Source organism: Setaria italica, chromosome IV, assembly GCF_000263155.2.
Source record: "Setaria italica strain Yugu1 chromosome IV, Setaria_italica_v2.0, whole genome shotgun sequence".
Classification (NCBI taxonomy): domain Eukaryota; kingdom Viridiplantae; phylum Streptophyta; class Magnoliopsida; order Poales; family Poaceae; genus Setaria; species Setaria italica.
The window spans coordinates 8,978,584-9,049,318 of NC_028453.1; the positions used below are offsets into that span (position 1 = coordinate 8,978,584).

General features: G+C 44.5%; 6 protein-coding genes and 1 pseudogene across 6 annotated transcripts; 3 read left to right on the forward strand and 4 right to left on the reverse strand.

Moving 5' to 3' along the window:
- Nucleotides 1–6,509: 6,509 nt before the first annotated feature.
- LOC101770950 lies at nt 6,510–8,011 on the forward strand (annotated as a pseudogene).
- A 4,166-nt stretch (nt 8,012–12,177) lies between these two features.
- Nucleotides 12,178–14,026, reverse strand: LOC101771342 (RING-H2 finger protein ATL46). The gene has a single exon (XM_004965010.3). It carries the CDS (start codon nt 13,705–13,707, stop codon nt 12,448–12,450), a length of 1,260 nt encoding a protein of 419 aa, XP_004965067.1. The 5' UTR covers nt 13,708–14,026; the 3' UTR covers nt 12,178–12,447.
- Nucleotides 14,027–18,217: 4,191 nt separating this feature from the next.
- LOC101771737 (DCN1-like protein 2) lies at nt 18,218–22,773 on the reverse strand. The gene is made up of 11 exons (XM_004965011.4): nt 22,601–22,773; nt 22,282–22,343; nt 21,416–21,549; nt 21,183–21,241; nt 20,378–20,401; nt 19,878–19,960; nt 19,711–19,775; nt 19,454–19,503; nt 19,206–19,307; nt 19,052–19,111; nt 18,218–18,667 (listed from the first exon to the last, which is right to left on the reverse strand). Exons 1-11 carry the CDS (start codon nt 22,601–22,603, stop codon nt 18,557–18,559), a joined length of 753 nt encoding a protein of 250 aa, XP_004965068.2. The 5' UTR covers nt 22,604–22,773; the 3' UTR covers nt 18,218–18,556.
- Nucleotides 22,774–29,225: 6,452 nt separating this feature from the next.
- LOC101772424 (protein RICE SALT SENSITIVE 3) lies at nt 29,226–32,020 on the reverse strand. The gene is made up of 7 exons (XM_004965013.2): nt 31,432–32,020; nt 31,252–31,305; nt 30,913–31,143; nt 30,669–30,774; nt 30,511–30,552; nt 30,239–30,295; nt 29,226–29,960 (listed from the first exon to the last, which is right to left on the reverse strand). Exons 1-7 carry the CDS (start codon nt 31,566–31,568, stop codon nt 29,406–29,408), a joined length of 1,182 nt encoding a protein of 393 aa, XP_004965070.1. The 5' UTR covers nt 31,569–32,020; the 3' UTR covers nt 29,226–29,405.
- Nucleotides 32,021–47,018: 14,998 nt separating this feature from the next.
- On the forward strand, nt 47,019–52,904 carry LOC101772826 (protease Do-like 9). Its single transcript, XM_004965014.3, has 9 exons — nt 47,019–47,793; nt 48,482–48,681; nt 48,799–48,979; nt 49,704–49,895; nt 50,349–50,581; nt 51,042–51,143; nt 51,500–51,550; nt 52,095–52,199; nt 52,304–52,904. Exons 1-9 carry the CDS (start codon nt 47,142–47,144, stop codon nt 52,400–52,402), a joined length of 1,815 nt encoding a protein of 604 aa, XP_004965071.1. The 5' UTR covers nt 47,019–47,141; the 3' UTR covers nt 52,403–52,904.
- A 2,905-nt stretch (nt 52,905–55,809) lies between these two features.
- LOC101773238 (rac-like GTP-binding protein 4) lies at nt 55,810–59,529 on the forward strand. The gene is made up of 8 exons (XM_004965015.3): nt 55,810–56,134; nt 56,457–56,544; nt 56,645–56,754; nt 56,928–56,991; nt 58,257–58,321; nt 58,469–58,534; nt 58,626–58,729; nt 59,208–59,529. The coding sequence occupies exons 1-8, from the start codon at nt 56,030–56,032 to the stop codon at nt 59,251–59,253; spliced, it is 648 nt and encodes a 215-aa protein (XP_004965072.1). The 5' UTR covers nt 55,810–56,029; the 3' UTR covers nt 59,254–59,529.
- Nucleotides 59,530–64,214: 4,685 nt separating this feature from the next.
- LOC101773648 (UPF0481 protein At3g47200) lies at nt 64,215–65,802 on the reverse strand. Its single transcript, XM_004965016.4, has one exon. The coding sequence runs from the start codon at nt 65,778–65,780 to the stop codon at nt 64,389–64,391; it is 1,392 nt and encodes a 463-aa protein (XP_004965073.1). The 5' UTR covers nt 65,781–65,802; the 3' UTR covers nt 64,215–64,388.
- Nucleotides 65,803–70,735: the final 4,933 nt, after the last annotated feature.

Consider the following 70,735-nt stretch of genomic DNA (forward strand, 5'->3'; position numbering starts at 1 on the left):
CCAATTCACTTCTGATCCCTCTCAATTTTGTTAGCCAATTCTTCGTAAGAATATGACATCAAAGCCAATATATATGGTGATCATTAGACATAAAGGACAATGATATACCTCAACATAATAAAAAAAATCGAGTGATCCTAGTCAACAAAGGACAACAGTGAATGCCATACACGCCTAGGATACGTCATACTATTTTTTATGGCACATGGTACATGGCTACCAATGCAAGAGCACTTTTGGTCTGAATTGAACCATTATATTGTAGTATCTTCCTTTCTTCTATTGTGTACCATACAAAGGCGCAAGCACTAGCTAGAGGGGTTAACTAGAATAACCAGGATATAGTGAGATGGTGCCCGTGTTGCACTTAAAGGCTTTCTCTTACCTTTTTGTGCCCCTTCCACAACCCATCCCACCATTATCTTCATTCATGAAAGGTGCTGACGCCGGGTGCGTGTGGAAGCCATTCCAGTGCGTAGCCATCGTTTCTTCAAACAGCAAAAGGAAGAAGTCGCGCATGTTTCTGCTCTATCGTTTGACGACAAACCTTGTACCTACCGGTAACATGTAAACTGTAATGCACGCATAAAAACATCACGTGTGTCCTCTGAGATTTATGTAGGTTTGAATACAAATAAGATAATTTTACAAACTCGTGACACTACAAATCCGCTTAAAGAATATTTGCGGTATTATGATGAGTAAGTACTCCCTCCATTAAAAAATGATAGACATTTTTTGACAGGGGAAAGGTCTTCCGAAGTAAATTTTAAAACTTGATTTCTCTTGCAATATAATATCAAATGTCAAAGACTCAATATAATCTCATAACCACTTTGAAAAAATATATTGATGCAAAGTTTATGCACTGAATGTACATGTAATCTAACTAATTATTCATCAAAACTTCTATATTTTTCTTGCTTTTCTCAATCAAAATAGGTCTTATATTTCTGAAAATAGGGAGTAGTAACTACAAGTTCAATGATAATTTTACATAATTATATCAACTTTCACCCGATACCAAAAACTACAACTTACTAAAACATACTCCCTCTAGTCGCATTTATTTATTATTCTGACAAGAATCATCTTCAACAATTTGAACTAACTTGGATAAGTATACTTTAAACCCCAAAATATTCAAGGTTGACTACTTAACCCCGGAACTATCCAAAACCATTTAAATAACTTCCCTACATCGGTTGTATAGGTGGTTTTGTCTATACGGCATTACATGTGGACTGCGATGTGGTGACAATTACATTTTAAATAATTTCAAGGTACCATTAATGTTACCTAAACGCTAAACAATCGATCACCTACCTACCGTTTAGCTCTTTATTCATTCTAAACGGCCAATTAAATGGGTTAAACAGCCATTAAACAGCTAACAGGTGATTTAACGAGCACGGCTAAGCACTATGTAAACAGGCTAAACGGCTGTGTGCGCGGATACTGGCCATACATGTAACGTGTAGGCAATCACCAAATTATTACTAGCGACAAGGTGAGAGCAGTGGCATTGATCTGCTACAAATGTGAGATTAACATGGAAACATCATTGGTTTATGTTCTCACCACATCACCATCCACGTGTATTGGTATTGCCATATAGGCAAAACCACCTCTAAAACCGTTGCAGAGGGTTATTTAGACGGTTTTGTTGGATAGTTTAGGAGGGCTAGGTACCTGGTTTCATAGGTGAAGGGTTAATTAGCATCGAATAGGTGATGGAGTGAAGTAGACTTACTCCAACGTTCCTTTGGTTCGAATGACAATTAAATCCCACCAGAGGTAGTAATAGTTAGCTCGTGTACCCCCACTTGTAATACAATCGGGAATGTGTCCCACAACATAGTTGTAATTCCTTGTTACAAGAGCAATATATGGCCGGTTCATGTTATATGAGATGATGAGAACAAAGTAGCTATGCATGGCAAGCAAATGGAGATTTTTTTTCTCAGTACTACTATAAATGTACATGGCGTTAGTATATAAGACGACATGGTCCAGCATGTAAGTGATAATATGGCAATTCTCGATGTAAGTTTCATTCCCATAAATAAAGTGGCACGTAGGCAAATAGGGTAACATGACATTTAGAGTTATGAAAAGACAGAAAATGAGTTTAATCTAGAGGAAACTTGGTTCCCACAGTTTCCAACGGAGTTAAACTCTTACACACCTGTCAGTGAAAGCTAAAGTTTTATTTTATTGATCACATGTTTACATACTTCCACGTCATGCATGAATTGCTTATAATGACTGCCTATAAAATAAAGGATGCGGCTAAAGCCAATCTCAATGGTAGTTTCATGGAGAGTTTCATGAGCATTAATTTTCATGCCATATCAATAATTTTGCTGACTTGGCAATATATTTATGAGGAAGGAGGAGGAGTTTCATCATACGTGGGAGAAGTTTCATCCCGTGAAACTCAACAGGCACAGCTACCTAGTTCCCGATCTTGATAACTGTGCAGTGAAACTGTAGCTGTAAATTAGCCCATCTGCACGGCCGACCTTAATTAGGAAACCACCTAATTAAGGGACTTCCCTTTTTAGCATATTAGCCATTCTGGTACCTCTGGCCGACAGAACCCACAGGAAGCAGAGGAAGGCATGCTGTGCAGCACTTCAGGCACCAAAAACTAGCTATACTCTATCTATATAAGAAAAACACAGGTACATAGGAAAATGGTGCACACATAGTATTTAACACAGACAAATTTGCTTTCCACTAGAATAGCAACTTCACAATTTTGTTTTGCAGATAAAAGTGCCCTACCCTAAAATAAAAATGAACAATACTTTGCCTAACTAATAAAATTACTTTGCCCAACAATTTTAAGTATTTGCATTCTGTGCACATAACCATGACCTGCAAATGCAATGATCATAACTAATTTAGATCTTGCAAGCACTAATTCTGATCTACACACAACATTATGATATTGTGTACTCGCATTATACACAAGCAAAAAAGATCTTCACCAACGAAGACTGCACATTTGCTTCTCTTCCCGACCACTTCATGACCTACGTTTAAGAAAGAACATAATGCATAATTAGAGAAAAGCGCGGACTAATGATGAATACTTTGCAGGCTTCAATTGAAATTCCCTTGAAGTGGAATAGACGGAATAGATGGATTCGAGTTAGAACATAAATTCAGTAGATTTGGGCCAAAAACTTTCAGTTGCAGGAGCAGTCCATGCATCATTAAACACTCTACTCGATAGCCATTTCATATCATACTTTGAAATGCTGCAAGCTAAAATTTTTTTTCATTTTCAATACGCTAAAATGATGGTTGGGATGAACCAAGAACATAAAAACTATTGACAGCATACTGACACTTAACCACTGGAAACTTGTGAGATGCCCAGGATACCTTTTCAGTTTTATGAGAAGAAATTGTGAGAACAAAATGTAGGTAGAGCAGATATAGATATTGTAAAAATTTTGATGGTGACTCCAAAGGAAGCAGAGAAGGCCAGATGTGGAGACAAATAGGGACATGTGCCAAATTGAAATGAATTGAAAGGAAATAGCAAATGCAAGCACAACAATTTATTCAGGTAGCTGCTCCCCTGCATGATGCATCGACTATTGCAACTGAATCAAGTGAAAGAGTAAGCCCAGTAGATGTAGCCGATAGTATAGTACCTTCTGATGACCTGCAGCACGGGATCATCAATCTTGCTCTGGAGCCATGGCAGAGAGCCAGTCTTGGCGAGATTAGAACCCATTTCAACTTGTTCTACAAAACCCAAAAAAGGGACACACCAAATAATCAAGAACATGTAGTACACTAAAAAAAAGGTTAGATCAGAGAAAAAGAACTGGCTTTTGTACATAGTACCAGTACAGGTAGTTATTTGTGAGTCACTACTGAAAGCAAGCAACTGAAAAGGAATTGTGGAAAACGATCAATGAAAAGTTACCAAATGAAGTATATAGTTTTACATAATCCATAACCATATTATTACCTATTCTTGTCCATATTATTGCCAAATTCAGAGCCATAGTATTTGCTAACTAGAACCATATTATTGCCTTGTGACGTACATTGTTTTGCCTAGTTCAGTAGCATATTATTGCCTAATAAATTACAAGGAGTCATTTTCTACTGGACCTAAAATAAAATAACCTTGGTGCCTACAATTGCATGTATGCTTGTACCTGCTGCAGCTTTGCCTACTATAGCATATTATTGCCTAATGAGGTACATAGTTTTGAATTATATTCAGAAGCATATTATATAATTCATAGCCATATTATTGCACATTGAACTCTCTTGTTTTGCATAAATCCAAACCTCATATAAAATTGCTTACTCTTGTCCATATCATTCTCTAATTTAGTATCAAAAAGATTCAACAAAAATGCAATGCTGCAAAGGATTGGTAGGACTTCAGGAATGATGATGATAAGGAATGGAGGAGATTATTGTCACACTAGAAGTACCAAAAAAGGTCAGCGGGCTGTGGCGGGACCCAACACTACCAAAGACTTCTAATTTACCTAGGGTTACCAATACTACAGTCCTACTCCTAGTGTTGTTATTTCTATCGTTACATATACACCAACTAACCTTACTGCAATATTATTACCTATTGAAAAATATCTAATGAGAACCAAATTATAAATTCATATATGATAGTACAACACTACAGTAGAGCTAGCAAACACAGGGGACAACTTGAGAACATGTGTGACCGCTCAACCGTTGTTGACAACCACCGCACATTATTTGCCCAAAAAAAATATTATTTTGCCTAACGAACAACAGTAATTTGCTTAAGTAATAAAAATGATTTGCCTATCTAAGAAAAATACTTTCCTGGTTGAGAATAGTTCGTTGGCTACCTAAGAATGACACTTTGCCTAAAATGATGATAATACTTTTGCCTAACTAGGAGTAACAATATTGACTAACAGGAACACAATTTTTATGACACGAACTAGGACATTCTACTGGAATTTAAATTCTGAATGCAACAGCTAATGCTAGGAACAAAAGGACACTATAGATGAACTTAATATATTATGCATGCCTAGGTAAAAGAAAAACTTCATTACAACCGTTCACAAAAAAAAATAAACAAGAGTGTAGTTGGTTCACTGTAATGCTTATATATATCCAGATCACAACATGTCATGAATTTGAAGGCCATGGCATTTTAGGAAAACTGGAGATCAGAGCGTACTTTTGCTTGTCAGCTCGAGTCCATGCAGCAAAGAGAAAGACAGTAAAAGTTTATTTTCATTCTTTGGGTTGCAATCTCCATTATTCACCAACTTTGAGGGGCTTACCAGATTCAGTCTAACATATGACTAACATGAACATTATTGTGCTAAAAAGTAGAGCAAAAAAGGATGGTGGGTGTTATCCTACAATCTTTCACTAAACTCAAACGACATCTCCTTGTATCACCATAGGACGTATGGTACAATGTAAATGACTGTTAGCATGGTTAATTAACCTAAAATAGATCTCAAACTATCCACTATACCATCCAATGCCAACTCGATGGAAATTAAACACCAGCGTATCACGTGGTTCGTACAAACAAAGGTAACAATTCTATATCGTTGAAAATCTCACATGCCTACGCAGCTTAAGGTCCCCGCTGCTAACTGGAAGAGACAGGAAGAAAAAATGAAAAAAAAAAAGATGGGGACTAGCACGGGGCAGCCAGCATCCGTACCACATCCCAGCGTCGCAGTGATGTGTTTGTAGATGTTGAAGAAACGGTAGCTCTCGGCAAGCACCGCCACGTCGCCTGAGCGCTCCGTGGTCAAGCACACGCTGGGGCCATGCAGCGGCTCGAGCTTCGCTACCTTGATGGGAGCCGCCGCGCGCGCCCTGGTCGAGTGCCGCCACGCGCGCCCTTGCGGGGTCCACCGTTCCCTCGTCGGGGGCTGCTGGGTGCGCCCTCGTGGGGCCGCTGGGCGTATTCGCTTTAGCTTATAAGTCGGCAGAAAAGTTGAAACAGTTGATTTATTGTGTGAGAAAAATATTGTTTGGTGGCTGATAATCTGGCTGAATAAGCTGAAGCGAACAGGCCCGCTGCCACGCGTCCCGCCGGGGGCCGACGCGTGCGTCCTCGCGGGGACCGCCGCTCCCTTGTCGGGGGCTGCCGCGTGCTCCATCGTGGGGCCGCCGCAGCGCGCCCTCGCGGGGGGCGCCGCTCTCCCTCGCCGGGTGGCCGCCGTTCTCCCTCGTCGGGGGCTGCCGCGTGAGCCGCTCATAGGAGATAGAGAGAGAGGTGAAAAGATAAGAGTGAATCTACGTGGACGGCAGATCGACGTGGCCACGCAGTTGAACAAAATTACAACCGGTTGGAAAGAAGTCATTACCTAAAATAAAATCTGCATTATAGATGTTGTTTTATTTAGGGTTTCATTTCACTCTAGATATTTATTATTTTAAAAAGTAATGGAACAAAACTAGCTACTAAGATTGATCTATAAGAGATAAAACGGTCGAAGGGTGGTATGATATCCTTAGCACAACCACCGTCCCACAGCTCCATTTCACTTTCACAAGACACCCATCGGGCCATCGGCAATGGCGGTATCTCTTGCTCGTCCGGCCGTCCCCAAGACCAAGAGCCCAAGACATGCCGTCGTCGACCCAACCCAGTACTCCCTCTACTCTGACAAGCGGGGCCCACAAGGAGATGCCCCCCACATGATAGACGCAGGAACCCGAGGAAAACACCACGCCTCCCACTGACACGGATGGCCTACGGGCCCCGCGTGTCGGTGGGGCGCGCATCGCGAGGCCGGCGGTTATGTTAATCTCGCCCGCCCCCGTCACAGGCAAGTGCCCGCCGGAAACCGCCTGCCCAATAAAAAGCCGCGCGCCTCTCACCCCCGCGCCCCAGCCTCCCCACCACACCACGCCGCCGCGCCTAATCGCCATGGACGCCGCCGGCGGAGGCGCCGTCTTGGCGGGCGGCCACGACGAGGCGGACGCCGCCTTCTTCTCCCGGCGCGGGCACCGCTGCTGCGGCTGCTTCTGGGCGCCGCCGTGGGCGGCTTCCTCCTCCCCGTCCCCGTCCCCACGAACGCGCCGCGCGGAACAGGGGGGTGACCAGGAGTGGTGGCACCGCGTCGGGGAAGGCGGGGGCGGGGCGGCGTCCTCAGGCCGGCGCCGGTGGTGGCGGCGCGGGGTGGACGCGCTGATGAAGGTGCGAGAGTGGTCGGAGCTGGTGGCCGGCCCGCGGTGGAAGACCTTCATCCGCCGGGTTCCGCCGCAGCAGCCCGCGCCACGGGGCCGCGGGCGGCGTTGGCGGCGGTGGGAAGCTGAACTACGACCCGCTCAGCTACGCGCTCAACTTCGACGAGGGCCACGCCGGCGGCAGCCCCGGGGGCGGCGACTACGCGGGCTACCCGCCCGACTTCTCCGCGCGCTTCGTCGCGCCGCCGCCGGGCTCCGCCAAGTCCTCCATGGACCTCGGCGGCCGCGACGCGCCGCCGCTGTTCCTCCACCAGGCGCACTCGCCGCGCCCGCCTCCTGCCGCCGCGGCGAGGGGCTGACGTCGACGCGGCGCGCCGGCGTAACCGTCGGCTGTGGCTGCGCGTCACTAATGGGGCGGCGGAGGCGATAAGGGAGGAGGGGAGGCCGTCGCTTTCGTCCCCCTTGGTCGTCCGGTTGTTCTTGCTTTTTGCTTGTGGATGGTGTCCATAGGGAGGTTCTTGTTTAATTTCTTTTTCATTTTGTCTGTTTTGCTTGCAACTTTTGTAAAATAGATTGCTACTCTATGTCGTCCAAAATTGTCACTATAGCCATAGAAATTGTTCATTCTTGGAGGAAGAGATGAGACACAAACACAGCATCATGGTCTATGATCATCCATGTTGAGATACTTCCTACTCCTATAGTATAAGATGTCAGTAGTAGTGCGTTAATTTTGCTATCTTGGTGGCTTCTGTAACTGTAACGGAAACTCTTAGGTCCCATCTCCATCTGAAAGGCCTTTTTAATCTACGCTGAATCATGCCTGAATTTGACCGGTTTCATGCAAAATTTGGTGCATTTTCTATTTTGTAAACGGGGAAGACTGCAACCGGGGACGTCACGACTGCATCTGATATTTCATACTGTGTTTTGATATTTTGCAAACAGGAAGGCTGCGACCGTGAATCTGGGCATTGCCGTTGCCGACATGGCCCGTGCAATCACATCTCCCATGTTGCCACGATCCCATGATCTCGCACCTTGGAATCAATCTCGAGCACACATGCGTGCTGGTCATGGTCGATCCGATCAGGAGTCAGGACCGACCTCAGCTCCATGCCGGGCAAGTGCCGACCTCGCCGCCGGTTAGGCAACTGGAATTGTCTGCTGAGTCTTGGTCCAAAGGGAACGAACCTAACTGGTGTGTGCATCGACGGCGAGACCGGCAGCCACCGTCTTCGGCTCCGGCATCACCGCGTTCACCGCTAAATTTTAGTAAGGTTATATTGGATGTTCGGATGCTAATTAGGAGGATTTAACATGAGCTAATTACAAAACTAATTGCACAGATGAGTCTAATTCGCGAGATGAATCTATTAAGATTAATTAATCTATCATTAGCAAATGGTTACTGTAGCACCACATTGTCAAATCATGGACTAATTAGGCTTAATAGATTCGTCTCGCGAATTAGGCTCCATATGTACAATTAGTTTTATAATTAGACTATATTTAATACTCTATGATAGGTGCTAAACGAAACAAACTGGTGACGTGCCAACTGCCATCTACACTGGACAGATCAGATCATTAGGTCTGCAAGCATGGCTCAATCATTGACGGACGGTTTCAGGGAGCGACGCAACTGAAGAATCGAATCCGAGATGGGTAATATTCCGGCTCCTTGATGTTAACATTCAACCAATCTGGTCCCCTTGCTTCAGTTCATGCTGATGTAATGATGTTAGCTTGCTACACAAACCCGTCCTCTGCTTACTGCCTTACTAGTACGTCGACATTTTAAGCCGAAGAAGTTACCAAGATAAGATTGCAAGAATGTTGGCAGTGTAAATGTGTAATTGCATGTTACCCTGTAAGTTTTGTCTGAATATTTTCTTTGACAGAGTACTGCCGGAATGATTTGTGAGGCCTCGGACCCAAACGCACGGCAAAGTGTAAGCGGACAATCAGCCAATTATTTGCCCTCTTTGGTTGACGAATTGTAATGCCAGCCAAAAGCCTGATGTGCCACATCGGGTTCAAGTTTAGTCCGAATCACATCGGACTAAATGCTAAAAGTCTGAGGTGCTAGTACATGATTACCGTAGCATCGCATATGCTAATTATGAACTAATTAAGTTTAATGGATTCATCGTGAATTAGCTCTCATTCGTGCAATTATTTTTATCAGTAGCTTATATTTAATACTTCTAATTAGCATTAAACATCCCATGTAATCCGAACTAAACTTCGCACCCTAAACGGTACCCGTAAGGCTCTCAGTACCATCACGCACTGACAGCACTGAGATCAAAGAGAGGTAAGTCCAAAGGTCACGTTGACCTTCAGACAGCTCCCAGCTCTGAGAGGAAAGCTGACGAGTCAGAACAGGAAATCAGAAACACGTACGACAACGGTCATGACAATTGACAACACGGCCATTCATTCAGTAGGCGGTAGCGTCGCGACTCGCGAGCCTCCAGTTTTTTGTTCAGATGCTCTTGTCCGTTTCAATCATGCCCAAGCCTGGCCTTTACTCATGACTCATGAGCGCATCTGCATCCGAGAAGAAACAGTGGTCGTCGTAGCGCTGAAAGCCTGGCTGGATGAAAACTGTGCGGCTGCGCCCACCTGGTTTCACGTCGAGAACAGTACTGTGAGTTTGTGACCAGCACCAGCCTTTATCCGACCAACGGTGGGGCATGGACCTGAATCAAGTTTTGTTGGACCGGCCTGCAAAACATTTGAAATGGAACGAATCTTTGAGGCTTGTCAAATGCCATGAACATCGAAATGGAGATCTCAGATGTCAGAAGGAAACAAACAATAGCTATTTCAAGAATAGATCTGGTTATTAACAGTAACTGTTGAATTAACAAATGAACCTGGATCTGTGAGCGTGAGTTGATTCACATCTCAGATCAGATCCAGGTGCAAAATCGCCGTGTATGTAGCCTAAGAGATAAGACAGATGATGCCTGCTCATCTGATTTAGTGGAGTCATTAGGTGGAGGCACTTCACATTGTCTTATTCAAAACTAGCCAAAAGATGAGTGAACACATTACATGACACTGAACTCCACTTCACTTAGAAGCACCGTCATTTTTTATATGCCAACAGCATACTGCACACTAAAAATTGGCCTGCCACGGGAGGGTACGGGCAAACCCACTCTTGTTCACACCCAAATTCAAATAATTATTATCCACTTCTTACACTCCCCAATTCCACCCATATCCAATGAATAATTAACTTTGTAATATATATATATATATATACATATTCAATTGATTAATCATACCCTCCCCATACCCTACCCTCCCCATTTCAAATTTCAAATGAGTATATAATTTTTTACCCATACCCTCCCCATTTTCCCCATACCCTACCCTCCCCATTTCAAATTTCAAATGAGTATATAATTTTTTATCCATACCCTCCCCATTTAAAGAATTTAAGGAGAAGGTATGGATATCCAGTGGTAGGCCTACTGAAGAGACCTCGGTTCCACTCAGCCTGGTCACACCACCACGAGGTGCGTTAAGCTGAAGGGAGGTGATTTTCAGTTGGATATATATGCAGAAAAGAGAGCTGACAGAGACCAAATGGTCGCCCTTTCCACAGAGATGGAACCCCAGCACAAAAGGTGTTAGCTCCACTTTACCAACTTGCCAGCTGATGCCTCAGCAGCTTTGTGGATCTTAATTTTGATAGACAAGGAAATCAAATGATGAAGTTCATCCTACAAAATGGAAGTGAGCAACAAATAAAAAAGAACCTGAGAAACACTGGTACTATATTAAAATAGTACGAATATAGACAGACAAGTGTTATCCGTAAAAAAATGGACATAAAGAAATAATGAATTGTTGGTGCATCTATACTTTGACAATTATGGGCTTATTGCTGCCCAGGAATTTCTTTCTGCTCATTCTAACCTTTCCCCTTCGTTTGAGTAAAGAGATTCTTGAAAGAGAAGATGCAAAGTAGTCTTCAAAGGAAAAGACATTGAGAAAGATAGCAGATGGCTGACAGGCTAAAAGCAAAAGAAGGCCATGTTTAGTTACTCCCAACTCCCAACTTTGACACTATGCAAAAAGAAGATTCCCCATCACATCAAACTTGCGGTACATGCATGGAGTACTAAATGTAGATGAAATTAAAAACTAATTGCACAGTTTTGTTGTACTTTGCGAGACGAATCTTTTGAGCCTAATTAGTCAATATTTGGACAATAATTCACAAATACAAACGAAACGCTACAGTGTGCTACAGTGCTGTAACAGTAATTTGGCACCTCCCAAATTCCCCAACTAAACACGGCCGAAATATGCTCAATCCGAGAGCGCAGACTCAATCATTAGAATTTCCTGTACATGTCAATCACTGTGCTCACCAGAAGGGTGAAGGCGGGAATATCACGAATCCATCGCCTAGCTGCATGAATTCAAAATTTATGATGCTCCTACCTGAGCCTCAAATCTAAAACAAGGGCAAAAACAATGGATGTTGTGCTGCGTAACAGTCTTCAAACTCACAAAACATACATGAATTCAGGACCGCGAAGTGGGCATCAGTTACTTCATTAGAGCTTCCATGGCTGAAAACAGGTCAGAGAAACACAAGAACAATGATCCAATATATGAAACATCCTCATTATCATATAAGGCAATAACATTAAGGTGAATAACATTAAGCTTAGCTTCAGTGATTGAAAAGCATTTTAGCGGCAACACGTATTTTCCATGGAAAAATAACAGATCTGCCAAGTGCATCCAAGTATGGCTGTATGAGAATATAGAACTAGAATGCCAGAGATAAGATAAAGATGCCAATTCTTTCTATTACTGCATGAACAGTTAATGATGGTTCGTAATAGCAGCTCATAATAGTAACATATATGTCTTCCCATGTGTTTCGATCAACGGATGTCAAGACTGGAGAAGGTATAGGTCAATGTCAACTATACTCTGATCAGCACATCAGAAATTGCAGAGATATAAATTGCAGCATCAGATCAACACAAAATATATGGCAGGCCAGAATAACATCATTCTAAGTGATTGGAATCTACATGGTGCAACATACTAAGCTGGCATGACTACCAAAAGTTAAGCCCCCAATGAGATTGACACTCCAATCAAAATCAGCATATGAAAATTAGGCAAGAAAAATGACTACAGGTGAGGAATTGAGTGATCATCTCTAATAAAAAGAAACATTAGCTACTATCAAAGTACACTAGTACAGAGTCATATGTTTGATGTATCCGCGGCACCTCCTCTCTTCATCCATGGAAGGCTCCCGGCATCCGAACATTCATCCGAACCAGCAGGTAGCTTGCCCTTCAGATTAGACCATTGCCAAATCTTTGACACGGAGAAACTTTCCCCTTTGTTCCTCGCACAGATCTTCTTCCCCTCCATAATATCAGCATTGATTGAACTTAAACCAGCAGGTCTTCCCCTCATCGCACCACCAGCACCATTCCTATTCCAGCCAGGCTGGAGAGCTACCCGGAGCTCAGAAGTGCCAAGAACATACTGATAGGTGCCCATGGAGAAGCATCTCCTTCCATCCAGGCTGCTGCTGCTGCTCTCCCCTTGATCCCTACTCAACACACTGGCATTGACGTCAGCATTGCCACCTTGCACGGGACCCTGTGTTCCGACATTCTTGAACTTCCCCAGCCTCACGGGGAACACCCTCTTCTCAGCCACCGGCGTCTGTGCCAGCCCTGAAGCCTTCTGCCCAGGCAATCCAAACCCGTCGTCGCAGTCCTCCGACAGCCTCCCTTCCTCCAGCCTCTCCTCGAAGTCGAACATGGTGTCGTCCTCGCCCATGAGCCCAGGGACGAAGAGCACCCCGCGGCAGAGCGGGCAGGTGGAGTTGGAGAGCAGCCACGTGTCGATGCAGTTGAGGTGGAAGGCGTGGCCGCAGAGCGGCAGCAGCCGGAGCCGGTCCTCGGCGTCGAACTCGCACAGGCACACCGCGCAGTCGAACGGCTCCTTGTCGCCGTCGCCGCCGCCGCCCACGACGATCTCCCGGTAGGCGAAGACGGGCAGCGCGTCGATGAAGGCCTGGTCCAGCCCGGAGTCGTGGAGGTGGAACAGCTGCTGCAGCTGCCGCTGCAGCGCCGCATCCGCCCCGCCGGCGTCCCCTCCCGAGACCCGCGCCGCCGCCGGGGCCCCTCGGCCGCCGCCGCGGCGGTGCTGCTTCTTCATGAGGACGCGCACCAGGAGGTGGAGCAGGCCGGAGATGAAGAACACCACGGCGAGAATCACGATGATGAAGAGCACCGCGGGGCTAATCTTCCCTCCTCCTCCGCCTCCCCCACCCCCGCCCGGCGTCTGCTGCGCCACCACCGGCGGCAGTTGCGGCTGGGGCGGCGGCGGCGGGGCGGCGAGGGTACCGTACGGGAGCGCGTCCCTGACGACGCGGGCGCCATGGAGGCGGCGAGGGGCGAAGGATCCCGCGGACGAGGACGAAGAAGAGGCCGCCGCTTCAGCCATGCGTGCTAGGAGCTCGGACTGCGAGACCGCCCCCGCATCTCATCGGATCCCCCGGCGGGCCAGAGATGCGATCTTCGGGGGGAAGGAACCCAGCGATCCCCGCCGTCTGGACAAGATGCGGAAGTCGCACCTAAAAGCGGCGGCCCGGGAAGACGACGAGGAGCTAGGGGCCAACGAGGCCTGAAACCCTCGGGACGGGAGCTTTCGGCTTGGAGCAGGCGGGCGAGCGATGCCGCGGAGGGGAGGGAGGGAGGGAGGGGAAGAGGTGGGGGGGGGTAGCCGGGTAGGAATTGGGTGGAGGGGTTCGGCGGCCAGGCCAGGCCACTGTGGCGAGTGGCGAGCCGGGGTGGGGAGCGGGGAGTGGTGGAAGCGCACGAGCTGGGGCGGCGAAAGCGACGGCAGCCAGAAAGAATGGTGCGGTGGCGGCTCGGTGGCTTTTGGGTTTGGGAGTTTTCGCGGTGCGTGCGCGTCGCTTTCGGCCGCGGGGGCGAGGAGCTCGTTCACAGGCAGAGCGGCCGGTCTCGCTCGCATACGCGCGGGGCGCGATGTCAGTGACGTCAGCAGTGGAGCACGGGGCTCGTGGGCGCGTAACGTGAGAGCGTGACCGCCCGCCTGACCGGCTGGGTGCCGCGACGGCCGACTGCGATTTGGGTTTCGGCCCTTGGGAGGGCTGGTGCTGGTTCACTCTAACCTTTCTCCAATTTTAGCGAGATTGTTTAAAAAAAACTCTAACGAGATTAGGGTTAGGGTTAGTAAAGATACTTATTTTAGCGAGCTCTCATTTCTTATTTCGGGTTAGATTCTTTCTCCCTCTCCTTTGATTTTGGTTTTGGAGGGGAAAATATCAATATAGAAGCGGTAGCCTAGCCCCGCGTATGATAGCGGATGCAAGAGTTTATGACGAGATAGCGGAGATAGGGAGAGTATGACAAGATGGCAAGGCAACCATCAATGAGTATAATATTGATATCTTATGTTCTTGACTTAACATAGTTAATATAATAAATATGGTGGTGAGAGTTGCCAAGGTTAGAGTAGGAAAACAATCTAGGACCATCCGCGTGGTGGAGATGCTTGTCAGAGAGAGAGAGAGAGTGGAGGCGTTGGGATGGAAAAAAAATGTAGGAAGAATAAGGAAGACTAGCTAAGTGCTGAATTTTAACCTAGTACCCTCAAGTTTTAGCTATTTGGTGGACCCAAACAACAAAACGATCATAAATAACTTTCCTAAATTAAAAGCCTATAAATGATAAGTAGGTTAAAAATATACATGAATACATCCCTTGGTTACTCATGATCATAGTTTGAGATGTTATTTTATGAGTGAAAGGATCTAGAATGTTGACTAGAGGGGTGAATAGTCCAACCTGAAAATTTTTCACAACTTCGAATAAGCTTATCAACAACTTTCGGAGTTTACGGAGATTGTTCCAGAAATTCTGCAACTTGCGGAATTTCCGGAGAAATACAACTTTGAACTACGACCTTATGCAAGCCTTGCTCAAATATAAATCGCCATATATAGGTTAAGCAACAGGATATTCTAGGTCTTTGGCACAAGATAGAATAGCTGGAAACTTTCTAGAAAAGTAGATCAAGCACAAACCCTAGAAATATGTTGTATGCTTGAATATGAACAAAATTAAGAACAACAAGCACAAGAGACCCAAGGATTTGTTTACCAGAGTTCAGCTTCACACCTTGAAGCCTACGTCTCCGTTGAGGACCCACAAAGGATGAGCTTTTCACACCTAAGCCACTTTCCTTACTCTAACGACCACAAAGATCAAGCTAGAGTCATTTACTCAATTGTCGGGGTAATACAACTTTCCGTAGGCAACCACAACCTTGGATGCTCCACGAGCAACGCCTAGCCGGCTAGAAGCTTGAAGCTCCAAGAGTAACGAAAGCGAAATCACCAGCTTGACGAAGAATAAGGTGCTCTTCCGGAACATTTTCCGGAAACTCTGGTCCTCCAGAAACTTCCGGAATATTTTTCGAAAACTTTGGAATCTCCGAAATATTCCGGAACAATCTTCAGAAAAATCTGGAGCTCTCATGTTAGGACCATTCTAAGTATCCTCATGTGATGTGCAGGTGCAAAGGTGTCTCTAATAGGTTGGTTAGATCATCTTGAGCATCTTTTTCAACATAAAGACCAATGGCTACACATCTCTCTTAATAGTGCGGCATTCCTATACTCCAATCCAAACCATAAATAAATTTAGCCTTCAAGCCCTCTATCTATTCATTTCCTTTTTTAGGGGTCAGTCATAAGTACTCCATGTCCATCATTCCTTTTAAACCTGCTTATGCACTTGAAAGTTCATTAGACTTAAGCTTGCATCATTAATCCACAAAAAATCACTTAGGGGGTCAAGATACTCTTCAATGAGTAAATTGCATCCGCGATACAACAACTTTGTAGGTGGGTGCAAATGAACAACTTGTAAATGCTTAATTTAGAATAATAACTTGATAGGTGGGTTAATATTGGTCCAACAACTTGTAAAATTCTCATTTTGACTGGTAACTTAGCAAATTGGTGCACCTACAGTCCAAACCGACAACTTATTAAACAAAGTATATTCCCGCAATAATTCTTAATTTTTATCAATAATTTTTTTTGATAGTGATCAGACCATTGCTTCTCAACTATGCACATAACCTATTATTTGTTGATTAGTTAAAATTGAATCAAATTTTAGAATTACGCCATTGTTATTACTAAAATACTACTAGAGTCCATAAGCGAGACCATGTGGACCTTATGTTTTTTTTTTTTGCCCTTCTGCTCATGTATTCAACAACTACATGGAAGCACATTTGTTTATGTTATTTTATCAATTTTTTTCTTTTTAAACAAGTACGTGATGCTTTAGAAAATACATATGCAAAATTCCTAAATGATATTATTAGTATGTATTAACATATTAGCTTTTTTATAGCTTAACAATGCAATATAATCAAACCTGTAAAAAAACAGTGAGGGTGAACTTATCAATATTGAATATGAAATTAAATAGTCCTAGTCAAATTAAATCACTGTATAAAAATAATTAATATGAAGATATATTATTAATTTTCTAAACACAAGGTTTTAGTCTTGCCAAATACATTGTCACTGTGACAGGAATATCAATGGTAAAATAATGTTTAATAATTTATTCCAACACGAATATATATCTTAACCTGACATTAGCAAATATTCGCTCATTATAACATTTGGACTGCAGATGCACTAATTTACCAAGTTATTGCACTAATTTAAGCATTTTGCAAGTTTTTGGACTAATCTGCATCCATTTGTAAAGTTATTGTACAAGATTGTACCAATTTGCACCCACCTGACAAGTTTGTTGTGTGGTATGGTGGTTGCAATTTACTCTTATTTTATTTGCAAACTACTTACTGGAAAGTTTGAGACCTAAATTTAGCTTCTCCTCTTGCACTTAGCTTGTTATGGATGCAGGGCTTAAGTTTGAAGAAAGTAGCGCACTGACAAATTCCGGTAGCGTTACCGGCAGCTCAATTAGCCAATGGCGCATGAATGTATGGGAGAAGCCTAGAAGTTTGCCGGTGGCAAAGAGCACTGTTCGTGGATTATGGGGGTTGACTGGCTCAGCCACGGTCCACTGTGCCGCAACAAGAATGGACTTGGACCAACCAAATCCAAGCTGCAGCCTACGCCTTTCAAAAGGCCTGCTTTTCAAAGGAAATGGGTGAGAATTTCACTCTACATCGACATATCAAAAGCAGACCTGAATTTCACCGGGAATTTCTGAAAAGCTGTAAGCAGTGACCTATGTGCCAAGGGCGGACCTTCTGCAAAAGCCTATCTGTCCATAGCGATGGTTGGTAATGGCAGCCGGTCGGTGCATATATGGTTTAGGCCACAACTGTATTGTGACCGAAACCCGTCAGTTCAAGCTCAAATGGCCTTACTGATGTTCGTCATCATGACCGCTTTTCACGAAATCTACAGCGTCATCTAACAGAACTGGCCGAATTCATGAATGCAGGTCAAACTGTTTTACATGAATTCGAGATGCCTGCGTCACGGACGGGAGCAACAGATAAAATACACAGCAGATCCGCGGCATTTTCTTCTTCTTTTCGTGACGCTGGCAGGTCAGCAGTTGTTGTTTAACAAAAAGGTGGGTGTCCTTGAATCTCACCGGCCAATGGGCACGGACAAGGACAGGCCGGCCAAGCCCGTCCATGGGCCAAGGCCATGTGATACCCAGTTAAAACTAAGCGCAACTATGCAAAGCGCCACCGCGACGCTGCACCCACCGGCCACCGCACGGTAAATTGACCCTGGTTTCGCACGCGTACGCCGACGCCGTTCGCACACCGCACGGTGGCCGGCGGTGTCTGGTAGCCGCCGTGCATGCTTGGTAAATTGACCCAACCCCTCGTCTGTCACCAATGATAGAAAGAGCTGACCCCAAGAGCACAGCACCAATCAACAATGCAAATAGATCAGCAAGATGTGGACTGGAGAATACACAAACAGAAGACATGGCAGGATGAGGGATAGTAGAACTATATAGGTGACAGGGATACATCTGAAACAAATCATATCGTTAACCAGAGTCCCAAACTCTTGATTGCATTTTTCGATAAGTTCACGATCGCAGGTTCAGAGCCACCACTTCCCAGGCTAAGTTACGTTTTCTCCGCGTTTATCAGCAAATTCAGTCATGCAATGATATGCCAAACAGTTTGGCGGGTGGATTGAGCAGGAGTGCCAACATCAGGTCCTGGGCATCATATAGACCGAGATGAATCATGTTTGTACAGCCCAACCATTGCTTGGTGGAGAACGGAGCCTCCCCATCGTCGTTCACTTCTTGCGCTGAACGAATCCGTTCTCGGTCAGGTACTCCACAAACTCATCTATGAGGTAGGGCCAAGCACCTTCGTCGTCGTAGTTGGATAGCTGTGGATCGATTGTCTGCAAGAAAACAAAATTTAATAATTTGCAAAAAAGAGAGGAAAACTAAGCAAATCATGGAAGCCCCTAGAGCCTAAAAGGAGACACAATGACAAGGAACAAGACTGCAGGTTGCTTATGAACGACTTATTAGCTGTTCAAAGCTTTAGCTTAACTAGTTCGACCTCAGAAATGCAGATTGCAGGCCTAGATGTCAGCTACAGTCGAACCACCTCAATTGGACGGATTTACCTCTTAATAATCTCAATCACATTTATCTGCTAGACTGGCGTCATAAGCAGGGGTTCTAAATGCTCTAGCATTCACACTGGGCATCTATGTTAACCACAGGCCACAACAGGAGTTCCATATACAAGGAAAGGGAGGTAAAATGGACACAAGTACCTTTACAAATTCCAGCAGCTGGGCCCATGTGTCTCTAGATATGGCTTTATTGTGCCTAACCTGAAATTGGAAGAACTCAAGATGAGCAACACTGATGCAGGACGCCATAGACTTTGAGAATGAGAGTAGTGGAGCCACCTGACTTCAGTTATACCTGTAAAAACTGGCACCAATGATCCAGAAGAGGCCAGTTCCTTTCAGCAAATAGCAACTGCCACATTCCAATAGCAGTCTCCAGTGAGAGAGACTTTTGACCCTGTCAAATAAGGGAATGTGATAAAAAAGATGCATAGAAAATATCAGCATATGTATACTATTTTATGAAGAAAAAACTGCCAACAGCCAATAGATATGAATAGCCACTGTGTCTACTGGATAAAATATTCTGCAGTTAAGGCTAACCTTTTCCCTTGCCCAAGTGAACGCGAAGTTGTAGATCTCACGAAACTTATCTGGGTGAGAAAAGTGTAAACACACAGGTTGGATATGGAAAAGAAAAGGAACTCATTTCACTCTACACATCTAATTCTAAAGAAAAGGAAACCCTTTGCCATGAATGCAGACTTTCTACGCATTGCAGAATAACTTTCTGAACTAACAAGAGGCCACATCTAAACTCCAATAGTAGAGAAGTTTTCCTTGAAAAAAAGGAAACTCACTGTCATCTTTTAGCTCAGCTCGTAATGATGGTAACTTTCCACGAAATTTCTCAATTGAATCTACCCTGCAAATAACAACTAAACTTATTAAAAGAATTATATGAATGATCGATTCAGGATCCTGATCAACTTCATATTGGAATATAACGATTGCCAACAGCACTCACCCAATTGACTGCAGTCCACCAATGAATTCCTGGCGAGTAAATTCACACATTGTGGCGGCTTTCATGTGCCACGATATGACAAGCTGTTAACAGCACACAGAACTATATAACTAAGAGTAATAATGATCCAAAGATAGCAGTGTCAAATTAAATAGATAGAATAAGCATTAAGAAACTCAAGCAGGGAGAAAACGTCTCCTTTGCTTTGTCTTAAGACAGGGGACTACCAAACCCATTTTGAGATGTACTCACACAACCTGAGAGCAACCTGGTATGAGCCTGGATGGGCAGCCTCTCAACTGGAGGCTCTACCACAAGGTTTTTACAGGTAGAAAAAGCATATCATTGTAAACTTAATTTTTTCTGTGCAAGCACTACATGCAACACAAACAGAACCGAATCTAACACTGGTGGACCAGATTACACTACTATATCTTCCACAGAACTAATTCGCAAAAAACTTTAATAAAAGGTCAGCTCAGAAGAAGCTAAGCACATACCATGACAATATCCTGAGGATCCACCTGTGAAATAAAGATGAAATACATGCATCAGCAATATATAGAAAGTTGGTACCAAAAATAGGCAATATAATGTACTAAACAAAAGGCACATTTTACAAGCACTTTCCCCGTGACAAAATAAATGGAAAGCCATATAAATAAAAGAAATTTGTGCTTTAAAAACCCCCCATGAAATATAGACAATAGTAAATGGACATTACAAACTCAAATCACATATCATAATCCAGTATAGATCATCTGCTAGAGACAAGCACAAAGCGATGAACCAATAAGCCAACATATACAAACTATAAAGCCAATCAAATCCAAATTTGAGTAAATCTGATCGGTGTCAACAAAAACAATACTATGCTAGTATAATCTATCTCTTCCACAACATTCAAATAAACCATAATAATTGAAACAAAATCAAATCCTTTTCCAATGCATAGATGTCTGCTAAACTGCTAAAATAAGTAGCACATCCTATTGCATAAATAAATATGCTGCCTGGGGTTCATGCTAATTGAAAATTCCTAGCCTGAGTATGTAGATTGGCACAAGAAATTGGTATAGCTGAATCTATCATGGATATAGTTTCAGAATAGTATCTTTTTAAAAAATATATAAAAACATTTAAGATAGCAAATAACATCAAAATGCTACCTCAGAGACCATGTAAATGTCCCAATTTCATTTTCTATTTGCAATAAAATGGAGTACGCACTACATATGCCAAGAAGCGGAAATCAAGTGAGTAAAAAGTGAATGTATATTTACAGATGAAAATAGCTCTCCTCACCTGCAGATCATTGCAAAGTTGAGATACTCCCTCCACCATGATCATATCAGCATCAGGTTCTGCCAACAAAAATAAAAATACACTGTGAAATCCTAATTTGAACAAAAAATCACAACAGGGCAGAGAAACGAAGAATAGGATTAATGTATGTGTTACGGACATTGTAGTACTTCATACTGCATAACAGCTTGGGAACATCCAAATGTATCAGGTAAGGCAATGGAAATGGTTACCTTTGTATCTATTGAAAATGTCTTCAAGGTGCCGAGTATTGACCGCAGAAATCTGAGGCTGGCTATAGAAGAAGTCAAAAGCTCCTTCCAAGTGCCAATCACTAGCTTTCAGTGCCTGAAGGGCAACCTTCTCACTGCATCGGATGACAAAAATTGATTACAAAATTTGTGATAAATGAACTTCAATCTCCATTAGTTGAACATACACCATTTCTCAATTCAGAAATGATGTTTGGAGCCATGGGGCAACCATGTATTTTGTATTCCTGATTTTAATGCCTTATGCACCGAAATTGAAGTTTGCCTAAAGAGACATCATTTCAGAATTGCCAGCTATCGAAATTCATCTAGCCAACTAGATATCTATAAATTGTAGAGGAACCACAATAAGTGATGTTATAGCGCCAACATAAATAATTATTTATTAAAAACAAGATGTCAAGGCACCAAGTACACTTGAAATTTGTATTCCGAAGCTAGTAAGATTCCTAGCAAGTATATGCCTACAGGAGATAAGATGAAATACAAAACAATGCAGACAGAAACAACACAGGCTCCCTGTATGGGAACTGGATACAAGGTACACGGACCAGAACAGGTACCAAATTTTGGAACATCGATATTATGGTAAGCACTAAAATCCATCTTAGATCAGAACAAGCATATCATACATGGATCGGCAGCAAGTGTATTGCAATTTGAAGATGAGAATGCACAGTATCATTAAGATTTCGACCAACACATCAACCATTTAACCACCTAACCATGTAACCAAGCTACTAGCAACCTTGCAAATGACCACAATAATTCGAGACCCTAGAGTCCACATACAAAATAAAATTCCAGCACCAATCACATAGCCTTACCTGGCGCCAGTTATGGTCATGAACTGCTGCACCTTGTCGCGGTTTCCTCTCCCCAGCTTATACTGCACAGCGCGCGCGCACATAGCACCCAAATCAGCAATATTATCTTTTGAAAAATAGGTCAGATTCCAACACTTCGCACATCAGATTATACAAGTTAACCCACGAATCGAAACCGTGAAGGGACAAAAGAACCTCGACGGCAGCGATTCCCGCACGGGCCGATTCAGATACCCAAAAATCTAACAAAAAGTGGGGAGGAGATCGGGGGGAATAGCACGACCAGGATAGGTGATGGGGGTAGAGACTCGAGACTCACCATCTTGGATCGGAGCGCGAGGAGGACGCCGGGGAGGGGAGGGGAGGGGGCGGCGCTAGGTGGGGTTTCGCCGTGAAGCTTGAGCTCTTGGCCTCTAGCGCTCTCTCGCCGCCTCGCCCTCCTTTTTATTCCCCCTCTCCTTCTCTCTCTCTCTCCCTCTCTCGCTGTGAATGAATGCCGAGTTCTAATCCAGCGTAATGTTAAAAAAAAAAACTCTAATCCAGCGTGGCGTGTGTACGCAGACGAAGACCCGGCCCGTGCCGAGGAGCGGAATGACCGAAATGCCCTCACTCCCATGGGAAGACTCGGCCAGTCCTCGTACATTTCGAACGCGCTATCGGATTTGTGGCTTCAGTTTTGTACCAATCCCATGGGTCTCAAGCCCCTCCCCCTTGACGCGGGGTATGAGGCGAAAGTCGAAACACCTCCTTCAGTGACTGGCAATTGTTTTTAGAAAACTCAATATTTATTACTTAGCTCGTTCGTTCGTTCATCCATCCATTCATTCAAACATACATACATCTCATATAGAGTTCGAAATCTTGGTTGCATTATTCCACCCTTGACGGTTGACACATAAATACCGAAGGAGGGTGAAAACTTATGAATGCGCCAGTTAAATCATGGAATAAATCTAGAAAAATGCAAGCCTCAGTGTCGAGATAAGGACTCGAATGTAGCTTCCACAACAAGAAAAGCTACAATCAATTCATAAGTATGAAGATTTCTACAATCATAATATGCAAAAATATAAAGTATATAAAATAAAGGAAAGGGAAAGTTTATATTGTTTGGTACATTTACACTTATTATTTTAGATATTTTCTTGAACATATAAATCTCTTGCATATCTTATATTAAATAAGAAGAAATGGTAGAACCCTGAGTCCACCACCCACTCATACCATTAATTCTTCTTGTACGTGCATGCCAATAATAGAGTTTACATATAACCACATGTGATCGTAAATAATTTGCCTACACTTCTGATTCTAGTGAACACAAGAGGAGGCGGAATAGCTATTATGGGGCATGGCGTGAGAGTTTTCTTTGATATATATTTTATGTAGTGGACATCTTATAAAATTTATTGACCTATCACTATTTGTAAGCTATTAATTATTACTTAATTTTTGGACATAGTGGCAAGCTAATTGTTTTTTATCAAATCTAATTTGTAATAAATAGTGATGAAAGTGTTAGCATTTTTTTTTTATACTTTGATTGATGACATTGCATATTCACCCTTGTACATGACATGTTATAAATGCTTAGCGAGAGTTGGTTTATGGTGTTCCTTTATTAATAAAGTGGACCTCGTTTGTTTTTCGTTGGATTTGCACAAATACTATATCATTTTGCACTGAAGGATTTGAAGTAGTTGAATAAACAACACATTTTTTTATACTCTGCAAATTACATTAATGAACACATGCTCAAAGTGGATACTCCAGGCCATACAATAATTATTTTAACTAAACCAAATGAGATAACATATAGATCTTATTATGCAAGTTCACTCACATTTTTATAATTTATCATTGATATGATCAAAATAATATCATACCACATATTGGAAATTCATTCAGCAAATTATTCTCTTGATGGAAATTTATCATTTGTCAACACATATTAGCTACTAACTAGAAGCTTAATAGGCTCCATATTGGAAATACTGGTTTGCTAGAGTGGAGAGTAGCATGTGCGTAGAATTCATCTATTTTGCATATTGGATGAATTTGCTATTGTTGAATTTTGCATCCTCAGAATCTTTGTAAAGTCTAAAAGACAATATTTTAAGTTACCTAAATCCTTGTTTCTAAGTAGTTTGTACTTATGAAAGCTATTAGTGGTAGGGTGAAAATATGCATATCTATCACAAGATGAATAAATATGATATATAAAATGCATCACTTAGTTGGTTTGAATAGCTATGACATAATTGTAGTCCATACTTATATAATACAAGTAACCAAAAAGATATATTTTTATCATGAACTTGACATACGAAGAATATTATGGCGGGTTTGTGTTCCATATATTCTCGAAGAACACTCACACGAGAAGTGAATTGGACATATGTGTTAGTTTACTCAGTTTGATTGATAGGTTATTTATTCGCATTGGTGCCACTGAGTGTAAGGACAGTCTTGTGCTTAGTTTATTCACATATGTGATTGATTTGAGCTCGAGAACATACTTGTATCATGATGGAAGTATCTCCAGTTGTGAGACTATCAACTGGTGCTTCAACCCTAGTTCTCACAAAATTAAAAGCCCCTCACCGCATGCCCATGATTTAGCATTGCTCAGGATTTGAGATGACCAAATTTTGGTTTGGCATGGCGAAATTTTGGTTTGGCTAATCAAATCACAAACCAAACATGCCCTACAATTCAACATGATCATTGCGAACAAGATGGAAGAGATAAAAAAAAGACATGGTTAATTCTTGGAAAGCCCGCCCAGAGGAGTTTATTTTCTAAGAACAGACATTGGGCTTGGGCATTATCATTACCTCTTTTTGTGAAGAACTAAAACATTATTGTCAACGGAGTTGTTGGAGTTTGGTTTTTATTTGAGGTAAGCATACTAGATATCTCGATGGTCTTTTCTGTTTTCCTATTGTAGTATCGATATTGTTCATAAACAATTAAGAGGTAAGCATACTAGTTAATTCTTACTTAGTGTAGTAGTGCTATGTTTATTGTGTTACAAATGAAAATAATATTCAGCCTTTTCCATACAAACTATTTCGCCCTAAGGCCCTCGAAACTGTAGAGCCAGCCATGATTCTCGTGGTGGTGCAACTTAGATTTTATTTTTCTATCTTGAGTTGCATATTGTTGCCATTATAATGTATCAGCCAATTTTATTCTTATTTATCTCACTTGAAGTCTTTAGATGAATCAACTTTTCAATGTATAAAAAATGTTCTAAATGTTTTCCATTATTCGCCATGAGTTCATTTCTTTTGAAACGGGCCACCAGACAACAAGTGAAAATTAGCTAGCACAGCACAATTGTAAGGAGTAGGAATTGGAAACATTGCCAAGTGGGACGACAAGACATTACACATATAACTCAGTTAATATTTCGATGCGACTGAGCAATACCACCTCCCCCTGCCCCAAAAAAACAAAACAAAAAACTAACCCTCCCACTAATGGGTGCTAATTCTAGACACAAATGCAAAAAATATCAAAAATACTCTTCCACTAAAATCTTACCATTTTCTTTCCTGCTCCCCTAGGCATAGAATGGACTTTTACGAATAAATGGGCTAAAAATTAGCTCTAGCTTCAAACAAGATATGGCTAATTTTAGCCAACTCAAGTTTAGACGTCTAACCTGTAGTCAGAGCTCAACTTTAATTTTAGTCCATTCAAATAGAAAAAAAAATCAAGAAACATCGATCAACGACGACATATCAATACCATCCATCCATTTTTTTTTTGTTCGAATATTTCATGCACTTTTTAGCAGTAGGTCAGGATTTGGGTGAAAAAAAAACGAGTTTAATTGCACTAGACTAGTCTGGCCTGAATTTGACGTCCCTCGTAAGCCACAAGCCCACAACACTGTGGTCCGTTCTTTCATTTCTGGGCCTCTATCTCACCATCTGTGAGATTTTCATGGGCTTTCCTGGCCCATCTGTATTCCGGACTCAACAATTACTTCTTCATACTCCCTGAGGGAAAAAAAATTATTCCTACGCTACGTTCAAAAACATTTCGTAGTGTTACACCTTCGGTCGAGATCTTGCACAATTTGTTTTTTTTAAAAAAAAAGCTCTTGCACAATTAAAACAGTGACCACTGCGGCTACTGCAAGTTCCCCGCATCCCTCGTCGGCGCGTTAAAAGCTTACGTACTACCGAGTACCAACGTGGCTGTACCATTACCAAACGGCCGTCCGCCGAGGGCCCGAGGCGCCGACCACGCTCGCATGCACGCCGCAATGCTCTCCTCCCGTCGCTCCGGCCATCGCAGCGTATCCCGACCGGCCGCCAGCAGCGCAGGCACCCAAACACCACCCAATGATCACGCGGATCACGGCGAAATCCTGCCCCCGGGTGCCAACAAACCCGTCGCCGCCACACCGCCTCGTCCCCGCGCCCCCACCCGATCGCTCGCGCTCGGCACCCGCCGCGACCGCACGGGGAAAACCTCCCCCCGTCTCTAATCAAGTAATCATTGCTCCGCGCCGACGCGCGCCGGTCCGTACCGCGGCAAGGACAACCACGGCCCCGCGCGCGGCGCGCCATGCGCGTCCAGCCGCCTCGCCGAAAACGTTGCGGGCGCCGGGCGGGCCGCGCTCGTCCTCCCCACCACCGCGCCATGCCGCGCCACCGGCAGCGGCACGTGCCGTATCGCTCTCAGCGGCTCTGTAGCTATACAACGAGGTACGCGTACGGTACGCCCGCGACCACCGACCACCAATGCAAGTTGCCACGCCGGCCGGCCGTGTCGATCGATAGCGCCGGCCGGCCGGCCGGCCGGACGCAGAGGCAATGCAGGGTCCTCCTACCTGTGTCAAAAGTCATGGATAGCATAGCGAATTAGCGATCGACGTCCGGTCGTCCGTACGTGGTTAAACAGGGCACACGCACGTGCCAGCCTCGCGTACGTGCAAACGGGGCGCACGGGCGGCACGGGTGCACGCGCCCGGGGGCGTCCTGGTTGATCGATCAGGCGAACGTGCGCAGAGGATCCGAGCGAGCGAGCCCTTTCCGTGGAACGTGCGCTCACGATATCGCCGGGATCTTTTCTCGTGCATGTCGGGCGCGCGCCCGGGGGTCAACTCTCTTTGTACTCCGACGAGCGACCCTTCGGGAGAGAAGCCAACCAACCCCACGGACACGACACGAGCGCGTACCTGCGCGCACGGAGCACCTGGTGGCGAGCGTGTCGTGAGCCGGCCGCGAACTCCTCCAACGCTCGATCTCTCCGCCCGATCGCACGCTCGTCGTGCTCGCTTCGGCGGGATGCGGCGGGCGGCGGCTCCGACGAGACCCGTTCGGCGAGTGCGCGAGGCCGGGCCACGACGGCCATCCAATCCAAGCCGATCGAGCGAGCATGCAGGCCATGATGAGCACGCATGGGCCCGGAAATTTCCCCTGTGGGCAGAGGGGGACCAGAGCGACCGCTGGGATCATTGCGATTGACTGAATCACGGAACCTGTAATCCTGAAACTCCTCTCCAACACCCTACGCACGCCACGCGCGGCCGTCCCCCGTCCCCGGCCGGCCGGATTCTACAGTTTCAGCGCCGGCCCTACTGCGCCCAGGCCGTCGACAGCGCCACGCGATCCGTTAGCAGCAGGCGCCGGCGGGGGCAGCGAGTCAGTGACAAGCAGTTCACTGCCAGGCCGGCCTGCCGCGAAAATGCGAAATGTTGGCTTCGTTCCCGTGTGTCCTCTCCACCTGCTGGCATGGCGAGTGATTATGGCCGCGACGACGCGCGCGACTGTTGCGCTGGGGCACGCAGGCTCAGCTAGCCCGGCCCTTGTTTAGTCACCCCCAACTCCTAACTTTAGCACTATGCAAAAAGAAGATTCCCCATCAATCAAACTTGCGGTACATGCATGAAGTACTAAATGTAGACGAAATTAAAAACTAATTACACAGTTTTGTTGTACTTTGCGACACAAATCTTTTAAGCCTAATTAGTCAATGTTTGGACAATAATTCACAAATACAAACGAAACACTACAGTGTGCTACAATGCTGTAACAGTAATTTGGTACCTCCAAACTTTAGCAACTAAACAAGGCCCCGGATGCTGCGCCCGGCCAGCAATCTGCAGTGCTGCTACATACGGCCGTTAGCAGTTAGCCGCAGACGACCGGCCGGCCGGCCTGCCTGCCTGCCGGTCATCTCGATCGAATTCCAGGGTCGCTACTGTGCCTGGCCGAGAGCCTAACGCCTCTCGTCAGGAAGGACCCTGTGCATAAGCCTCGAGATCGGCGACTGGCTCCTAGTACTGTGGAGAGCAAACAGCAATACAGCATATATAGGCGCTCGTCTCTCTCGCTCCTTTCGACCACATGTATCACGAGCACAAACCGGCGGGTGACCAGTGCGCTATCGCGGCCTAGCTAGTGGTCTACGTCTACTACACATGCACCGGTGCCGGCGTCCCGATCGCTCGCTCGGTGGGTGACCATGCATGCATGTTTTGGCACTGGTTAGAAAGAATCATCACGTCCAGTCCAGGCTAGCTAAAGCTCCAGATCGCCGTGCTCGATCGGGCTCGAAGAAAGCAGGTCAAGGAATCATTGGGCGCCGGGCGCATGATTGGGGAGGACGCACTTGGTTGGGTCTCGGTGCCGAGGGGCGCCGGGGCCCCAAGGGGAGAGCGCGGTCAAATGCTTGGTCGAAAGCGCATCGCGGAGGACGGAGGAGTGCGTGTACGCGCAGAGAAATGGAGGATGGGGCCACGCCATTGCCGTGTCCTCCATCAGGTGTCACCTCGCAATACGCGCGTACGTACGAATACGTCAGTGTCGCCCGGAAACGTCCGTATATACGAATCTGACCTAATGGCCATTGGCCGCCTGGGTCGTGGGTCGTCGAATGGTGCCATGAACAGAAGAGGAGAGGAAGAAGACGACAATGGAGAATGATTGGGTTAACTGGTGCTATTACCATATAGTGATAACGATTAATGACATTGATTTAGCACTAGACAGAAGATTAGCACAACCAGCACGCCGTCGCCGTTGCCGTTGCCATTGCGGCGCCTAGAGACGCGAGCGCGCGCGGTTGCGAGAGCCAAGGGCTAGCTAGCACCGTTGCTCGAGCTAAAACCCCTCGCCGGGGTTACTACTGCTGCCCACGTTGACGAAGTAGGACGACATCGGGGTGGTAACGGCGGCGGCGGCGCTCGTGCTCGGGCTCTCGCCGCCGGCGGCGCCGTTGCTCGCCACGTCCATGCCGCCGTGGCACTGCACGTAGTCGTCGGGCTCCTCCTCCTTGTTGGCCGGCGTCGGCGCGACGCCGGGCGCGGGTCCGGCTGGCGGCTGCGTCATCTGCGGGGCCGGCACGACGGAGGGCAGCTTGGAGAGCAGCGCCTCGAGGCTGCTCATCGACGGCATGATGTGCATGGACGCGGCCGCGGCGGCCGGCCCGGCGGCGGCCACCGCGGCGCCGTAGGGGTCGTAGAGCTCCAACGGCGGCCCCGCGGGCGGCGGCATCATGCCCGGCCACCCGGGTGCGATGTCCGGCGGCGGCCCCACGCACCCGCCGCCCGGGAACACGCCGGCGGACGACGGGTGCGGCAGCAGCACCCCCGGGATGCTCTCCAGGTACCCGAACTTGCGGCGCAGCATCACGACGTTGCTCAGGTCCTCCGCCACCTGCATGACGCGCCCAAACGCCCCCATCAATCAAGAGTCCCAACCCAACACAACAACACGCCGTGTCAGCGTCGTCGCATAGCCGGGAGCGTGCAACGCGGCTGCATGCATGCACGGCAGCCGCAACGGTGAAAACGCCGCTACGCCTATACCACATCACACGACACGATACAACAAGCATACAATGCTACTGCTACGCACATGCTGCCTTGGTTTTTGCGAGAGAAATCGAAGGGCAGAGAGAAAACGACCGGTGAGCGGGTGGTGTGCGCGCCTACCTTTTTCATGGAGCCGAGCTGCACGACGCCCTCCCTGACAGCGATCAGGGCGATGGTCTGCAGAGCAAGTCAAGAATGAGCGATAGGGAAAAAAAGAAAGAAAGAAAAGCGCACGCAGGCCAAAGGGACATGGCATGGCAGCATCAGCTAGCTGGCCATGACTTGGCGAGCAGCAGAGGTAGGCCGGCAGAGCTAGCTAGCTGCCGGCTGCCGCCTCTGATTCCGATCGAGAGGGACTGGATTGCGATTTGTCAAGGCCTGAAAGTGTGCACCTGGATTCCGGACTGGAACTGCGCCTCCCACGTCCTCGGATGCTGCAAAACGAAAACAACCTTCAACACGATTCATAGCTTCACTTATCTTGCTCGAAAGGCAGTAATTTGCTAGCCTAAAGAAATTACTTAGGGTTAAGTAAGGGTGGTGCGCTTACAGAGTCCGCAGGGTTGCTCCAGGAGGAGATGAGGTTGATCTCGTTCTCCTGGGGCTCCTTGAACACCCACTTGTGGCTGTGGTCTGCCGCCACTTTCCCTATCAGCCTGCAGCAGTGAACCGCACCAAGAACAGGAGGAGCAAGGGCCCAGCCAGCCATCATTAGCAGGGAGGGGAGGATCAACCGGCACGCTGCTAACCATACGTGGTTATATTAACTGTGGACTAGTCAGACAGCCACCTACCCTTCGCCGTAGTTGTAGATGTCATGGGACATCTTGAAGAACAGCTCAGGCTGCAGCCCCTGCGGCTGCTGCTGCTGGTGATGCTTCGCCGCCTCCTGCGGCGCCACAGCTGCCTCGCAGTCCCCGGCATACGCAACCACCGCCGCCGCTGCCCCCTCTTCGCCGCACGCGGCAGAGGTTGCCGCCGCCGCCGCCGCGAAGTTGCAGAAACCGTCCTCCCACGCCAGGATCCTAGGCGAAACCAATCGCAAGAGCGTTCACACGGGAGTTGGGATACACACAGAGCAACAGAGAAGAAGAGACAGCAATATGAGAAGTTGATGAGCGTGCAGGGTGTACCAGTTCCTCCTGTTGCCTCGGGTCCGGTCGTAAGCTGCCCCAGGGAGATCCCATCTGGTCAGCAAGCGCGCAGGTCATTAGGCAACAAGCAATAATCGCGGCTGGAATGCGCATTAGCAGCTGGGATATTAGCGGCAGGAAGGAGGAGGAGGAGAGCAAGAGCAAGAGGAGGAGGCGCACTTGGGGGGCGGGTAGTTCCGGGGCAGGATGCGCCAGAAGACGGCGTAGACCCACTGCGGGGCGTCGCCGGTGCAGAGGCTCCGCAGCGTGTGCTGCAGCAGGTGCGTCACCGCCACGGGCCCGAGCTGCTCCTCCATCGCAGCTCGCCGCCGGCCGGCCGGCGCGCCGCGGCGATCGATCGAGCTCGGCGATCGCGGGGCGAGGTTGCTTCGCTCGCACGGTGCGGCAGCGGCCGCCCGCGAGCTTGCTATCTAGCTGCTGGCTCGGCTCGTCTGAGCTCGCAAGCGAAGCTGAAGCCTAGCCAAGAATATTGGAGGAGCTAGCAAGCAGAAGCAGCAGCTAAGCACTAGCCTAAGCTGCTACTAGCTTCTAGTTTGCTTCTCCCCTCGACCCTCGCTTGGCTCGCGTGGTCTCTCTCTCTCTCTGTGTGCGCGTGTGATCTCTGTATGGCTGTGACTTGTGAGGCCAGGCCACCACCGAATGGGGAAGCCACACCTGCCCAAAATTTATACTACTTCCCCCCTCCCCTCTTCCCCTTCTGTCTCTCTCTCTCTCGCGCGCGCGCGCGCTCTCTCTCGACTGTGTCTTGGTTGCTATTGCTACTAGTATCACACTACCAGTATTTTAAAGAGCTAATAATGATCTCTCTCTCTCTCTAGCATGCTAGCATGGCCATGGGCGGCCGTGGTCCACGATTTCGCCCGCACCAGTTTTAATCCGGCCCGGAAAACACTAGCGAGACCCCTCCGCCGCTCGTGCTCCGGTCCGCGCGGGGCGATTTGATCCCAACTGTCTCCTTCATGCCCGCACACAGACTCGCTTCCAGCACACGGACTGTTCTTCTTGGCGTTTGGCAATTTGGCATGGTACGGCTCCTGCTCCAGCCTCGCCTCTCGCTCGCGTTTACCGTGTTAGAACTGGAGTAGTAAACTGACGGGTGACGCCGGCAGCCTCTACGGCGGATGTGAACTGATAAATTCCAGCAAATCCGCGCTACGAAACGGGGAGATTTTGTACGTGAGTAGGTAGATGCTACGAAGTACACCGGGAACGAGCGAGAAGGATATATCGGTGTAGGGGCCTAGGTCGAGAGGCCACCACTCTACGAGCCTTGAACAGTCTAATCAACCAAGCTATGGTTCACATGAAGCACACCAACAAAAACATCACGATTCTTTTCTATCTAGACCCGTTTGGAACACACGGGAAAAAAAAATTCTTCCAGTTGCCATCGAAATTCAGCTTGAAAATGATTCTGCACTAAACTTGTGTGAGATTACTGCCTTCCAAAATCATGTACGGTAGCCACTCCTGTCTCTGATGCAGCTTCTGAATCCTCTGGGCAGCGGCAGGGACCAGATTAATTAACAGCTGTAGGAGCAGTGTTAGATCACACAGACAGATCCGCATTAACCCGGCTCCGGTACACGCTGATCAATGCCAAGATTAGACTCTTACGGTCTGTTTTCTTCTACTTGCTAAACTTTAGCACCCGTCACATCGAATGTTTAGATACTAATTAGGAGTATTAAACGTAGACTATTTACAAAACCCATTACATAAGACGAATCTAAACGGCGAGACGAATCTATTAAGCCTAATTAGTCCATGATTTGACAATGTGTTGCTACAGTAAATATTTGCTAATGATGGATTAATTAGGCTTAATTAGGCTTAATAGATTCGTCTCGCCGTTTAGATTCTGGTTTTGTAAATAGTCTACGTTTACTACTCCTAATTAGTATCTAAACATTTGATGTGACACATGCTAAAAATAAGACACGGGAAGAAAACGCCCCCTTAAACTGCAATCTGTGGGATCCGCGTTTGATATGTTCGTCGTCGTAGGAGTAGGGAGTACTGCTAGTACGTACTAGGAACCGGGCAAAAAGAAGATTTCTCATCACATCAAACTTGCGGTACATGCATGGAGTACTAAATATAGATGAAATTAAAAACTAATTGCACAGTTTTGTTGTACTTTGCGAGACGAATCTTTTAAGCCTAATTAGTCAATGTTTGGACAATAATTCACAAATACAAACGAAACGCTACAGTGTGCTACAGTACCAGCACAGTATTTTTGCATCTCCCAATTTAGCCAACTAGACCTCAACGTAGGATAGGATACTAGGAGGAATAACTTTTCCCTGACCGTGAACTTGACGTCCTGCAAGCAAAAATCCATGCAGCTTGGCTCGTAGTCGGACTCGGACAAGCGGGGTGGCGATCGGTGAAGGACCAGTCAGGACTCAGGCGGGCGGGCGGCCCCCCCTCAACTGTCATTTTCGCTCCACGGGCCAAAAGCGAGGGGATTTTGATTTGATTTAAATTCCAGATGGGTACAAAAATAATCATCTGAAATGTGACCTTATGGTTTTATTCTGATGGGAATTGGAGGGGGAGTTCGGGCTTCAGAGAGTGAATTTCTTCTTTTTTTTGGGTTGCAGTTGGAAGGATTCTTGCCAGCAGAAGATGCGCTCTTGGAACCTACCGGGGCCCTATGTACCATGTCCCCTCGAGATTGCGTGATGACCAAAAGGGGGGAGTGGTGTATGCTGTCAAGACACAAACACGCAGCTTTTTTTCACATCCCTTTGCATCTCAGTCCCTGACTCTGAGAGGAAAATACAGTACCTCAGCGAAGGCCATGGGCCCTTTTTGACCCTCAGACCTCAGCCTCTTTGCTCACACACACACACACACACCACACCACCCGTCACATTTGACATTTCACACTTCACACATGCACCACTGGAAAAGTCCTTACACTGCATCGGTGGGCGATTTGATCCCAATGAACAGGATGCAAGTCCCCAGGAAAAAAAGAGGGTTATGACAGATAACCATAGTTTACTGGCATTATCCTTTGCCAAAGATCCCCTTCAAGCCTTCATCCCCAAAAAAGCATGGCCAACTTTGTCCATGACAAGGACATCCATCTTGATAATTGATCCCTTGCCCCCTTTGCTAGTATGTGTCAACGTATGCGTGTGTGAGAGTGATAGATGCACAGGTAGAAAAAAAAAGGCAGTCGACATACGTGTTGGATAATCTTGAGAGAGAGAGAGAGAGCAGAGAAAGGTTTCCTTCGATTTCAGGGGGGGGTGAGTAGATGAAGTTTCACGGGAGTAGGGGCAGGTGATGCGCCTAACATGGAAATGGCTCCAGTGGTGGGCAAGGCTGCATTTTCCACATGCATCGTGCATTGGAAGCAGAGGACGTCTGCTTCTGTGCGAGAGGGACTAGAGCTTGAAGTGGAAGAAGCTTATTTTGGGGCAGTGGAGCATGGATGGCTTGGGCTAGAAATGTGGTGACTGCTGCCAAACAGTTCCCCACATGGACCTATTTCCCTCCGCTTGTTTTGGCGGCAAGCTGTCATTCCATCCAACACAATAAGCTTATGCAAACTCGTAATTTTATTCTCCTTTTTACTTGTATGCTTTAGAGAAATAATGGACAGATCGGTGAAGAAGATATCACTTGCCAATAAAACTTGTTCGTAGAGGATCCTGTATGCTAAGACTACTACTCCTTGTTTGGGAGGACCCCAATCGGCTGAAACTGGGCTGCAGCATGCGGGGGTTTGGTCCAGGACTGTCACAAACTTGAGCCCCCAGATTACAACTGGATGGCCGCTGCTTGGTACGGCCAGGGCCAGAACAGGCAGCATTCATTCTTCGTGAGGAACTATATTTTATTTCTCAGACTTCTTCTTTTTTCTCTATCTCTACAGTGGCATGACTCTGCAACGAGAAAAACGGCACCGCAACTTGTTTTAGTCTAACATCACGTTAGAAAAAAAACATGGCGGCAATAATACAATAATTGTTTTCAGTCTGTCTATTCCTACAGCAAGCTAAGTTTGACATGCTTGGGTAGGTGTGAGGTTTTTTTTAAAGATTATCAATCGGATAAGCACTTCTAATATTCCATTGTGCTTTCACGTGCTTTTATCCTTATTGTCTTGGAAATATACGAGCATGGCATCTATAGCTAGAGTTGTTTTTTTTCCCGAAACATTATAGCTAGAGTTGTTTAAATATCGATTTGTAGGAAAAAAAAAGATTGCAACGATCCTCATGCAAAATCAGGGTTCCTAAAAACTAGAAGTGCAAGTTACTGCCTCCGTTCGCTTTTGAAAGGCATATTTTTCAAATCTGAAAATTCTCTTTTGATAATCTTAATTCAGTCCAACCATCCATCCACTTAATGGTTGTCTCGAGTCCGATGCAGAAGTCTTCGTTCTTCCAACCGAGATTGGCTACATGGGCATCAAGAAGGCTAGGCCTTAATGAATCGCTTGTTTACGAGGACTAGTTAGAGGCATGATTATATAGATGATAAGTAGAATGATACTCCTTTCGTCCCAAATTACTATTTGTTTTGACTTTTCTAAATACACAGATTTTGCTATGCATCTAGATATATGCTATGTCTAGATACGTAGCAAAAGCTATGTACCTAGAAAAAGCCAAAACGAATAGTAATTTGAGACAGAGGGAGTAGGTAGGATTGTTTTTCTTAGTTATATATTGTGTCAAGATTAAATAGTACTATCAAAAGAGAATGGAGAGAGTATAAATATTTTGTGCTATTAGGTTGACCCAAAAAGTTGATAAAATGAACTAAGTGGCATATCATTGTAATTCTTGCATCCCTACTAAAAACTCACCTGCATCTAGACACATTACGGTTTAGCACTTGAAACCTTTATAACTTTCCAAATTCTTCCTTGCAACCCTGATCGTCCAACTTAGCTCTTTTGTCCAAGCCTATAGTTTAGCTCTGTTGCTTCACCGTTGCTTAGGTGCCTTGTAATCTAATGTGGATCGAACCAATGTGCGATACTCTCCTCTTAAGCCAAACAAGAACAAAGTTGTCTTGTGAATATTGTCAGGGTGATAAAAAAACTTAAGTTGTGGGTGTTAAAACTGTAAACAAATAGAGATGTGGGTCGGCTTTTGAACCCGGGGTTTTGCGTGTTTATTTTGGGTGCAATGTTCTTTTTTTTTTTAAAAAAAAAGAGATGCCATGGAGATTGTTTTCAACACTGCGACTGTGCTCTCTGTTAACATATCAATTTCCTAGGACTCGCCAACAGTTGAGGGGGTGTTTGGATACCAGGTGCTAAACTTTAGCAGTGTCTGTTCGGATGCTAATTAGGAGGACTAAACATGAGCTAATTACAAAACTAATTGCACAGATGGAGTCTAATTCGCGAGACGAATCTATTAAGCCTAATTAATCCACCATTAGCAAATATTTACTGTAGCACCACATTGTCAAATCATGGACCAATTAGGCTTAATAGATTCGTCTCACGAATTAGACTTTATTTGTGCAATTAGTTTTGTAATTAGCATACGTTCAATACTCCTAATTAGTATCAAACATCCCTAAACTTTAGCGGGTGTTACCAAACACCACCTGAGTCAGCTGGTTGGTGCCATAGATGAGATATTGTCTTGTACGGAATTTTTTAAACAACTAACTCAAACTAGATGCCCACGCAATCACGCAGCTAGTATCAGTTGTCTTATTCTGACTTTAATCACTGGTTATAATTTACCCCCTCCTTTCCAAAAATATACTCAATCATTGGTTTATACTAGACCCGAGCATTTTAAGCCCAGCCTGGCTGGCCCATGGGCCCAGACTGAGCCCGATGAGCTTTGGCCTGCCCACGCTAGGCCGGGCGTGGTCGGCGAAACCAAGCTTAAAAAAATCGGGCCAGCCCGAGCCCGTCCAAATAATTAATTTCATTTATTTTTCGACTAAAAAAGAACGGGCGGCCCGACCTAACGCGAGCCCGGCCCGAAAACTCAGCCCGACAACGCCCATCGGTTGTTCGTGGGCACAAATTTTTGGCCCGAAATGAACTAGACTTTTTGTTGGCTCGAGCTCGATCCAGCCCGCAAAATGCTCATGTCTAGTTTATACTTAACCATCAATTTATATTTTACTCCCTCTGTTCCAAAAACTTAGTCGAAGATGAAGAAGTTTGATCAAGAACAAATAAAAAATAACCTGCATCTTTTTATATGAACATATAGGCTCTCCTTTCCTCAATCTTTTTTTTTAACAAAGTCAGGAGGGGAAGCCTTGACTTTTTTTAGTAATTTAATTCGCTCCCACAAGGAGTCAAATCCAGATCTGCTAGATGCTACTCAGGTGCTCCAATCACTAGGTTAGAGACCCTCTCACTGCTCTCCGCAATCTTCACTAAGCTTTGTAGCATCCTTGACATCAATATCATTCCACTGCAAGACGGGCCTACGTGAGATAGAAAAATTGTTGCCTTATCTCTTCTCCTCATCTCTTGTTCAGAAGATTCGCTCGCTCCCTCGTTGCTCTCTGCCTCTGCCGCCACCCACCGCTAGTGCCTCGTGCTTGCTGCACTACTCATCCCTGTCGTCCGAGCAACAAGCAGTGGGGCTCAAAGCTAGGCGCGGCTAGGGAACATCATTTTTATGTTATTGTCTATATAATTATTTTGCTATTTGTAGTTAAAATTGAAAAGATTTGACTTTAAAAAAATCTAAACGTAGCTAAATGTAGCTATATTCTCGGACGGAGGGAGTACACACCCTTTTGCTACACGGGAGAAAAAACAAGTTGGCCTATAAGTTGTCCTTTTGATCCATTATTATCTTATGATGCTTGCCTTGACTATGCTAATTTGTTGCAAAATGGATGTAGATGCCATCGGTTCTTCTAATTTACCTTTTTTTTAATGTTTGTTCTAGGTAGTATTCCTTAACTATGGACTATCATATATGCACCATAAAAATACTAACCTATCAAATGTTACACCATAATAATACGAACCTATCAAATCAACAACATAAGTGTTCTCATATTTCACTTATTAAAAGTCAAACTACATAATTATTATCCTTTTCCAATGACTTACTAAATTTCATAAAAGCATTATTAGTTGTCTTGAATATAGTTTTTCATAATTGTGCTTCACATTGACCCTTATTTTTTTTTAACTTTAATGCCGAATTAAATTGTGATGAGTTGTAATTTAAATGGACTATTTATGTGTATACATTCATCGTGGTGCCATGCATTGTTGTTTTTTCAGGCCATTATTGTCATCGATTACCCTAACAAATGATATATGGGAGAGTGGGTTTTTTCTTCCGGCGGAATACACATTGGTTTAGTTAGGAAACTAAATTGTGATAATTTTAGATTGTAGATAATTTTCATAATTTTATTACCTATTTTAGTTTATTCATTAATTTATTTTAATGTACTCTTCGTTTAGGCATTTGCCTTATTTTTATTCTAAACTTAAGTATTGATTACTCATATTATATGTATTCTTTTTTAACTGTATCTATTAATTGAATTATTTTTGTTCTAAATTTTATCTAGTTATTAATTGTATTTTAGGTTGACTATTGTTTAGTTATTTTTCTTCTCAACCTTTGTCGGAATCAAACTAATGTTTTTATTATTTTAGTTCTTAATTTAGAATGCTTTCCCTTTATTAATTTTATTTGACATCAACGACATTTTGGTTTAATTATCTGACAATCTCTAGCCTTTAGGAGCGAACATGGTGATTTTTTTTAACACGACAAGATAATAGCTAGTTGTCCAATACCATGTGATGTCTAGGTCCACGTGGAAACTTGCAACTATATATTAGAAGTCTATAGAAAGCGTACTTGAAAGACACGTGAGCACCGAAAAGGCACTGCCATCCAGTCCAAGCATCTTCGTGCGCCTTTGCCCTTGTTGGTCAAAAATGGCCGGTAGCTGGATAGGCCATGCCGGAGGCCAGGTAGCCAGTGCATGCGCTGCTCGCCGACGCCGAGCACTTCCGCTGCCAGTTCCCCAGCGCAGCAGGTCGTCGTCAGCCCAAGTGCGAAAAGGATCCCCCCAACCCAAAGACGATCACGTGACACCAGCTAGTAGTGCCGTTGTGTCGCCTTTTCCGTCCCTGCCGCCGGCCCCCTTTCTTGCCGGAGGCATCGCAGCAGCCGGCCAGCCCCTCCCTGTTGGCATGGACGGCCTCCACGCCTCCGTCTCCCGCCCATACCTGCGCTGATGTGTCGACGACAAATCGCATTTTATCATGTAATATTCTCGTCTCACCGGGCTTTGCAATTCACGATCCGCAGGTAGAACACATGCACGGGCCGGGCTTGCACATCAACTGTTTTTCCGTCACGTCTGGTCGTTTCTTCCACGTCGTCGTCGTCGCCGATCGATCGATCGCCGGTGTCCGGTGACCAGTGGGCTCTCCATGCATCACACAGCAAGTTTTCGACACGGCGATTAGGGCGAACAGTGGCTGAAAACTACGGGTCTACAGCCCGATCGACCGACCCCATGCACAGGCCATCATATAGCTCCGCTAGAACACGAACAGGTCAGGTCGTACGATCGATCGGGACGCCGGGGAGCAGTGGCCCAGCTCTCGAGCTCTCCCACTGTCCGCTCTCGCCAGAGGAAGAGACAAATAAACCTGCGGCTGCCATGGGTCTAAGCACGGAAAGGGATCGGAGGGCGTGTCGACGACGTCGCCGTCGTCGTCGACCAGTAGCGGCGGTATAGTAGTAGCCCATGCATGATTGGCGGCATGGCGTAGGGCGCCTGTTCATGACACGAGATGCATGAACGTAACGCGCGCGCACGTCTTTATGAGAGATAGAGGCTCTGGGACCGGGCGGCCAAAGAAATGTGGAATCCTCCACGACTCGTTGCGGATCGATCGGCACAAGTGATGCAGTGAAAAGAAAAGGAAAACATGTGCGCCTCGATCGAACATTTGGTGCTAGGAGGGAAATGGGAAACAAAATTCGAGTCGAACAGGACTTCGCCGGAGACGGCGACACATATGTTTCATATGGGCAAGTTGAGAGACCAAGTTTCGCGTGTCTGAGATCACAAAGAATCATTTGTGGAAGAATAAAGATTCACCACACATGCACACAGTAGCTAATTAGCATCGTACTCAGCGTCACATTTTATAGTTAATCGTGCAACAAAAAAAGAGAGGGCTGGTATCGTGCTCCTGTTTACCATTTTACCAACACAAGCACATCTGGTCACTGAAAAGCCTGGGAACCTCTGACAGAAAGCTGAAAGGCACCCAGCAGCCATGGCATGCACTTTCCCCATTTAACTGAACCACGCATACTGCGGTGCCAGCCCCCGAGAATTGCAAATCCTGGCGACCTGAAGGGCGCGCGCAGCTTTTCTCAGCTCCCCCTTCTCGATCACTCACCACCGCTAAGCTTTGCTCACCATGGCCGGCTGCCCCTTCTGCTGCCGCTGCAGCAGATGAGCTGCTGCGCCACTGAACAGTGGATGTCAAGAGATTCGCCTTTGGACTGTAACTGTCAAGTGTTACTTCGGCGCTCTTTCTACAGCGAGATGGCGACCGTCTCGCATGCATTTAAACAGCATGGGAGGGGGTGGATGGAGATGGAGGGGGGAATCTGTGTTTACGTGCATGCGAAATGAAAAACATATCCTCCAGCCTTTGAGATGAAATTCAGTAGAAAGCCCTTTTTTTTTTACTGACGAACAAACCGTGACAAGGCCTCCCGTGCCGTGCAACTTGACTTTCACAGTGAGTGAGAAGGAGAAGGCTGGGTCAATCCTCACGTCGATCCGTGCCGTCCCTTGCCTTGATCCGACGGCTTGTCAAACTTTCCCGACCCCCATGACACGATGCAGTGAGAGCTGTAGAGGAAAAACCATCTCAGTTCAATTTCGACACCTACCCTCCTGGAGACGCCGCACTGTGTCTCACTAACTTCGTGGCCCTGCCTGAGGACACTGGACAAGACAACAGTAGCTCATAAGCATACGAGAGACGTATGAGGCCGCCGTATGCAAAGCCATTTGACATAAAGAAGCATGTGTACACGTACCCGTGGTAACAGTCCGCCTTTTGTTTTATACGGAGGAGCACGACTGCACGAGATCCTGAGCATTGTTGCATGCGCAGCATACCTGACTTTCCTGAGAATGACGAGATATAAAGCCTTTCCTCACTAACTGAATCAGCTTTAGCATTTGAAAAAGAACTAATTAAAGAGAGATTGATGAGATGGCAAGGGTCACAATCATACTTAATGATTGTATTGTAACTGCACCATCAGCTTTACCGTGTGTCTGTCTAAACTCTTAGAGCTTTGAGAGGTAATAAACTCTGAACTCAGAGCTTTTGCAACCTCAAACTCTAAAACTTTCAAGTTTTTACGAAGTACTCCCTCCATCTCAAATTATAAGTCGCTTTGATTTTTTTTACATCTACTTTGCTATGCATCTAGACATATTGTTATATCTATATGCATAGCAAAGTGAATGTATCAAAAAATTCAAAACGACTTATAATTTAAGATGGAGGGAGTACTTCAGGATGGAACCACATACTACTTCATGATTAATTGATAGATGCAGCAGCATAATGTGCTGCATGCGCAGTGCAACCAATGCAAGCTCTCGCTCGCGACGCATCAATGCCGCCAACGCGGCGCCGCCTGGTCCATCCTCACCGGATAATCTCCGAAGATCTCGAGCCCGGCACGGCCAGGCCCCCCCAGGCAGAAGGATCGACACCGCATCGCCGAGGAGATCGAGCGACAGAGACACAGCGGCGACGTCGGAACACGTACCAGCTGATCACAAAGACCTAACCTAACCACACTGTATCGCAGTCCAACGCGATGGCAACGGCGATCGAGTTGCCGAGATACGCACGAGATCATGGCCCCTGCCTGCGTCGTTGTTCGGTAACAGTCGCGGCATGCAAATTGTTCTTGGGATGCTATGCTTCCAGGTACGGTGTAAATGGACAGCTGAATGACAACCAACAACAGCGCCGTACGTACCCCCGGGCTGCTGCTGTTCTTGGCGCCAACGTTATCCCAGGCATCTAACATCTAACGACGTAGGGTCCATGCATCCCTCCCGGCCGGTCCAGAGCGTCTTCTCGCAGCAGGCTGATCATGGCGGTAAACAGGGCGAGCCGTTGTATCCTTGCTAGGGCTCAGTGGCTCACTGCAGGTGCACAGGGTGTGGTGGTACCTTTGGGGGTATGATTATCGGATCCCTACTATAATTATTGGATGAACACTTTGGTGTAACCCCACTCATGATTAAAGCGGGAATTTCCCGCGGTACGGTTTTGGATGAACGGCATCGGGTCGCATAATTGGATCCGCGGCGTACTTTGTGATTAGTACATATTGATTCTTATCTTTTGGTGCGTGAGCGCAAACGTAAGCATATATGAAGCATCAGCATGTGTTTAAGGTGCAGGGTAAGTTCGCTCGACTGCGTGTTTGAGAAAAAAAAAATCCATAGTGCAGAAACTAGCAATGTTGCTGTTCACTGTTTTTTTAAAAAAAACGAGGATGTTGTTCATATGTTCAATATCTATGGCAATTTCCAGAGTTCCATTGCTGCCATGTCCAAAGAGAGAAAGGTTGGGTGGCGATCCACGCACCAGTGCAGAGCTAACAGCAAGACCGTGCACAAGGCATCAACTCAACTCAAATCAAGTGCTCAGGGGGTCAGGGTATGGCCATTCAACTGAGGGACCTGCCACTGAACTGGACGCCAACACCTACTACTGCCTAGCGACTACGAGTATGCTCCCTGAAAAAATGATGGCCAGGGGGACACAAGTGTCACCTCACCAACTCACAGATCCTGCTACCGCTAGCTCGGCTTCTCTTCATCTCCCCACCCGCCCATCTTTACAGAGGGGAATGCACATGGAAAAGGGAGAATTATTGGGGGGCACGGCACCAGGGCCGCTTGTTCCTTCTCACCCATTGGTTCTCTGACCGCCCTGACTGATGGATTCCTCACCGAGCAGCAACGGTGCCGGCATCAGTCCATGGGGTTTGGTTGGTCACGGCCGCAGGGGACGAAAGGGATCTCCCGGCCATGGGAAAAAAATAACAGCCGTCAGGTCAGGAAAGACGCGGCCACAGCTTGTTGGGGCAATTATTTGAAGGGTGCTCAAGAACAAGAAGGGCTCGCCGGATAGGGGGTGTGCGAGCACAGTTTGGGAGGTGGCTACACACACATGCACTTGGGAAACCTAGGGCTGTGTACGCTTTTCCTGCTTTGTGCAAAAATGCAAGGCTGATGTAATGCATTTATGATTAAATGTTTGGTACAATGCATGCTGCTTCAATAGTGGCATATCTCTATCTATGTTCCTTGGCTGCAGTTTCTAAATTAAAGTCAAGAGTGAAGCGTCAGAAGAGAAAAGTAACTGGTGGAAGCATATGTAGGTGTGTTTGTTTCTTTAGCACCTTCTAAAATTTCTGTCACATCGAATGTTTAGATACTAATTAGTAATATTAAACATAGGCTAATTATAAAACTAATTGCATAGATGGAGACTAATTTGCGAGACGAATCTATTAAGCCTAATTAGTCCATAATTTGACAATGTGATGCTGCAGTAAACATGTGCTAATGATGGATTAATTAGGCTTAATAGATTCTTATTAGCTTCCATATGTGTAATTAGTTTATAATTAGCTCATATTTAGTCCTCATAATTAACCTCCAAATATTTGATGTGATATGAATTTTAGTGAGGACTAAAGATCCAAACACCCTCGTAGTCAAAATCTTATCGAAACGCACAAGGCACATACTGTGTGCAATGAATCTAGATAGCAGATTAGCAATGATGGGTTCAATTGACTTCCTCATATGTATTCACTTTCTCGTGTTATCTCCCCTAGCCGTGAGCCCGTGAGGCCGTGACTACACTGTTTTGCATTATGACTCATACACAAAACCTTGAAAAACAAATGACTCCTACGAGCTCTGACAGTGAGATTTTCCATTTCCCTCTGCATAGACTCCTTCATCCAACCAGAGTTAGGTCTTGTTTAGTTGGCCAAATTAGGAGGTGCCAAATTACTATGCTGGCACTGTAGCATACTGCAGCGTTTCGTTTGTATTTGTGAATTATTGTCCAAACATTGACTAATTAGGCTCAAAAGATTCGTCTCACAAAGTACAACAAAACTGTGCAATTAATTTTTAATTTCATCTACATTTAGTACTCCATGCATGTACCGCAAGTTTGATGTGATGGGGAATCTTCTTTTTGCATAGTGACAAAGTTGAAAGTTGGGGGTGAAGTAAACACGGGCTTATTCCAAGAGTAAATAGCTCTGCTGCCTTGTTATTAATTGTCTGAAGGACTTTCCTTTCAAAAAACATTATCTGAAGGACTAGGACGTGCAGCTATCGTAATGAGCACAAACAGTTAAGTAGTTAACTGGCAATTTTGATACTTATCGCGCCATCTCATTCAGTTTTAATTGTGAAAACAATGCAACTGGGATGTCGTTGAAATTATGCCTGCTAGATAGCATTGTTTGTACTTTTGTAGTTATGGTCTTATGAACAAGTTAAAATGGCATCACTTTCAGGAAGCTTGTTATGCCAGCTGTCCGCAGTCTGGACTCCAGTTTCAAATTGGTGCTTATGATTGCTGACATAAACAAAGCGAACTAGCCATGTGTTTGTCAATGACAAATTAAAGGACCTCTGACCATTCACGATAGCTGGGCTTGTTTGGCTCCATCGTGTTAAAGTTTAACACCTGTCACATTCGATGGAGTGTAATTCGCGAGACGAATCTATTAAGCCTAATTAGCTCATGATTTGACAATGTGGTGCTACAGTAACCATTTGCTAATGATGGATTAATTAGGCTTAATAGATTCGTCTCGTAAATTAGCATAGGGTTCTACAATTAGTTTTATAATTAGCTCATGTTTAGTTCTTCTAATTAGCATTTGAACATCCGATGTGACACTGTTAAAATTTAACACCTCGTATCCAAACACCCTAGTTACCTTTCCGGAGAGGGTTAAATCTTGTTCCAGAAGTACTACAGAGACAGAGATCTTGTTTAGTTGTCAAAATTGGAAGTGTCAAAATTACTATGCCGGTACTGTAGCTCACTGTAGTGTTTCGTTTGTATTTGTGAATTATTGTCCAAACATTAACTAATTAGGCTCAAAAGATTCGTCTTGCAAAGTACAACAAAACTGTGCAATTAGTTTTTAATTTCATCTACATTTAGTACTCCATACATGTACCGCAAGTTTGATGTGATGGGAATCTTCTTTTTGCATAGTACCAAAGTTGGGAGTTGGGAGTGAAGTAAACAAGGGGTAAACCAGACCAACAAGGGCAGAGTCCACCAAACAGATGAAGCCTCAGAAGTCAAATCTTGTTCCAGAATCCTGGAATAAGAAAAGCGTAATCAGTCGACGGATAACAAACACTAAGATCAGACACCTGCAACTGCAATTCATTGTGTGGTTCAGAATACATTTTCTGAATTCACAACTCCATTATTATTTCAGAACGAAGTGCTGAAAGCAATTCACAACTCATTCTTCATTAGCCCTAAAGAAAAACTCAACCTTCATTACAAGAAACAAATGAATCGCTGGAAATATCAAAACAACATATGTGGTTATAAGGCAAGTCATGTTCAAGTGGGTTTGTCAGATAAACAACTCATTACTTCAGAATGTTGGACACTAAAGTTATCATCATTCATTCATCAGGTGGCACTTAGCTAGTTGGCATTAACCCACAAGATGCCAATGACACAATCCCCATCCCAGTGTGAGAGCACTCGCAGAATGCCAGAGTCATCTTCCTTCAGAGATGAACGAACAAGCTTAGCCACCGGTGGGCCTGACAGGAACACCAGTTGGCCGGACGCCCGCGGGCATGCGGAGTCCAGTTAATGCCCCGGTGAGCCCGCACACCGAAGCGCGCGACGCGAGCATCAGACAGCACCTCTGCAGTGGAATTGACCGGCGATCAAGTACAGGCAGCACGTCTGCAGTTGATTTGACCAACACGCTTGCCGCTCGCAAATCGGGGCGGACAGAGGGTACGAACGAGGGAAAAGGACCGGCACAGGAGCCGATGACCCACCGCGAAAGTACTGGTGCTGGTAGTGGAAGAAGCATCTACGGCCGAGAGATCTTATCGTGCCACTGCAATCAGAGAGGAGGAGATTGACTGGAGCGCGCAATGGGTGCTCTTGGTTCCTGAGGATTTTTCTTTGCTGAATTGGTTACTGAATCTTTGGTAGCAGTTGCAAAATTTGGTCGGAGGTTAGGAGCAGCAAAATCCAATGCAAATGCGGTGATTTCTTCTGTTTCGGAATGAGAGGCAATCGTAGTACTAGTTCATATATGCAACCACGCGCGACTGATCTGCGGTTTGCTTGGAGGGAAGCAAACTCCGTCAGGATCAAAAGCCTATGGCGGCGAGGGTAGAATACGGATCACGAAACAAAGATCCAGAAGAGAATTGGGGAAGGATCTAAGAAAATAAGAAATCAGTGGCAGCCCATTTAGTCCAGTGCAATTTCAGCCCGGCCCGGGGTGGAAACGACAAACGAGGAGCAGCCGTGGCTGCAGAACCCCCTCAAAAAAAAAAAAAAAGCCGTGGCTGCAGAAGCTTCCGCTTTCATCGTACAAAGGCGTAAACTAAAAGAGCCGCGCCACAACCGCTCGTGCGCCCACTTCGGGCTCGAACCCGACCGCACGTTCGCGCCCGAGACAACGCACACGAACCGCCCGACCCAGCTAGTTCCCCGTCTCGGTCCTTCTAGGCTTCTAGCACCTCCGCCCGCCGCCGGCGAGGCGAAACCCTAGCTCGCCTCCATGGTCGGCCACGGCCACGCCTCCGGCGGCAAGCGCAAGCGCGGCCGCAAGCCCAATCCGCGGGCGCCCGACTCCCCCGATGACAACCACAACCACCACCACCCTGCGCCATCCTCTTCGCCCCTCGCCACCGCCGCCGCCGGGGCGTCGGACTCCCCCGACCCCGAGCCGGCCTCGTCCTCCCCCGCGCTCCGCCACCGGGGCCGCAAGTCCCGGCGCGTCCGCAACGAGCCGCCCTCCGAGGCCGATGCCGCCCACTCGCCCTCGCCTCCGCCGCGCCGGGGCGGGCCCAAGGGGGCGCCCAACGGTGGGGCGGAGGCGGCGGAGCCGTCGCGGCGGGAGCTGGCTGTGAGCATGGTGGAGGTGCCCGCGGCGATGGAGCCCCTGCGGTGGGAGCAGGTCGTGAAGGTGATGCCGTCGATGGACGCCGTGGTGAAGGTGTTCTGCGTCCACACGGAGCCCAATTTCTCGCTGCCGTGGCAGAGGAAGCGGCAGTACAGCTCCAGCAGTAGCGGGTTCATCATTGGGGGCCGCAGGGTGCTCACCAACGCCCACTCGGTTGAGCATCATACCCAGGTCAAGCTCAAGAAGCGCGGCTCCGACACTAAATACCTCGCTACTGTCCTTGCCATAGGAACCGAGTGTGACATTGGTATGTATGACTGGACTAGCCTGATTGTCACCATTTTAGCTGTGAAGTATTTTAAAATTGACATATACCTTTTTAATGTGAACTAATAGTTGTAGTTGTACTTGCGATAGTTGAAGCTTGATGCTTGCAGTATCTGACAAAATGGCAATGTTCTGTAGGTGTAGGCCTGAAAGGTAGCAGCTCTTTCGTTGCTATCCAATGTCAATTACATTTTGAATTAAAGATGTGTCAAACTGTTAATGACTTCTTACTTTTCACATTAGAAGATCATTGTCTGCTTGGTTCTTTTGTATAATGTTGATATGCGAATATAGGATGCCTGCTACAATATGAGAGCTGTACATGCTACATTTATGTGTCTTTGGTCATATAGAATTGCATGCTAGTAAGTGTGAACCTAAGTAGAACAGGTGCATTGCAAGTTTGGGTTGAAGAATATAATAAAATCACGCAATTGTTCTGGCGGATAAGAAGATTATAGGGAAAATTTTACTAGAGCTTGTTTGTATGCACCCCTCCAAACTGAGATCTTAGCACTGTCATGAAGCCGTGTTGGTCCATCAACTAGATCGGATTAAATATTCAAATAACGCTTTGCCAAAATTTGCAGCTTCTTCTAACAAAAAGATTCCCAATAAATGAACTTTGTTGTTTAGTTCATTAACCACAATTGAGCTTTCTATTACAGCAATGTTAACTGTTGAGGATGATGAATTCTGGGAAGGGGTTTCGCCTGTGGAGTTCGGGTCACTGCCAGCACTCCAGGATGCTGTAACTGTTGTTGGTTACCCAATTGGAGGCGATACTATCTCGGTGACTAGTGGTGTAGTATCTAGGATTGAAATTCTGTCATATGTTCATGGTTCTACAGAGCTTCTTGGGTTACAGGTATTTATTTTATTATATTTTGCATACTTTTACTTATAGCTTTGCTTTTTCATACATGGAACTACAACTAACCTCCTTTTTGAAAACTTATGTTTCCTGTATATTACTCATGAACAGATAGATGCAGCTATAAATTCAGGAAATTCAGGTGGGCCTGCTTTTAATGACAAGGGTAAATGCGTTGGTATAGCTTTTCAATCTCTTAAGCATGAAGATGCAGAGAACATTGGCTATGTCATACCCACCCCTGTTATCAAGCACTTCATTGAAGACTACGAAAAATCCGGAGAATACACAGGTACCTTCCTGTTCTATTTTTGTATAGCCTATTTTCTTGAGACATGCATCCATGGTCTGTGTGATGGGACTTGAATCCAATGAATGTTTGTTTGTGTAGGAACATCTTATTCTTGTCTATCAGCTAGCATGCCATTATGGTTGCGAGGACTGATGTTATAGTCAACATAAAACTCAAGAGTTCTTTGGCCGTGCACACATTACAGAGAAATAGCTGCTTTCTAGACAAAAATTGTAACTTAACTCTGTTTACCATCTTGGAAAAAAAGGAATTAGTATTGCCAAATGTCAACTCTATAGTGCACCATAACCTTTTGGAGGCATGTAAAAATAGTTTGAGCTTCATCATTAGACTAAAACTGTCAAATATTCATTTCATTGGTAGATCTGAGATGCTCCCCAGTGGTAAAGAACAATGACCAGCGAGCTTGTGAAAAAAACACTCCCCTGTCTGTGCTTAGCTCTAATTGTGTCAAAATCTTTCTAGTTCAAAGAAATATTTGTATCATTTTGTGCTCTACATGGGATTAAACTTTCCATTGCATGGGTTGGTTGTTCTTCCTTTGGCCTGGTTATCATTGGTGGGGATCCTTTTCATATCAATAAATTATTGTAGTCATTCTCATAGTACTTCTGATTGTACTTTGTACTCTGATGTGTACTCCTTTTTGCACCTATGTTCTTCTGGATCAAGTTGTATGTGATTTGCTAATGTTATGTTGCAGGTTTCCCTATACTTGGTATAGAATGGCAGAAAATGGAAAATCCTGATCTCCGCAAGGCAATGGGAATGAAATCTGACCAAAAGGGTGTTCGTGTACGAAGGGTTGAGCCAACTGCTCCTGAATCTGGATGCCTCCATCCTTCTGATATTATCCTTAGCTTTGACGGTATTGATATTGCCAATGATGGTACAGGTTAGTCCTTGCTTCACACGATTGCATATGTGATTTTCACTATTTTTGTGATTTAATAACTTGTCTGCAATGGTAAAGAGATTTTGTATTACAAGTGCTCTTGATGTAAAAGCTGTTCTGTCATCGGATGTTCTCCAATGATCAGGCAACGACGTAGTCATTATTTTCAATTTCATTTAGATAACTGATTAGAAGTTGTATACCATTTTTATGGTGCACTTGTAGTTAATGAACCTGATTATGGTGATTAGATTTTAGTCTCATGTTTCTATTCAAATATGCTCTTGCTCTATGCATGTTGGAGATATGGGATAACTCAACGGTCTTGAACTTTGTATATTTATATCTTCCCATCCAGGTTAACTTACCATATCATGTTATCCAGTTAAAATCCAATGAGAAAAATTGAGTAAATGGTTTCTTCTTGCTCTTTCTCATTCCCTGGTCATCCAGTTCCTTTTAGGCATGGTGAGCGCATTGGATTCAGCTACCTTGTTTCTCAGAAGTACACTGGTGAGAAGGCACGTGTGAAACTACTGCGCAACTCAAAAATTCATGAATTTAACATAAAGCTAGCAACCCACAAAAGACTCATTCCAGCTCATATCAAGGGAAGGCCTCCGTCATATTACATTGTTGCTGGCTTTGTTTTTACGGTCGTGTCTGTTCCATATCTTCGATCTGAGGTATGCTGTCTTTTTTCTCCTATGCCTTTTGGTCTGAGTTACGAAATAATCAAGACAGTAAATCTTTGTTTGTCTGTTACATTTCCTGCTCGCTGCTTCATGTGTGTTTTAACCTCAGTGCTCTTTAAAAGACAACTCAATAGCTGCTAGAGAAGCCCATCTATAGCTGTCCACTTTACGGGACAGGTTATTTATTTATTTATTTATTGCACTTAAGTTGTTTTCTGTCATGCTAGAGATTTTCTATTCCTGGAGCAGCTATCTTCATATTACCAAACTTCAGTTCCTTTTCATGGAGTAGCCACTTCTCACCCCTGTACAATTTGATATGCCATAAATGTCTTTGGAATCATGTTTTGGCCATTTCCCGCTGTGCAAATTGGTGCCGTTTCTTCTTCCACTTCAGATTTATGGGGTAGAAATTTTGATCCTATTGACTAACTAAAGTGCTATCTGCCAGTATGGAAAAGACTATGAATATGATGCCCCAGTCAAGTTGTTGGACAAGCACTCGCATGCAATGGCGCAGTCTCCTGATGAGCAGCTTGTGGTGGTCTCACAGGTATTTTCTTTCTATCTGAATGGGTCATGCAAACTTTCATTTACAAAAGGTTGTGTTTGGAAGGCAGCCGCAGCTCACCGCGTTAAGGTTCAGCGTGCCACAATCGTTTAGGCAGCCGTTTGATTTCTGATGCATGTTAGGCTTGCTGCAGAATGTTAGCCATGTCACCCGTAGTTTGCTGCAGAAATTGATGCCGAATTGTCCGCAACAGCTGTATGTTGCGGCACGCCCGATGTTAGCGTGGTCAGTTATGGAAATGATCCAAACAGACCCAAAAGCACAGCTAATCCATTTCTATTTGCTCTGGAGCTTATTGTACAATTAATACTAATTTTATTTTCTGATGAATGTTTCAGGTGCTTGTGTCAGATATAAATATTGGTTATGAAGATATTGTCAATATTCAGGTAACAGTGGCTTCTATAACATGAACTTTGTGTATTTGCAGGATTTTTGCATGAAGTTACTGCTAGTAAACCAATATATATACTTAATAACTTTTGTCTGCACCCCATGGTTATGCTCACACTGCATCAATGGTCAAAGGATCTGTTGTGCTCCCTTTGGCCTTTTTGTGTGCATGCCAATCTAATATTTGAAATTTATTTATTTATTTGTGTTAAGATAGAACAAGGACAGACTACATAAGCATGCTTGTGAACAGTTTGTTCACACTTCACAATAATATATAGCCTCGTGTAAGAGCAAAAATCAGCGATCGAAATAATGTACAGGATATTGCATCATCTAAATAAAGTACCTTTTGAACAGGTATATTTCAGCAGTAACACCAGTGTTTGTTTGAAGTTTAGTATGTCTATTGAAACTTTCTTAGTGCCGTTTGTGATTGATAATAATGACATGTAGCAATTTCAATATTTTGTGTTTTTAGAGGGTGCAGTATATGCTGCTCTTTTCAGATTTAATCATTTGCTATTATGTTATTTATAGGTTCTTGCCTTCAATGGCACACCTGTTAAAAACTTGAAGCACCTAGCGACAATGGTGGAAGAGTGCAACGAGGCATTCTTGAAATTTGATCTGGACTATGATCAGGTATCTGACGCTCAAACAAAAGCTTGGTTAACCTTGTTCTCGTCCTCTTATTTCATTACCAAATTTGTCATTCGTTTTGGTTAATGCTTCTTATGATCTTGCAGCTCGTTGTTCTGGAGACGAAAACTGCAAAGGCTGCAACTCAGGATATTCTGACAACACATTGTATACCTTCGGCTATGTCAGAAGACCTGAAGAGCTAAGGAAAGAGATGCTGGCTGGTACAACCAGATGATCCTACAATCCTTTCTGGGACTGGAACATGCTTCACATTGTTGATCGGTGCAGCTCCGGTTTCACGAGACGCACTGAACGAAATCCATTGCAGGTGAGGTTCTGCATGTGGAAGAGTGGAAACTCGAATGTATCTTGTCGGCACCAAAGAAAGCATAGCAAGCATAACATACTCTCAAAAGTCAGATCGATGAGACTGAATGGCGCATCGAGTCATTCAGGAGCGGTAGTAGGATAGATGAAGAAAACAAAGTTTTGCTCGTATTCCATTTATTAAGTCCACATCCGGAAAGTCATCATGAGGAATGTAGCGTATCCCCATTTGCCATGGTTGGTCTGATGATACTTTCACTTTAGACGTGTGTGGTCCGGTTGTCAAGAGCATACTTTTCTGTATCATCATTTCTTTGTTGTGCGGAGTACTCAAAGTTCTTCCCGGCAAAATCGTATCTTGGGTGGCTTTAATTTGCTTGCGCCAGTTTTCTGTGTCCTCGATTGACCTCGGCTGTTATGATGTCAATTGCAACCAAAGTGACCTGACTTCGAGCTCAAGGAAGAAGAGGATTCGCTTGGGCCCTGGGCGCGTCTCGATTGCTGAACTTTTACTCGCTTGGTGTTGGTGTGGTGTATCCCTTCGTTTGGACGCAAATCCTCCATGCTTCGGTGTCCCCTGTTTGGCACGATCCTGGTTGGTCGCTTGTGTGATTCCCGTCCCTTTCGCTGCCACTCGCGCTCGCATCCAAATTGTACGAGCGTTGACAGGTCGGGAAATGCTTGGTCTCTACGTAGCCTTTTTCTGCGTGTCGTATCGTTGGTATTGGCCGCTACTCGCGCACGGACCTGGCCATATGTGTGACAGCGATAGCACAAGAGCTCTGTTGCTTGGAAATGGCAAGCTCGTGAACTGGGAGCACGATTGGCTAATCGAACATGTGTTTCTAAATGGCAAGCTCGTGAACTGGGAGCACGATTGGCAAATCGAACTTCTGTTTCTCTGTCCTAGTCCTTGGTAATACATGTCATCAGTCTGTACATCACAAGATAAGGATTTGCTCCTCATTTCCTCCATTTTTTTGATTGATAAGGATGTTTTTGGTGATGGACCAAGTTATCCTTTTATATCTTACGTGAAGTCAAAGATCAAATGATCGGTGAATACTCTGGTTTACCCACTACTAAACACTGGGTCACGGTTCACCCACCCATTAGGGCCGTGACAGCCGGCAGGTTCTGCCGTGAGCAGTAACAATCTGCGTTACATCCCAGGACATGGATCTCCTTGGCGTGAGCGCCGGCAGGCCGAGCAGCGACTGGCGCAGAGCTCCAGCGATGCAGGCGCACGCGCTGTGCGCCGGCAGCGCCACGCCAGGTGAGGTGATGGGCACAGCGCGACACCACATGGCCATGCCCGTGCCTTGCGGCCGTGCGTCGTGCGCGCGCATCGCCGCGTCGCCTTGCCATGCCACACGCCCACACCCACACCCACACGCTGCGCGAGGCGCTGGCTCGCTGTGGTGTGGCGCAACGGGCAGTCGGGCACCCGGCACCAGCGGCACGCGGTGCCCCGTCGCCACGTGAGTACGTGTAGGTGCGTGACGCCTGCCGCACCCCGGCACCCGCACCGCCGACGCCCTGCCGGTGCCATGCATGCGGCCGCTGCCGAAAAAGTTATGGAGCCGGCCACGCCGCGGCTGCAGCGCCTCCCCGGACTGGAGCGCGCCTGTATTAACGCCAGGCGGACACCGCTCCTGTGTCCTGGCAGTTTGCACAGAGCAGACGCTGTTTCAGATATCACAAGTTGTTTTTGAGTTCACATTTGGCTCTCCAAACTTGAATGGTGGTCGTCTGTTGTTTATTCCGTCCAGGTCGTATAGAAGATCTCTTGCTGTCTTGCATGCGTATCGCCGCCCGGTTTTGAGTGCGACGATTATTACGTGGATACTAGCTTTTTGTGAATGATTTTGTCCCTGTCATCATGTGAGTTTCGCCGTACCATGGGGTCATATCATATCATGTTTGCACTTCAGCGCCCAACCCAACTACGTACTCCGATATAACTAGCCCTCGTGATTCATATGACTTCTGGTGAAGATCTAAGCCATCAACGCACCGTCAACCGCAGATCAAAACAATAGAAGTTCGACTCATTAAGATTTGGACCGCATAAACTTTGGCTGATCAAGTTTTAGTGAAACCAAGATCTTGAATACATTTCGTTTAAAAAAACAAGATCTTGAATATGTTTTTTTTTAACTTTGCTTGGTGTCAACAGGTCTTTTTCGCAACCATTAGTAGTCACTATTCATTGTTCATTCCTTGACATGCTTTTTTTCCCCTCATACTGAAGCTGTGTGACAATGAGTTTTCTACTTTTCTCTATATACTGTATGCCCGCAGAGAAATGTTGCGATAACTTTAATAAATGATCTAAGAATTTTGCTTATAGGCCTAGAGTCCAGGAAAATGCCCAAATCATGTCCTCCACTACTCCTATAATATGCCTTTATTCCAATCACGTGTAGAGAATAATGGCAATGGATTTATATCTAAGAAAAAGGACCTAATTTGTGAGTGGAGGATGTAGTCACAAAAAAGGTCTGAGATATGGCCAAGATAGCCGAGAAAGAGAGCTTTTTGGCAGACATTGTACCAACCAAATTTGTTGACTTCAAATACATACTACGTAGCTATTCTACAAGTTCAAATTAGAGACTGAATAATAACTCCTACCTTTCAATGCATATAAAAAAGAATGGATTTTTATTCTTAATCCAGTTATAGGTTTGCAACTTTGCATCTACGCCTCTCACCTCCTCACGAACATATTTCTATGGGCACTAAGTATTTTTTAATTACATGATCATTTCTCATTGCAAAGTTGGATCTTCCATACAAAATTATGCTAAAATGGGACTTTTTCCCAAGTTCATGAACCATGATGTAACTCCTTCTATCGAAACGAATAGAGACCATGACGTAAAGCACATCTGAAATGAAGTAGTAGTAAGTGTCCCTAAAAGTCACGGTCTTTAGTTTTTTGGCATGCTCGGAATTTACGAATTACTCAGGTATTTGCAGTAATTTCCAAATATTTAGAAAACTATTGCTTTCCAACTTGCCGTGCCTCAGCAAACCGCATTATAATGAGAAATCTCAATTGAACGCACTACTCCACCAGACACCATGAATTTCAGAATCCCAGACCATGAATGGAGAAACGTCATAGTAGACCTCAGAGTTAAATAACTCATACAATTCTCAGTCCCAGGATAGCAGACCCCACTCTGAGAAGACTGGAGAGGATCCAGATTCCAGTAGGCCATTGTCTGAAACAGAAGCAGCACCAGGACAGCGAGATAAAAGAGAGAGGGAGAGATGGCCTCTCAAGCAGCTGTGAGAACGGTCAGAGGGAATTCAGAGTTCGGACAAGAGACGAGAGGGAGAAAGAGAAAGCATGTGACCCCTCTCTGTTTCTCTCTCTCTCCTCTCCTCTTCTACAACGAGCCACAACCACACCAGCAGGACACGCTCCTCGCCTCACCTCTTGTCCTCTGCATTCCTCTGCTTGTTTCTCTCTTCCACCTTGGGCCTTGGCCATGGCATCCAGCGCGTCACGGTTCATCAAATGCGTCACGGTGGGGGACGGCGCCGTGGGGAAGACCTGCATGCTCATCTGCTACACCAGCAACAAGTTCCCCACTGTAATGCTAATCGTCATCTCTTTTCATCTGTATGTTCCATGTCTACTTGCAGTAAAGATTCAGGCTTTTCTTGGATTCTTATTGAAAATTTGGGATTTCTCATTTTTGCTTGTACGTGTGATTTTCTTTGAGTTTCTTTTTTGCGTTCTTGATTTCTTGGGCTGTATATTTTGCTAGTACGGAAACAGTAACATGTTCTTGGTATCTTTTGGAGTCAAAACATGGGTCTTTCTTGGGGGCTCTGTGGAACTCATTGTGAAAAATACCCTGAAGTTATCCCTAAATCTTCAAGCTTCTTTTGACTTCTGTTTGCGTTTTGCAGGATTACATACCCACTGTCTTCGATAATTTCAGCGCAAACGTGGTGGTCGACGGCACCACGGTGAATTTGGGCCTTTGGGATACTGCAGGTGATTTCAGACTCTTCGCTTGTAACGAGCTCCAGACTTCCACTTCCATCTTTGATAGCTGTTGGTGATTTTGGTAATGTGGACATCAATCTGTTTGCAGGACAGGAAGATTACAACAGATTGAGGCCGCTGAGCTACCGCGGAGCCGATGTGTTCGTGCTCGCCTTCTCGCTCGTCAGTCGAGCTAGCTACGAGAATGTTATGAAGAAGGTGATTTCTTTATCCGTTTTGATCAATCATTTCGAAAATTTCAATCACTTTTCCACTTTGCTATCATCTTTTTTCTAGATGAAACACATGAGAAATAGTTTCAGATTGTTGTAGTAATGTTGTGGTTTTCCAAGTTCCACTTTGTTGTTGTAATGTGTTTTTTCCCCTTTCAGTGGCTACCAGAGCTTCAGCATTATGCACCGGGTGTCCCCATTGTTTTGGCTGGAACTAAATTGGGTGAGTTGTGTGACAACGAAATATTTCCATTTAATAGCTTATTGGTGTGTGAGATAATGACAGTACTGGGGGTGTACATTCTGCCTTGTAGAGTACCTTGACACCTTGTTGGTGTCCCTAGTGGTGGTTAGGACATATGTTTCATTGCTTTGCTGGGATTTTTTTTAGCTTTAGTTTGCCAAGACCGGTCCTTGTGATTTGGGGATTAGTTCTAATAGTCTTCGGATGTTCAACGTTCTCAATCCATCATTCCGAGCACAGCTAATAGATCAGTAAGCACAATTTGTTAAAAAATATTATTTTGCTTTAATGACAACGTATTAATTAGTACCTATCATTTTGTCCCAGCATTATTTCCCGTAGATAATTGGTTGGTATATATCATTTTCGTCCCTATCATATAGTTGAAATTCCTTTAATTTATTAGATTAGATGTGTATAGTTCTAGCATTTTTCATTAAATTAAATTAAATGCTGAAAAGAAAGCTTTATTGAGAAGCTGGATCATTGAATCAAATGCTGAAAAGAGGTTATATGATCCACCTTCTCAATAAGTGATCATGAATTGTTTAGTTGTAGTTTATAGAAATTTCCTCACTTCGAAAGAGCAATGTTCTTTAGGAACAATTTTGAATTGAAAGTTGGAAACATTCTTCCAGCCTCTACGAATTCATATATTACCTGGAAATACCAAAGCATCATTATTTTTCATCTAATTGAAGTTTCTTTGTCATGTTTGCTAGTTATCCAAACGAGTTGAGAGTGCTTGTAAACTTTGGTCGAGTGTAGGTTTTGGTATTAAGTTTGTTGTTCTTGTGTTTTTTGGTAAACCCAGCAGTTCGGCCAACAATCAAAACATGCTCTGTTAGGCTTTCTTAATAAAGCCGAGAAATTTTGCCCTTGGTCGAAAAAAAATGTTTGCAGAAGTATGGTTTCCAGTTTTGTTCGGCTGTGCTTCTTCCGGTTGTGCAGCCAGCCAACAAGCCTGCTTTGCTGCAGCTGCTACAATAGATAAAACACAGGTGGCAGCAGCTGCAGCCGCAGCGCTGTACAGCCAAACAGAGCCATTGTTGTTGGTGCGTGCTTTGCTTTCCTATACCTTTTTCGAGTTTCTTATATTTCTGTCCTAAAAAAAGAGTTTCTTATATTTCAACTTATACTTAAGATGTTAATGTCTTACCACAGTTTTACTTATTGCAAAAGGTAGTTTATTGATTTAGAAAATGAGTTTTGTTTGAGTGGACTATAACTGATATTGTGTACAGATTGTCGTGAAGACAAGCACTACTTACTTGATCATCCCGGTGCAGTACCTGTTACTACGGCACAGGTCTTATTTCCCATACTGACCAACTACAAATTTACAGTTTGAAATAATAGTTTTGTGCTTTCCAAATATACAGGCCTACTAGTTTGAAATACAAATGCTTTTCAATATCTTATAGTTTTGTGCTTTCCTTTCTATCTCATATTGCAGGGGGAGGAACTTCGCAAGCACATCGGCGCAACATGTTACATTGAGTGCAGCTCAAAAACTCAGCAGGTCGATTCTTCTTGCTCGTTCCCTGTTGATGTTTTCCTTGGTGCTGTATTTGTGAATGCATCTGTTAACTTCAGAATTTGATAACATGCAGAATGTCAAAGCTGTGTTTGATGCTGCCATCAAGGTAGTAATAAGGCCTCCGACAAAGCAGAGGGAAAGAAAGAAAAAGAAAGCACGGCGAGGATGTTCAATATTGTGAGTATAAGTTCTTGATAGATGTTTTTTATCCGGTATTGGAAGTGTCTTTGAAAAAACTTGCGGAGATAAAGCTTCCGTTTGTCTCCCAGTAAGAGCTAGTCTTTTTTACTGTTTCGGTGAAACAACAATGGCTTTGCGGGCACTGTCTTGAGCATACAAACGATAAGTTTAGCTGTGAATGTTTTATGTTAAGCTACAATTAGGGGATTGGAATGTTGCTGTGTGGACCACTGCAGAAAGTTTTGGAAGTCCTTTTATGCTCCTCATATCTATGTACTCATGTTCTTGTGCAAAGGTGTGCGCTTCAGATTATCAGTACTATGTCAATTTACAATTGCTTGGGAGAAATAATAATCTCACGTTCTCTGAACTATGGCTTCATAGCAATAATATAGTATACTAACTATTTAGTTGAATTTCAGTTTATATTATAAACGTAAAGTAAAACTAACTGTGTTAGTTTTGTCTGTTGCAGTTGCAGCCGAATCATGCACACAAGGAGACTAGGGTGCTTCAAGTGATCGAGGCCTTATCTGACGATCACATAGGTTTCCAAGACGAATTGAGATAACTTGTAGTTTGTATCCAAGTTTCAAAGTGCTTGTTGCGCTTGCGCACTTGTGCTGGTCATGTGTATATTTACATCTTTAGCAATTGACTTCTAGGGAGATATATTAAGTACTTCGTTTATGTACCAATGGCTCATAATGAGCTAGGAAGTTCAATACATCCTGAGAAGAAACGATATATTCTTCAGTGAGCCTGAGTGTTCTTATAATTTATCCAAAACTTTAGCATGCTTTTTCCTCACCACATTTAACATCTGTGGACTTTTTTTTCTAAGAACTATTGACATATTTTGGGGGTAGGGAAGAAAGCGGATCGGGTCCTCATCTATTGTTTTTTTTCGGATGCGGAGCAGAGCGGATATTACACGAACGTGGTTACGGATGCGGATTTTATCGGCTGGTGTAGAATCAGATCGGTGTCGGAGTGGACATGTATTAAAATAGTCGCATCTGACAGTTAGCGCGCCAATTTATGAACCGCAAGTGCACGGATGATCGTCAATTTATAAACTGCAAGCAATTTTTCCATAGAACATTCCATCAGTTTTATCAATCCGTGGATCGGCAACGAACTGGCTAGAATTTTCTATCTAGTCTAACGGATCTATCCTAACATAAAGTATAAAGCATAGATTGTATATGAAGGCAAACTTGTTGTAAAGATTGATATCATAAATAAGGGTAGATCATATCCACATATATATATGATATAACACCATCAAGGGCAGCAAGAGCCTATCATCTTTTAGTTGTAGTTCTAGCCAACGAGCAAGCACATCATGCATCTCATCCAAAGCAATCTTTAAACTACTACCTCCACTCAACCTCCCGAAAACTCCCACCTTACACGGAGCAGACCCCGTCACGATCCCCCTATCGGCACAGGTAGTTTAAAGGCACGAACACATATGAACATGTCTAGCTATCAAGAAGGGTCAACATACTAAATCTAATCACCATGATTACATAAAAGCATGCTATGTAGTCTAATTACGAATTAGACTGAGTAACAAGTATATTCATCATAAGTAGAAAGCATAAAAGGAGGCAATGAGCTGCTAATAGATTGGTTGACAAGAAAAACATTGCTCATATAATAGATGTATTTGGATCATCACCTTCGAGTACATACCATTGATGATCAAAACTAGCTCCTGAACTCCACCATGGCACAACCGCGCAGGGAGGCCATGGCGGCTAGGGTTTGGCCTAAGCCATCTCCTAGACAACTCCAAAGACTTGCGGTGGCCGTCAGCTCCCTCTAGTGAATGCCCTAGGTTTCATCAAGTTCTGATGGATGAATTTCGTATGCCGATGAATATTGGGCATATTTATAGTCCAGAGGTGCCGTGGGGTGAAGGACATGTTGATTGGGTCCAGAAACGGGCTAGCCCGATTGGCCTAGGCCCGCTGGACCAATCGGCCTAGGTGATTTTGCCACCTTCCCAACCTTAAATGCTAAAACTTTCTATACGAAAGTTGTAGATCTTTTTGAACCATGCAATTTAGGTATAAAACTCGCCCCAATCAAAGTCTGGACGAGGAAGATATGCCTTGTGCAAGATCTGCTTCTTCTGCAAGCCTTCTGACCTTCCAATCTTGAGTTTCCCTTAGCTTGACCATGAGATTGACTTGCCAAATCACCACATACTTCACCTCTAAGTCATCTGGAATGATGGTTCATCGAATGTGGACACATTTGTATAGTGAATTGGTCCAGGACGATCGGCCTACCCTCTTTTGGTCTCTGCTGGTCCTCGTCTTTCTTGTGTAGACTTCTCATGTTGTCCAAATTCAAATTCCAGGTCCAAATCCAACTTGTAGAAAACCCTTCATCTATGTCGTATTTCCTATGATTTTGCAATATGGTCCAAAACACAACACATATGCGAATATGAGGTTATTTCAAGTGCCAAGTGGCAGGTTAGTATAAGAATATGCATGAAAATACTATTCAAATGGCACTAGAAGTGTGTCAATAACGAGCGTCAACATCGGATAATACATGTTTACATGTAGGGTTTTATGGCGGTCCATAATTTCTAAAACAAAGGTGTAAAGTAGGAACATAATATGAAAAATACTATCTTTATTCACAAATCATGACACGGTTCGCAAATCACATCTAAAGTGATCTTAGCCATTGACACGGACACTTCATGCTTGACGTCGAATAAAAATTATTACAAGTTCTCAGTTCGTACTTAAGAGTATAGAGCAAGCATGTAAAACAATATATGGATCGGATATCCTATTATAAGCTTTGGATAATCCGTGTTCAATTATCAGATAATCCATATCCATCGAATTTCGCTAAAACCATATCCTACTCCGCATCCACGTACAATTGGATTTGGATTATCCATATCCACATGGATATCAAAAATTGTTCCCCATATCCGCAAAAGTCAGATTCGGATAGGATCGGATGTGGAAATTATCTTCACCGTTTTCACCCCTAATTTTGGGTTTTGTCATCCCGTGTTCAGAATATCCCTCACTTAATACTAGTTAGAAGCTTCTTTCAGAATCTCCAAGTTTCCTTTAGACCGTCTGAATTAGATGAGATGTGATAGAAAAAAAAAAGAGATCCTAACAATTCTGTAGAAAAAAAATTCTTGTATAAAAAGAACATCTATCGATGGACTAGAAACAGTATTTCATCGGGATCTAATTAGGTTAAATCACCCACCAATGTTACTATGAAAAAATTAATCTAAAGTATCCTAAATACATCTAATTTATGTACCTCCATTATGAAAAATTTATCCATCTTTGCTGTTAATAAAAAATCCAAATACTACGTGACTCACTTCTGTTGACATGGGAAAAACTAAATCAGATAGCCTAAATACTGCTTCTAACTTGCCCACATCTCATTAAAACAAAATTAACCTAAAATGCCAGTATCTTGTGTCATTCTATATACTTTTGACCTAGACATTAATTTATATCGCCCTACATTATGTGATGGAGTCTGGAGGTCAAACAAAAAAGGAATCATTACACCATGGATGAACCATATATAAATAATAAATAATATCATGAATGTGAGACAAAAAAATAACCCTGCACAAACTTTGATTCAATATAGCCATGTATGCACATCGGTCCCCTCTAAGTACCAAATATGTTTCACAAAGTTTTACTATCCATATAGTCTAAAAACATTTGTGCAAGGACATATAATGATGGATTAATTTAGGAATTCATTTTTGACTTTCATGGTTCCTGAATGCTTGATGAAAAAAGTGAATCTCCTAGCTTCCTTCGCTCTGCATGAGGGTTCCCGTTCCAAGATAATTGCTTTTTAGAAATTTATGCTATTTGCTAAGAAAGCATGTGATCCAATTGTGAGATCAATAACTATATTCCTTGATCTCCTTGGTATTTGGGTTGGCAAAATACATTCCATCTTACTAGCCTATATTTCCTTTACATGATAATGACATGATCACTAGAATTACCTAGATATTAAATAATATAGTCTTTTAAACACTCCTTGGTAGTATGTCGAAGAATGTCATCATAAACAGCGTATAATACAAGGCTACTAAGGACCGAACTTATCAACACTAATTGTTTACAAGAAAATAGATGTTTGCCTGTCCAGCTACACAGTTTCTTCTTAAAACACTCTCCTTGCAACCAGTGTTCCACAATCTTCTATGATGATCCATAGCAAATATACACCATTTCCATAATCACTCTTCTACTCTATTGCAATCAATGTTGCTCAATTTCTAATCTGCGTCTGAATGGATCTGTACCGGTCTCAGAACCAAATATTTGTGTGTATTAGTCCTGAAGATGTTTAGCCGCCCCATAGCAAATGTTTTACTTTTTTTTTTTGTTGAAATTGACCCTAGCACCTAAGAGTTGCCTAACTTAAGCTTTGCTTGCTCAAGATAATGCTCTATAAAATTGTGGTTTCGTCTACATATTGCAGAGTAGAAAATCCATGCTCTAACGGTCATCACTCTCTTCTCTAAATATTTATTAAAATGGCTAGCATATCAGCCACTATATTAAATGGGATATATAGTGTATATCTAGAAGTATGTCTAGATATGAAATATGAAAGTATTTACTTCTCAAATGATTGTAATTGTGAACTTATACACCACCTGTATGTTTTAGGAGATTTACCAACCAAAAACCTATGTTTATTTGATTGGTAACTTAGCACTAAAATTCTATTAAGACATTTTAGTTAAAAAGTTATAATAAAATTTTATGTAATGTAAGTATAATGCCAATATAAACTAACTACAATTAAGGTGTAAGAATCAGATGTTAGGAGATTCTAAAAGCAAGAACTTTACTAACCTCTGTTACTAACAATGCTAAATGCTAAAGCACAAATTTGTGGCACCAAAATTGAGGTGTTGGAGATCTCTAAAACAGTCAAATGAGATTTGGAAATTTCCTTGAATTTTCTCACCTTCCAATGACTTAGTTGCTTATATCAACATCTAAAACTCATATATATTGCAATATCAACTATCTTACCTTACCATTAGTAATATTTTGAAGCGACTTACCATTAGTAATTGAAGACTACTTGTCAAGCCTCCACGTTAATCCTCACAAGATGTGTCAGACTAGTGATAAAACTTAAAAATTCTCATAAAGAAACACCCGACCATCCATTTGGTAGATACTAATTGAAGATATACATGTATGATGTGCCATCATAAACACCACATATACATGTGTGTAAAAAGCGATGTCCATATCTATTTTCATGTCAAACATATAGCTTAAGCACGATGTGATGTAAAATGAAAAAGAAACTATGAATATAGATGAAAAAGTATATAGAGTAACCGGCAATAACTGGATAAAGATAAGAAAAGTGTCTATATGAGTATCATTTAGAATACAAACAAATGAAACAGAGTACTCAAAAGTAAGAAATTATGATTAGCTGTGTGCCCCATATATATTCACAAATCTTTAGCAACTATGCCCCTCGAAAGTACTAGCTAGCCGTGTACAGGAGCACGGGTTGAGTCGATGAGAGGCAAAGGAAAACTGAGGCGATTGGGGAGTCAACAATAAACAAGAACTGAAGCTAAAAGCAGCTATCCTGTCTTGAGTTTGAGTGCAAGAATTGCCTTAAAGATTCCGATGATCACACCGGCGATGGACAAGACGGTGGCGATGATCTTGTAGTTCTTGTACAGGAACCTGTGGGCGGCGATCCGCACTGGCCTGTTGCGCTTGTACGACTCGATTTGTTCCAGGACGACGACGTAGCGGCCTCCGAGGCGGAGGTGCTGGCTGAGGCCCTTGAAGAAGGCCAGCGTCTGCGTGTTGCTGAAGAGGCTGCGCAGCACTCCCTTGCTCCGGAGCTCGTGCACGTCCTCCTTCCGGTCCATGAGCATGGCGACCACCGACAGGTACGAGCTCACGACGAAGCCGTCCGAGTCCCAGGCGGTGCAGGCCTCCAGCGCCGCCATGTTGACGAGCCAGCAAGCGGTGACGTCGTTGAGGAACAGCGGCGACAGCGAGAGCTCGCCGAGCACGAGGTTCTTCCTGAGTCTCATGTCCCCGAGCCACGTGGCCGTGCTCGCCGTCAGCTTGACGCCGATCTGCGCGAGCTCCACCGCGCTGCTGGACAGCAACGACGAGCTCCCCGCCTGATACTCCCGCTCGTCACTTGGCATGCTCTGTAGCTGGCTGAACCGGAGGAGGCCGAGCAGATGCGCCGGCTTGTAGCTGATGTCGCTTTGGCAATGGCCGAGAGGCTCTCTCGCTGCAGGGACGCGTCGGCACTTCATCATCAGGAACACCTGAAACCTTATGATCCACCCTGCAGAATCCTTCTCGTTGGGGAAGAACTTGTCTCCTACCTCGGTGACAAAATGGCGCACGTTCACGGGCAAGAATCCAGTGAGGGCATCGAGCACCAGCCATGGGATCTGGTTCTCGAGCAGCATCATGTCCCTGAGGATGGCTTGCCCGGACGACAGGTTGCAGCCGGCGAACATGGGCTCATCGCTGTTGGCCATGTACTGCAGCAGGAAGCAGCCGTCCAGGAACAACATGGCCGCGAGCTCGGCGTCGCTGAGGCGCACCACGGCCTCGTCGTCGGTGGCGTAGCAGTGGCGGGCGTCGCCGGCAAGGAAGAGGATGCTCCCGTACACCTCCTCCGGCGAGCGGCCGGCGTCTCTGCAGAAGTGGTAGGCGGCCGCGTGCTTGACCTCCTCCATCTCTTGCAGGTGAGGCAGGCCGTGGTGGTACGGGCCGATGGCCACGACGCTCGGCACGATGTAGCGGTCGTCGTCGCCGCCGATGCCTCGCAGGCCCCGAGGGAACCTGTGGATCCTGGTCTGCATCATGGCGACATGGCTCTCGATCCTCTCGGTTGTCTTGTGCATCCTATCCTCCATAGCTACCAATACTTCTTGCGCTGCTGGGCGGCCATGGGAAGCAACTACTACTACATCTGCAGCACTACTTGCAGCGTCCATGGCTCCGAAAACACTCAATGGAGCGTCGAGACAACGTGTTCTCCGCTGCGCATTTGCATGTATAGATATATAGCCCACAGGTGGCACTTACAAAAGGCATATTCTCATTAGGATTTTTGATTTATTATATGCCAATTGAAAATTGCTTCGCCAACAAGCCTTCTCTCATTTCTCGGTCCATGGATTTAATATTTGGTCCATCTGATGCTCAAATTTTGCACCGTTGATCTTTATTAACATTTGGAATTCATTCAAGGACTCTCCTTTCTTCTACCTCTAGTTTTCTTCCTCCACTAGCCTAGCCTCCTTCCTCCTGTCATGGTGCCCGAGGAGCGCCTGCCTCTCACTGCCCCACCCTTCTCCTATATCCGGTGGTGGGAGCCAGCTACTACTGCTTCCACCATCATGGTAATCCATTGGAATGAGTGGCCAGGGGTGGAGCTAGAACATATGTAGAGGATTCATGCTAATATGGTAAAAATTCAAAGGTGATAAGTGATTGTGGATTTTTTCTGGGTGCAGTCGCACCCAGTGCCACCAACGTAGCTCCGCCCCAGTGAGTGGTGCCATCCCTACCAACCGCCTCACCGCTCGCTCTCCAAGCTTCAAAATTTTCATCCTCTAACCCAAACCCTTGAAATCTCTAATCCTAACCCTTCAGCGTGATCTCGTGGGAAATGGAGAAAAGGGAGGTGAATCTAAGTCGGAGAGGATGGTGAAATTTGAGTGTGAAAGAAAAAATTCAGCTGCTCGTAGCTGAGCCAAATACCTGAGTTGAAGTTAATATATAATAAGAATATTAACGAATTTTCTATACACACCTCTTACATATAAGTTGTTCAATCAACATCGTGTGAAAACAAGGGCTACAGGAGAAGAGACTATTCATGAGGCGATTCGTCTGTGGCAACAAGCACGATGTTGCGGTAAAGGCCACGGAGATGCCGTTGACCATGGTCTGCGAGAGACCACAGATGAGTTAACTCAGCAGGGAAGCGGTCGGGGACCCAGCAGTTCCGCCATCCGAGTCAATGCAAGAGGAGACCGATAGCTTGTTGTAGTCTGATTTTCATTCTACGACTGACCACATCGACTGAGATTTGGCTATTTTTTAGGTATCAGGTCAAGTTTAATTACATTGAATGTTTCGTGGCATATTAATTTCGAAAATAAATAAATGATTTACATTTTCTGGGGATCATTTTACAAACGAGCAGTACTTTTCTCTTTTCACTCGACTTTTTTTACCATGTGTCTCTAACCTGGGGAACACTCTTTGAATTATATAAAGTGGTACAGCAAAATTGTTTGGATGAAGAATGACCCAAATACGTACATAACAAGTTATATGCTTTCAGAAACTTATACTAACAGGCAATATTTTATAATGTTCACAGCACAATGCAAGGTTGTAGGATGACATCAGTTGAAGCACATTTCTGTGCCGTGCTTGAGCTATTTCCCTCGTTAGAGTTGCATCACTATCAGATACTTAGACTCATGATGGCCGAACCATATACTTTACCTGAAGCATAGGCGAAACTGACCTTTGCCCAGATTCCTCACGTAAAACCTTTGCTCATGTTTGGTTCCAAGCTTCACCTACGAGACCTTAGCTGTCACCTCTCACCTCTGCATGCCTGTTGGCATTTCTGTTCTGATAAGGTACTTTTCTTTGGGTGATACTGGTGCCTTTACATCTCATGATTTCTTGGCCCTCTAAGGTTGCTAAACGGAAAAATTAGTCAAGGGAATCTCAATAGAAAAGATAAAAGTTTAGTGCCATTTATTTGGTGGACAGTGATTATATTAAAATTATCTAAATTATAACCAAAATGTAAGTAGTTTAGTTTTGTCTTAAGTGAAACTTCTTAACCTTGACCAAGTTTAGAATAAAATGCACCAACTTTGACCATTTGGGTTGGAGCAAGTACTATGCACAATAGTTCACTAAGTTGTCTCAATTTAAGTAAGGCCAGATCAATAAGTAAAGGTAATTAAGGAGCTGATCGATTTAGTCGAGTTCATGTAAACTAGCATGCCCCATTAGATATTTTGGTGATTGAGTGATAACATAAGGAATGATGGATTGTTTAGATTATGCTTTGAAGGTGTTCTAGTCCCAAGGAAGCAACCGCAAAAAAAAAGAAAAAGGGAAGAAACAAAGTTCACGATGCACTGACACAATTGGTGTCTCCACCGAATCAGTTGGTGGCAAGGGCGCAGAGGAAACTGGGACCATTGGATGATCCGATGGGTGCTAAACTGGAGCATCGGACCATCCGATGGCTACAGTGGCTGCTAGTTATGAGAAGACCACCAGATGATCCGATGGTCAAGTTTTTTTTAAGTGTCGGATCAATTGTTGAAGAGAACGCATGGACGGTAGAAGCGTCGGATGATCCGATGCATTGAGTCGTTGACCGTCATAGCAACCATATTTACTTTGAAAAGTTCCAGAGAGGTTTTGGACGAAACCCATCAGCACCAGATGATCCGATTCACCACCAAACAAAGCATCGGATGAATCGGTGGGTGCAACGGATGAGTCGATGGAATGAGTCGGTGAAGGTTTTGGGCGCAGGGAGGCTAACGGCTAGCTGCACCGGATGTTTCGATGCCTAATAAAATGTAACCATCGGAACATCCGACAGTATACTTTTAACAACCATTGGAGCAGCGGCTCTTTGAGGTCCTTAGGCTATTTATACCCTCACCACTCGCTCATTTGGAGTTGCTAGAGTGTCCAGGAATGCATTCAAGACCAAGACTCATCAAGAACACATCAATACCACCAAAAGTGCAAAAGTTATTAATCCAAGGCTAAGCACATGCTTATAGAGTGATTAGTGCTAGGATAGGCCTATATATAGAGAGTGTGTGTGCAAGGTGTTGCTACCATGTGATTGGTTCAAGGAGTGAAGTACCATTGTAAGCTTGGTGTGCCGGCGCCTTGGGACCTTGGTGGCTCGCCGGCAAGTCTTCGATCCTCCGGTTTGGTGTGGAGTAGCAACGATGACCGTGTACGTGGAACAAAGAGACCCCTTCTTTTGTGGAGAAGCTCCGTAGTGGAGATGGCGTCAAGGTGACCGGAAGAGAGGGAGCTGTGAGCCTTACCTTAGTGGCAAGCTTCTCATCCGGCTTGGCAAGAGCCTTTGTGGCGAGCTCAAGACCTTGACTGGGAGCATAGCCTTAGTGGAGCTCCAACGTGGATTAGGAGTGACATTTGCCTCCTGATACTACGTCATAACATCATCATGCCGAGTTTGCATCCCTCCTAACTCACTCCTTTACGTTTCCGCATTTCATACTTGCAACTTGAGTGTCTTTACTTTCTAGAGTAGTATCTTGTTAGGATTGACTTAGGTTGCAAAAAACTTTTTATGGGTGGGAAGTTTCACTAGATCAACCATAGTTGCACATCTAGATAGCTTGATCTAGTTTATATTTTGAAGCAAATAGTGGAAGCTATATATTAAGATTTTTAAATTTGCCTAATTCATCCTCTTCCCTTGTTAGACTACGAGCTTGCAGTTCGTAAACTTCACAGCCAAAAACTGTGGCGTGACCTTTGCCGCCAAAATTTCCTCGATAGGAGGATCTCAGCCGAGATTTGGGCAAAGAGGCTTGATCCAGCAGACTGAAGCTGATCCGTTTCAACTAAGGCATGCTATAGGCACCATCTAAGAAGGATGGAATCATGCTACCATACTACGTCGTATTAGAACGTTCTTCCATACCGGCTAAACGTTGGCAGTGGGCCGGCCTACCTTAGGCCCATGTAAACTTGTAAGTGGGCCACATGTAGGATGGTAAGAAGCGCGGAAATCCTATATAACTCCCTATTTTTTTTCCTTCTTAACTTCCACTCGTTGAGATTAGTGCACTATATTATTATTACTATGGATCATAGTTTAGAGCAAGTAAGTCTATGATTCGCAAGCAATAGTAAATTAATGTAGTACTGATAATCTTTCTATTTGGGAAATAAGTAGTGCTAATAATTTGAAGCGCACACCTTTACACAAGGCACATGAGTAGTTTTGAGTTCAACTCAAAAGTTTAAGATGATACGAAATATGGCAACTCACTTATACTTTCAGCACTCCACACCACGTGCACGCTCCCGCTAGTCTGAAGCGTGGAAGAAATATGAGTTGATTATATCATTGATTCAATCTCAAATCCCCTGCCTTGATACTAGATTTAGTTACACTAGTTCATCGACCGTGCTCCCGCATTAATAATTTTTAAAATCTTTATGTTAGAATGTTATTTAAAAGTTATATCCTATCTAATAACCAAAATTATTTATCTACGAATCTCTCATTTATTTATTATTCTAACACAATATGCATATATACCTTATTAACTTAGTATTCTATATCGACAACGATAGAAATAGGTAATTAGAACCATAATTTGTTTACATTTGGACATTCCGGTATAATAAATATACAGATAATTATATTAAAATTTAGGTGTTTACTTTTTAAGTTATTTTTAATAATGACATACGTGGGTAATTTAGATACAAATTTAGAAGGATATTTTAAATTATATTTTAGTGACATGTATGGATAATTTAGATCAAAATTATGGGATTATTTTATAATATTTTTATAATGCAAAGGCGAGTGATTTAGATATCAGTTTAGGGGTTTACTTTAGAATATTTTCATAATAATAGTAGTAGCTAATTTTTTAAATAAATATAGACCAGTGGCTACGATTATTAGAGTCTACATGTGTTGGTGTTTAAACCCGGCAACCTACCAATGGGGGTGCCCGAGATAGTGTTTTGTTTAGTGGGGCTTGTCGAGATCAAAAAAATTGAAGATAAATGCAGACACACGATTTAGATAGGTTCGGCTGCTAGATTGCGTAATACCTTTATGTCCTGTATGTTGGTTAGATTGAATTGCCTTGGAGGGGGTCCCTGTCTCGCCTTATAT

What these genes read in the sequence shown, in the direction of transcription:
- LOC101773648 (XM_004965016.4), bottom strand. Translation starts at nt 65,780, where the DNA reads ATGGACGCTGCAAGTAGTGCTGCAGATGTAGTAGTAGTTGCTTCCCAT.
- LOC101772826 (XM_004965014.3), top strand. Translation starts at nt 47,142, where the DNA reads ATGGTCGGCCACGGCCACGCCTCCGGCGGCAAGCGCAAGCGCGGCCGC. An exon ending in CAGAGCTTCTTGGGTTACAG is followed by an intron (nt 48,682 to 48,798) that starts GTATTTATTTTA and finishes ACTCATGAACAG; the next exon opens with ATAGATGCAGCTATAAATTC. An exon ending in TTGATCTGGACTATGATCAG is followed by an intron (nt 52,200 to 52,303) that starts GTATCTGACGCT and finishes ATGATCTTGCAG; the next exon opens with CTCGTTGTTCTGGAGACGAA.
- LOC101773238 (XM_004965015.3), top strand. Translation starts at nt 56,030, where the DNA reads ATGGCATCCAGCGCGTCACGGTTCATCAAATGCGTCACGGTGGGGGAC. An exon ending in TTTGGCTGGAACTAAATTGG is followed by an intron (nt 56,992 to 58,256) that starts GTGAGTTGTGTG and finishes TATTGTGTACAG; the next exon opens with ATTGTCGTGAAGACAAGCAC. An exon ending in CGGCGAGGATGTTCAATATT is followed by an intron (nt 58,730 to 59,207) that starts GTGAGTATAAGT and finishes TGTCTGTTGCAG; the next exon opens with TTGCAGCCGAATCATGCACA.
- LOC101771342 (XM_004965010.3), bottom strand. Translation starts at nt 13,707, where the DNA reads ATGGCTGAAGCGGCGGCCTCTTCTTCGTCCTCGTCCGCGGGATCCTTC.
- LOC101771737 (XM_004965011.4), bottom strand. An exon ending in ATTGGTGCCAGTTTTTACAG is followed by an intron (nt 19,112 to 19,205) that starts GTATAACTGAAG and finishes TTCCAATTTCAG; the next exon opens with GTTAGGCACAATAAAGCCAT. An exon ending in AGCTGCTGGAATTTGTAAAG is followed by an intron (nt 18,668 to 19,051) that starts GTACTTGTGTCC and finishes GTTTTCTTGCAG; the next exon opens with ACAATCGATCCACAGCTATC.
- LOC101772424 (XM_004965013.2), bottom strand. Translation starts at nt 31,568, where the DNA reads ATGGAGGAGCAGCTCGGGCCCGTGGCGGTGACGCACCTGCTGCAGCAC. An exon ending in GGAGCAACCCTGCGGACTCT is followed by an intron (nt 30,553 to 30,668) that starts GTAAGCGCACCA and finishes TTCGTTTTGCAG; the next exon opens with CATCCGAGGACGTGGGAGGC. An exon ending in AGTTCCAGTCCGGAATCCAG is followed by an intron (nt 30,296 to 30,510) that starts GTGCACACTTTC and finishes CTTGCTCTGCAG; the next exon opens with ACCATCGCCCTGATCGCTGT.